The following is a 72,089-nucleotide window of genomic DNA, read 5'->3' as shown; positions in this document are numbered from 1 at the left end:
CTGCGTTAGGGGACACAGGACTCGCCTTGGCCGCGCCGGGTGGGGTCGGTCTTATCCTAGTGTCCGCCGGGTGTCAGCCATGCTCTGCTGTACTGGTCACCTGTAGGCCCCAGTATTCCGGGAGGCTCACTGGCGGCTGCCTCGGCAGGCCTGGCTCGGAGCTTCCGGTGTGGGAATGGGTGGGGCGGGCTTGCCGTCAGCCCTCTGTGGCTCATCGGTCAAGCATGTGCGCACTCCCTCTCTCTGCGCTCGGCTCGATAGGGAGCATGGTGGCCCTGGGGGGGGTATGGCGCTGTCATGAATCCGGGTGAGGACTTTTGGTCCTCATCGGAACCTTCGGGGGGGTTCTGTCTCGCGGCCATGGCCTCTGTAAAGGAGGAGTGCGGCTCTTAGAGCTGGAACCCCTTCTGCATCCCGCTACCGGGCGGCTGGCGGGGTGCATGGTGGGGTAGATGGCGGTTTTTCGCATGATCTACTCACCTTGTGCATTTTGGGGTAACTGCGCCCCACTGCGTATGATTGGTGTCCTTCTCTCCGCTCCTCGTTAGGAGGCGCGAGGGGGTCTCCCCCCATAATTTTCTGATGGTCATGAAGGGGACCTCAGGGGGTGCATTTGTCGGGGCTACGCGCCCTGCTTCGCCCATTGTCCCATAGGCGAAGCAGAAAAGTGTAGCCAATGAAATATAACGAAGGTTATCCTATAACCCTAGTTATATGATTGGCGTAGCTTTTCTGCTTTAATCGCAGCCCTGAGGACCCTTGGCTGGGTTTAGCTGAAATTCAGACTCGGAAGGGAGAAGTAGACTGCACACCTGGGCTTTGAGTGGCTGGAGGTGGGCGTGGTCGGGCAAATGAAAGGTACATGTGAAAAGTTTTCATTGGACGCGCACAGGCGCTGAGTGTATCCCATAGGCGAAGCAGAAAAGCTACGCCAATCATATAATTAGGGTTATAGGATAACCTTCATTCATACAGGAGGACAAGTATTGGTTTTATGCATGAACATCTGGCATGGCTGATGGTTGAAAATAAAGTATCGATGAGTCTTCTAATGCTACTGCAGAACATTATTAGCACTGGTAAGCCATCTAGCTTGGCTCAGCAGTTAGAAATGACTTCTGAACATGGTTACAACACTAGAGGGGCCGCTTCTGGTAACATCAGAACAAAATCAGCACCAAAATCTAATTTTCTCAAACTCACCGGCATATATAGGTCAATAGCACTCTGGAAGGCTCTGCCGAAAAACATCTCATCCACAATACATAATAAAATTACTTTAAAAACAAATATTAAGAGATATCTTGCAAACATGTCAAGTATGTAACTGTTATCTGTGTATTTTATCCTTTTTTTGTTTGACTGGAATGTTATATTTTATAATGTGAATTTGTATATTTGTATTAATTTTTTATTTGTGTTTTGTCAAGTATGTAACTGTTATCTGTGTATTTTATCTTTTTTTTGTTTGACTGGAATGTTAGATTTTATAATGTGAATTTGTATACCGGTATTTGTATTAATCTTTTATTTGTGTTTATTTTTAATTTTTTATTCATATTTTTTTATGTACATTTGTATTGTATTTGTTTTGTCCAGGACCCCTGGAAGACTAGAGGCTCTTTCATGTGTCTCTAATGGGGATGCTTTAATAAACATAAACATAAACATATTACTACCTACTATGCTAATATGTCTATACTGTGCACTCAAGTTCGACACTATTTGATGAACAATGTTACTTACCAGAGTTGTACCCTTCCTGCTGACTTGTCGTACAGAACTTGTAAGTGACTTTGGATAAAAAGCGTGACTAAATGTAAAGGCAGAGGACAGGCCTCCACAGCACCTTGTAAACCCACCAGGAAGGTGGAGACACTGCTGCACATCTGCAACTGAGTGGATGACAGTGAAGTGGAGGACAACCTTTAAAAGAGTCTATTCAGCTTTCTTTATGTAGAGTCAGGGAGTAGACTCGCTTGAAGCGAGCAAAGCGTAGCGGTACATGTACAGCTGGGAATCAGCCAGGAGTAGACACAGATGATGTGATAACATTGAAGCGAGAGGCAGCCTTCACAGAGACTTGAAGGACAATGTCCATTCTCTCAGGAATGTGCAGGTTTTGAATCGGCGTCACAGGCCCAAGGGTCCTAAGATTTGCTTACAACATAGAAGACCATGTAAATGTCACAGGTTGACCTTAATCGACCTGAACTTTTAATAACTTTATTTGCAATTGCGTCCCGAGGCAGCGCTGCAGGGAAGAGAGGTAGACGGACCCTGGGCGGCTACACTGGCGGCTACACTTGCCAAAATGGCGGTGGTTAGTACACACTTCGGTTAATGGCGTCACACTTACGCAAGCCCTTCGCACACTGCGGAAATACACAATAAATACTATACCTTTTTATTAAATTTTTTTACCTTTATTTAACCAGGCAAGTCAATTAAGAACAAATTCTTATTCTCAGTGTCGGCCTGGCGAGAGGGCAAAAGGTCCCCTTGAAAGGGTAACAGGGAAAGGGGACGCTTTCTTTTTAATAAAATAAAATAGAAGTCCTGTTGCTTTTTGAAAAACTGGGCTTTTGAGGTGATGAAATCACTGCGCCCAGGCAGCAGTGGTTCGGCAAAAGTTTTTCAGAGTATAGGCCTATATCTGCTTAGAAAACGAAAATGTAAAAAAGAAATAATAATAATTCTCCACATGGTAAATACACAGGTCACAACATGTTTACAGGAACGTTTTGGAGTTGTATTTGGAGTGTATTTCATGACTGTTGGGAACTAGGCTACACTGGCACACCTACTTCCAGTGAATGACGCTAAGCTAGGCTAACGTGTGGCTGTTCCCTAAGCCTAATGCATGCACAGAGAAGAATAGGGTATGTATCTGCTTGTCTAACTCCAGGGTAGATGGCAAATAAGCAAATTTCCCAAAAAGTTGGTGTGTTCCTCTTTTAAGCTGTAGCCCTATTTCGCCTAAAGGTACATGCCTAAGTAAATGGAAGATTGCTCCACTTCTGCAAGGTCAATTTGCATGTTCTTGGTATCTAGGAACATCTAGGGACCTGGGGGCATGGATTTCCAGTGTCAGAAATATTGTGTCTGTTACTAGGCTTGAGTAAATTGTAATGAAGCAAAGGAGAATATAAATTATGATTTATTTTTGCATCTGTGCCGGTGAATAACACCAAGGGCCCACATGTCGACGATTCGCGATGCTACTTTGCCGACCTCTAGTGGCTCGGGTGTCCATTTCTTTTAATACAATATGTATAGAATTAAAGCCCTATTTGTTGCCTGTCGATTACCCTTTCAGCTGACAAAATTCGTTCAGCGGTTCTCGAGTTACATGCCGATATGTGAGGCGTGCCCCAAAGTACGCAAAAGTACACATTACCACCCCTGACTCCCGGGGCTCTAGCTCCATCAATCATTTGGCGATCTCGAAAATCTTTGCACAGGGTTGTAGCCAATGAGTGTGGCTTTCCAATGATACCCCATGATATGATAATTGGGGATCTAATACGGTCTCTATTGATCGATTTATGATAAAGAAAAGCCTTTAAGGCTTAACAGGTTAGGGACTTTTTAATACCTAGCGTCATGCTCAAGAAAGGGGCCACTCTTGACACACAGCAAACAAAAGCGAGCCATTTTTGGTGGGCTATGGGCTAATAGGGCTATGTTAGCGCTAACAGGCAGGCCAACATGCACTCGACGGCCTGTAGTTTGTGATTCAACATGCAACACTCAGTGGGCTGTGTAGGGTAGGTACTCACACATTCACACACCGACAGCGGAGGCAGCCATGCAAGGTGCCAACCCATGCTCACCGGGAGCAGGTAAGGCTTAAGTGTATCGCTCAAGGAGTCAGAATCGAACCGGGAACTTTCTGATTACCAGATAACCTTTCTACCTCCGTCACGGTCCCGGTACAAACACAGGGAAGACAGCCTACTGAAGGGGGGAAAGAAGGATAAAAAAGCTGCTGACCCAGGGTCAGCGTATCATGATAACACTACAATAAAAAGCTTGCCCGCTAACGGGAGGCAACAGCAATCAGGGGCCGTTGGAAAAATGCACAGAAAATGCTGTTTTCCGGCTACTCTTCTTGGTATTAGGATAAATCCAGTCCACCTGTTAAGGGAGGACTGAATCGGTGGCGTGTTTGTTCACAGCTTAACCCCTTTCACTACCACACTATCGAAGGTTAACCGTCGGTGGTGTGGCAGTGAAAGGGTTAACCTTCTGTAGTGTGGTTGTGAAAGGGTTAACCCTTTGTCATGTGGCAGTGAAAGGGTTAACATTCTGTATTGTCTCAGTGAAAGGGTTAACCCTTTGGTAGTGTGGTAGTGAAAGGGTTAATTAATATCGAAAAGCATATACATGGTGGGGAAGTAACGTTACTTAGCTTGGGGAAGATGACATAGAGATGGACCCGTGTCCAGGTTCACTAGTCCCACTGTAGAGTAGTTGGGTAATGGACGTCAGCCTGCATAGATTACGATGCATCTCGGGGCCTCAGCACTCTCAGGTTCATGAAAAGTACACTTGTCACTGTGCCGTTTTCTAGTCTGCCTTATCGACGCAACATTAGCTTGTTTCTCGATACACGCATTGTGCATACAAAGAAAGCAATGATTATAAAACGGTTTATAACACTAGAACATTTCAACTCTGTTGTATTGTGACCTCAGTCTGAGGGGGAAACTAATTCTGTTTCCTTACTGTCATTCTCTTATGTGCTACCAGTGTGAACAGATAGTCTCTGGGGAAAAGCTGCTACCCTAGCTATCAACTGCCAGGCTCTGCTGTGTACTAGATCAAATTGGTCCATTCTGTCACTGACAAGCTGTTTTATGCAACACCTAACATATTCAGAACCCATTCCAGGACTAATAGGCTCTCTCTCAAACTGCCCACAACAGATCAAAATGCATCTGGAGAGCATTTTGTATTCCTTAATTGAGGTGTGTGTGTGTGTGTGTGTGTGCGTGTGTGTGTGTGTGTGTGTGTGTGTGTGTGTGTGTGTGTGTGTGTGTGTGTGTGTGTGTGTGTGCGTGCGTGCGTGCGTGCGTGCGTGCGTGCGTGCGTGCGTGCGTGCGTGCGTGTGTGCATGCGTGTGTGTGTGTGCATATGGATATGTGGGGAAAATCTATATTTTAGATTCTCTGTAGGATGATGTTTGATTGTACTGAGAGAAGAAAGGAGAGAGGAAAGAGAGAGAGGACATTAGATAAACACAAACTCCAACCCCCCTCCCTCCCCATTAAAGATCTTAGGTTGCTCGAGCCCCCCCCCCCCCCCCCGTCCCCGTCCCCTGTGTACCATCCTTGAATAGAAATCAATAACACCGTAAAATAAAATAACTGACTTCCCTGAAAACACCCTGATTTCACATTTGTCATATCTGCAGAGCACTCAGGTGGTTGTGGTGCCATTGTTTGCATGAATGATTCAATATCTACATGAGTGCCTTTTTGTTAAATAGAGAGCTCTCCTTCGTAACAAAAAGGAGGGGCGTTCCATGTTTGAGAGGGAGAGATATTTATATTGTGTGTTAAAATATACATCGCCCCTCTTCCGTCAGTGCCCGTCCTGTCACGTCGGTGCTCGCTTGCAGTGATCTCTCGAGATTAAATAAAGATTGAATGAATGTCACTTGGAGCATCTTCAAGCATTACATTTTTTATAATCAAATAAAATGTGTTGACTCTTCTTTTATATCTTCTTTTATATACTGTATATACTTCTCTTATATATATAGGTGCCGACCTCCTCACCGGGAGCAGTTAAGGTTAAGTGTCTTGCTCAAGGAGTCCGAATCGAACCGGAACCTTCTGACAACCATTCTACCTCCTGAGTTACTGTCACCCCAGTACAAACACAGGGAAGACAGCCTACTGAAGGGGGGTAAATGGGGATACAAATTTAAAAAAAAAAAAGCTCTTTTATATATATATGTATATACCAATAGGGTGTATGGATTACATAATAACTTGAAATCGTGAGTGAAGAGAGAGATTCACAGGAGGGGACCCACAGTACACAGGAGAGGGGAGGGGGGAACAATAAAACTGGGGGGGGGGGGGAGGGTTGGGTAGAGGGAACTTCTGAGGGAGGAGACAAGCTCTGTTATGCCAGATGAACAAAAACAGAGAAATATGAAATATAAACATTCCATTTATCTTTTCTCCGGGATATTATGTAAAACCAGTACAGCTCTATTTTGCCCATCTGCAAAGAAGTGCCAGAAAACATTACACTCTGTGAAAATGACTGTAAGCACTGCCTTTCAGAATCAGTATTTGTCACTATATCCCATATCTACTGTACGTATCACATCCACAACCGTACAATTCCCTAAGCTCCGCTGCAAAAGTATACATTTCCACCGACAACACACACACGAGAGTCCAGAGAATGTGCCGTTGGCTCGCATCGCCGGGTTCGTCCCGTGGAGGGCTGGCATTAAAATGCTAGACAGCTCCTCGTGGCAGTGCCCCCAAGATGTCACGCCAATTATTTTGTCTCTGTGGGAGCAACCTATTTGTGGAAGCTCTTCTTAAAATAAGAGCAGGAAGTCATGGCCCCTCGTCCGCAGCCTATTTGGCTCCTGTGTGTGGACAGGTTACGTGCGTGGCAGAGGCACGTGTCACCTCTCGCTGTGACCCCCGGGGGGACCACTGTCGCTGTGGCACCGGCGGAGGCAGTGAAGTCACACAGCCGGGCCAGAGAGCCACACGGCCTATTCGCTCTGTCCCCCCTGACTCCTTCAGTCAGGGTTAACCCTTTCACGGCCACACTACAGAAGGTTAACCCTTTCCCTGCCACACTACCAAAGGGTTAACCCCTTCACTGCGACAATACAGAAGGTTAACCCTTTCACTGCCACATGACAAAGGGCTTTCACTACCACACTACAGAAGGTTAACTCTTTCACTGCCACACTACCAAAGGGTTAAGCCTTTCACTGCCACACGACAGAAGGTTAACCCTTTCACTACCACACTACAGACGGTTAACCGTTACTACAGTGGTACAACCGTCTGTAGTGTGGTACTTACTTACTTACTTACTTACTTACTTACTTACTTACTTACTTACTTACTTACTTACTTACTTACTTACTTACTTACTTACTTACTTACTTACTTACTTACTTACTTACTTACTTACTTACTTACTTACTTACTTACTTACTTACTTACTTACTTACTTACTTACTTATTACTTACTTACTTACTTACTTACTTACTTACTTACTTACTTACTTACTTACTTACTTACTTACTTACTTACTTACTTACTTACTTACTTACTTACTTACTTACTTACTTACTTACTTACTTACTTACTTACTTACTTACTTACTTACTTACTTACTTACTTACTTACGCCTTTTACCCCGTTTGGGGCATAGGCCGTCAACAAGGGTTCTCCAAGCATCCCGATCCTGAGCCAACCTCTCCAGCTGGCCCCAGGTGTGTCCCATCTTCTTGGCATCATCTTCCAAGTCTCGGTGCCAGGTGTTTCGTGGTCGGCCTCTCTTTCTTTTCCCTTGGGGGTTCCACCTGAGAGATTGTCTTGTGATGCTCGGGATGGTTTACGGAGTGTATGGCCAATCCTGTAGTGTGGTAGTGAAAGGTTAACCTTCTGTAGTGTGGTAGTGAAAGGGTTAAACAGATTTACCCTCTGAGGTCTATTTTTGGTTCTCCTGATGGTGTAATTGTGGAATAATGTGTGTATAACCTCGACACAACAAAATGCGCTATCATGTTTTATACATCTTTGCTTTCAGGACAAACTGGGCTATTAAGAATATGTATGCTGCAGTGATGTCACATAAAGGTATGAATAGTTATATGACTGTAAATACAAAATACATAAACACATTAGAACAATAGTGCTAGAATCTGTTCTTCTAGGTCTTGGTAGGTAGTCAGACACTATCACAAACACAAATTGTGAACAATTACTTTTTTTCAAGATGAGTCCCTGCGTTTCTTTGTTCAGAAACTTAGTTTTGCCATAGTTGCAATAGTTTTGCCCAAATAAGTGGCCCTCAAGGTCAAAGTCAAGATCAGTGGCCCTCCTGCTTGTCTTGGGTAGATTGGCAAATGGAAGGAGGGATCCCAGAATGTTGCACCTTTATTGTTTATATAAAAGATTATCAATATACTATATATAGCCTACAGTATATATATAATTTTATATATATATTTTTTTTTTATCCACTTTTTCTCCTTATTTTATTATTCCAATTCTCCCCTCCCCTGTCTTGAACGTTGCTCGACTAGGCCCCCACTGGTCGGTTGTAGCGAGGATAGAAGCCTTGCATCACGTGTCCCCTCCGGTACACGAGGAGGCAGCCTGTCACATCTTTTCACCTGCCAGTGCGGACTCTCATTGGCGAGGTGTAACGCATGGGAGGCTCACACTACCCCCGCTACTTCCTGTCTCTGCTGTGCAGGTGTCCCCCAACCGACCTGTAGGAGTCGCTGTCCACAACGTCACATCCCCACCCATCGACTTCCACCCTCTAACTCTGCCAATGAGTTAGTATGACGGCTGGCCCAAGCCGGAGGCAATGCTGACACCCGGATTCGAGACCGGAGTCTCTTGCATTGGTGACGAGCTGTGCCACCCAGCCGCCCTAATTTTTATATAGTAATTGTATATATTTGTGTATTATTATTAGTATTATTATTTGTACACATTATATATCATGTTACAAGACTATGCACAAAGGATAATTTACACATTGTATCATGTTGTATCACATTGAACATGTATCATGTTCAAGTTATCCTAGTCATTATTTGGGTTGTTGGATTGAATGCAGTCAGACTAAAGAAGCCAATGAGGTGATGTGAGTGTCATGTTACTCTATTATCCATATCTATATCGATCTGCTCAGCAACAAGCAACATGGCCTCTGATTCATCGACAGACGAACCAATGTATCATGGGATCAGTATAGGCTTCAGCTGCCTTAACAGCAACATTAGAAGCTGCCTTCAACATGGATATATGGAGAAATGAACACAGAAGACATTCACAGTTGGATTTATTAGTCTTATAAAGACTCAAAGTAGGATTACCGAGCTTCTAGAAGGGCTAAGATACACCTTGAGATTCTTGAGACTTAAGAACTCAAGTATACGGTAGGCGGAGCCTATCCGAGGACATTATGCATTTGGTAGCATCTGTGTGTGTTTGAAAATGTGTCTATATTTTCACAATTTTCCCAGTAACTGGGCAGTAAATGGATTCCACCATTGAAATCAGTCATAATAACCAGCTAGTGTTTCAGTCATAACCAGCTAGTGTTTCAGTCACTCAGTTGCGTTTTGAGAAATCATAATGATTTGCAGACGCCCTTGAGACTTGAGAAGGTTTTTTTTATCCTTTATTTAACAGGGTAATCTACGGAAGCCCTAAGAGGCCATACATTCATACATTTTATTTACTCCGTTTTCTCGTGATAACGCGATAATTATTGCGTTATCACGAGAAAACAAATTAAATCGGATTCATTTATTTCAGGGGGGTACATGACACACAGGTATACACACAGTACTGTTACATTTGCGACATGACATACAAGATATGCAAATATACAGTACTGTTAAACAGAGATCCTAACAGAAAATATACATACATTTACAATTACATTTAGTCATTTAGCTGACGCTTTTATCCAAAGTGACTTATGTTCTGTACGACAAGCCATCAGGAAGAGCACAACTCTATCAGCTGAGCAACAATGTTCATCAAAGTGTTGAGTGCTACAGTGTAGGTTAATTTATTAGGACAAGTGCATGACAGTACGGTTAGTTAGGGTTAGATTTTTTTTTCTTTTTTTTTTAATTCAGATAATGGTTGAAGAAGTGCGTCTTTAGTCGACGGCGAAAGATTGGACGTGTTTCGGCTGTCCTAACTGGGGTGGGGGTAGTTCATTCCACCATTGTGGGGCAAGGACTGAGAATAGGCGACTTCTCTTTGATGACCCTCCCGGAGCTCGGATAGGAGTAGGTCTGAGACGGCCAGAAGATGCAGAGCGTAGGGGTCTTGAGGGTGTGTAGTTAGAGACCATTGACCGGAGGTAGGCGGGAGCAGTTCCCTTTGCCGCACGGTATGCTAGGTACGATGGGGAGGAAACTGTACATTAGGAGGGGGTGGGAGGGGTTTGGACATACGGGGGCCAGTTTCGCGTTGCAGCCTCCCGTAGCCAGGTGCTCTTTGAGAGCTTACTTTGGTTGCACATTGAGGCACATTAATGTGTATATATATTATCTGTAACAGCAAGGCATAAAGCTATTTCAGCCTGTGTCAGTCCTTGATTGAAGAGATTTTCATTTCAACCTTTATTTAAAATCGTAAGCATCTGAGGTTTCCCTCATTTACAGAAACGACGATTGTACAGTACATAATAAAAACAATATTCACAGACATTTAAACACCAGAGTAAAACAAATTAATAAAAACGTTTAAAAATCATTTTAAAATATCAACTAAAACAGTTACAGGTAGTCACACAATGGTCTGAAATCATACATTTAAACATTCCAAGGGAAGGGAGAACCTCCAATTTTAGCGTGAGTTGAAGGACATTCCATGAGTTAGAGGCATCAAAGGAAAAGGCTGACTTCCCTAGCTCAGAACAAATCTGAGGAACCCTAAGAACCATCCAGTCATTCGATCGAGTTGAATAGGTTCCAATATTCCAATTTAACAGTGAGGAGATATAAACAGGTTGTTTACCAATAAGGGCTTTAAAAATAAATAAATACCAGTGTTTGTTGCGCCTTTCTGCAAGAGAAGGCCAACCCACCCTATCATACAGGACACAATGGTGAGTATCATATCTGTCACCAGTTATAAATCTGAGAGCTGAGTGATATGCAGAATCCAGAGGTTTAAGAGTTGATGCCGCAGCATGCCTATAAATTACATCACCATAGTCCAAAAACAAGATGTGACGCGGTGATCAATATCCTCCTGCTTAGCCCCTTTCGTGACTGTGATGCACCGAGTGCAGGGTTACCTGCTCCTCTGACATTGCGACACTGAATGATGTTTCCTGCAGTGATTTAATATATAGACTATCGTTTCGTTTTCTCGAGATCTCGAGAAAATGATCGCGTTATCACGAGAAAACGAATTAAATTAACTCGTTATCACGGGAAAACGGAGCAAATAAAATGTATGAATGTACGGCCTCTTAGGGCTTCCGTAGTAATCACATTGATATTTCCACCTCTTTTTCAAGTGGGCCCTACAGAAAATGTTCACGTATAGAACATTAAACAACAAGATAGTGAGAGCACACAAATACTAAAGAAAGTGAAAATTGTATTTTATATACAAGACACAACATAAAACGTATATACATTTTATATACAAGCCATACGTCCTTCATTCGTTGGAGGGATGACTTTATTCATGACTCACTATAGCATGCCACAGACAATGAGCACCCATTCTAGTTGCAATTGTAAGGAGATTGATACAACCGAGTGAGAGAGAGGGGGGGAGAAGTAGAGAGAGAGAGAGAGAGAGAGAGAGAGAGAGAGAGAGAGAGAGAGAGAGAGAGAGAGAGAGAGAGAGAGAGAGAGAGAGAGAGAGAGAGAGAGCCCAGTCTCAGAGTATATAGATATTGTGGGGATATACAGTGTAAGGCTATGTTTGTTAGGGTTAGGTGTCTTTTCTAGAACCCAGGAGCGGAACACAAGCAGAGGAGAATAGAGCGGTTTAGAATATTTAAAAATAGTATGGGGAGCAAGGTCCAAGGTGGTGAGAGGAGCTCAGAGACAAGGGTCAAGGAGTGGAGGAGCGTGTGTGTGTGTGTGTGTGTGTGTGTGTGTGTGTGTGTGTGTGTGTGTGTGTGTGTGTGTGTGTGTGTGTGTGTGTGTGTGTGTGTGTGTGTGTGTGTGTGTGTGTGTGTGTGTGTGTGTGTGTGTGTGTGTGTGTGTGTGTGTGAGGTCCATGATGGTTCAGGCTGGTGAGGGTCCGTGGTTGATGTGTAGTCCGGAGAGATGAGATCCTGGACATCAGAGAACAAGAGCTAATTAGTATGGAGCAAAAAGTCACTGGGCACAAGAAGACATGATTCCATGAACGCTGAGGTCTGAATAGAGTCCTATACCGCGGGAGGTGAAAACAACACTCGGACAAGGAGTGACAGGAGTGCAGGCCTCTTTATCCCGGCTCCTTGATGATGTGAGGGTTCTCAGGGGTGTAGGCCGCGCCCAGGTAGACAGTGGATGAGGTGGGGACAGGAAGGACCATGTATGGGCCTGGGAACCTGCTGACACACACAGGGGATAGAAAAGCCCTGGCTGTGGCTGTAACAATGGTAGGGTTTCCCCCTGTACCTCCATTTACATTTTTACATTTACATTTAAACTAGGGCTGTTAAAATTAATGCTTTAACTTTGGAGATTAATTTAAATTAATTAAAGCATTAAAATAAATTAATCTAGATTAATCTATGGAATGAAATATCTTCAACATTCTGAACTTTCAGCAGTATATTTGCTTGTTCTTTTTTTGCATCGACTCATGCACTTTTTTGAAAATCATCTGACATGAAGATGGAACACATTTTTGTTGTTAATATGATTTATATTACTACTCAAGTAAATATCTGTTACAAGCTTCGGTCTTAAATCGAAAAAATGCAATTTTTATATTTTTAATCTAGATTAATTACAGAAAATTGTGAGATTAATTAGTTAATTTGTTTTTATCTATTGACTGCACTAATTTAAACATTTAGCTGACGCATTTATCCAAAGCGACTTACAAGTTCTGTATGACATCAGGAAGGGCACAATTCCATCAGCTGAGCAACAATGTTCATCAAAGTGTTGAGTGCTACAGTGTAGGTTAGTATATTAGGACAAGTGCAAGAATTTGGTCTGGAGGAGCAGATTGTGCAGATAGGTGACATTGTAGCAGGGAGAAATGTGAAGTGGGGGAGGAACTCCAGGATGGGCGTATGAACAGACGAACCTTTCACATTCTATATTTACAAACAAGGTTTAATTATCTCAGAATATGGTATCTTTACGAACAAAAATAAGTCATTGTCATTGTCTACCTTATGACACTGAATACTGTGAATATATTTTTCAGTTAGTTAGAATCTAACTAACTGAAAAATATATTCACTATTCACAGTGTCATAAGGTGCATAAGGCTAGTATTAGTAGTAATATTATTACCCATTCAATATGCACATGACAGAAAATATTATATGGCATATAATATTTTCTGTCATGTGCATATTGAATGGGTAATACTATTACTACTAATACTAGCCTTATGCACCTTATGACACTGTGAATATATTTTTCAGTTAGTTAGATAGTAAATTATATTGACATTTGTGTTGTTTTTACTACCTTTTTACTATATTGTCAGGATTATATACACTGTGGGAAGGGGGGGACGGACGTCATTTTTCTTTTCTTGAACTTGAGGACTGCATACTTTTTTTGAAAAGCTTAGTTTTATACTTTATAGTTATAGCACATGCATAGTCTCTTTGGAAAGATAACATTCTGAAGTTACTAATGCAAAAAAGGAAAATCACTTTTAGTGCTGAAATAGAATAACATTGGTCTGAACTTGAGTTGAACTTGAACTTTTTCTGTAGTGGTTGCAATATTCCCCCCAAAAATATGAAGTCTTATGTAATACAGGTCCAAATTTGATAAAAGTCCATTCAGAAATGTGTCTTTTAGAGAGATCGGGGTAAATCGTGTACCAAAAAAAAAGCTCTCCATGTAAAAGGTTGCACGCCTGACATATTGTCATGTATATCAAGAACCAAGGCACGGATTTGGTTGGGTGAGGTGGCGTTTGAACGGCAACATATAGAGCTTTAATTCGGTAATTTATATGTTTGGCGAGAAATGCAGCCCGAGCCGCTAGACGCTCGCAAAGTGCCGTGACTTTCGTCTGTTCCACCGGCGGGCATGAGGGCCCTCTCCCAGGCCGTTGCTTGTTAAGAGGGCAGGACTGTTGTCCTCAGTGTTTTGTTTTTATTAAGGATCCCCATTAGCTGGTGCCATGGCTCCCAGCTAGTCTTCCTGGGGTCCACACAACACAATACATAAAACAGTTAATGCATAGATCAATACAAAAGATAAAAACAAGGATTTAGTATATAGCAAAATAGGATACTTTCACAGATGCTATAGATGGAAATAAAAAAAACAAAACAATTAACTAAAAACATACAATAAATATCCATTTTAAAAGATACAAAATGAGAACTTGTAGGCTAATAGGCAAAAACCCATACACAAATGCAATACACATTAAGGCAACAACTGTAATTGAGATTTGAGTTTCTTTTTAAAAATTGATTTACTAAAAGTGTAGAGATAACTAGGTAGGTTGTTCCAGAGTGTTATGCACCTATAAATAAAAGACCGCTTTAAAGCATTGGTTCTAGGACGAGGGAGTACAAACTGACCATTTCTGACCCCTCTTGTATTATGGTCTTGTATAGAGCTTCTGTAAACAAGTTGCTCAAACACAAAATATGGAGTCTTGCTGTTAATGACTGATTTACACAATACAAGTGAGTTAGACGATAACCTTTTTTCAACTGTGAGCCAGGAGAGACCAGCATGCATACGGTTGACATTGGACCTTAGTGAGCAACCCAAAGCCAACCGTGCTGCCCTGTTCTGGACTACCTGTAGTCTCATGATCTCACCTTTGGTGGCAGATGACCAGATCACAGAACAATAATCAACATGACACAGGATTAGACTCTGAATAATCTGACGTAGAAGAGGACGATCAACAAAAGAAGCACATTTTCTAACAATGCCTACAGCTCTTCCCATCTTTGAGACAATGTTAGTGATGTGGTTTGACCAAGATAGAGTACTATCCAGTGTCACTCCCAGGAGCTTAATGCTTTCAACTTGCTTAACGATGGAGTTACATGAATTTAAAATAAGCTTTGGGTTACAAGACAACCCATGCCTCGATCCAAACACCATGCTTTTTGTCTTAGAGATGTTCAGTACAAGCCTGTTAGCTACTATCCAATCATTCACATCATTAAGTTCTCTGCTCAGGACTTCATTAAGCATACCATTTGATGGAGAAGCATAATACAAGGTGGAATCATCTGCATATTGAACCAATTTGGCATTCTTAGTAGCCCACGGTAGGTCATTGGTGAACACTGAGTAGAGCAGAGGCCCTAGGGAGCTCCCCTGTGGAACACCACACTCCAAACTTCTACTACTAGATAGGCTGCCATTCAAATAAACCTGCTGAGATCTGGAGGACAGATAACTCTGCATCCACATCAAAGCCAGGGGATTAAAACCATAACATTTAAGTTTATCAATCAAGAGAGAATGGTCAAGCACATCAAATGCAGCACTGAAATCTAAAAACACAGCTCCTACTATCGTGGAGTTGTCAATAGCTCTGAGCCAGTCGTCAGTCATCTGAACTAGAGCAGTCGATGTGGAGTGACCAGATCTGTATGCATGTTGAGACTCTGTAGCCAGACTGTTAAACTGAAAATATTCTTGGATTTGTGCAAAAACACACTTTTCAATGATTTTGCTTAAAACTGGTAAAATGCTTATAGGTCTGGAGTTGCCCTCATTAAAAACTGATTTGGAGTCTTTGGGTAAAGGAGTAACCTTAGCCTCCTTCCATCTCTTTGGACATAGTCCCACTTGTATACATCTATTAATAATATGACACACTGGACTTGCTATGATCGTAGCAGTAATTCTCAATAATTTACTATCCAAGTTGTCTGTGCCAGCTAACTTGCTGTCAGGTAGAGCCTGGAGTAACCTTTCAATATCACTAACCTCAACCTGTTTAAAATCAAATTTACACCCTTTATCTTTCATTATGATATTCTTAATTATGTCATTTGATTTTGTATTGTTTGAGATGTGCAGTCCCTGTCTGAGCTGAGATATCTTACTTACATAAAAATTATTAAAATGGTTGGCAATATCACATGGTTTGGTTAGGACAATTCCATGTGACTCAACAAAAGGTGTACAGACATTGGATTTTCTACCCATAATTTGATTTAAAACATTCCATAGATTTTTACCATCATTTCTCACATCATATAACCATTGTTTAAAATATTCCCTTTTTCTCACCTTATTTAACTTTGTGACTTGATTACGTAAGGAACGGTATTTTTGTCTGTCATCTGCAGAACTGGAACACACTGATGCTTTTTTGGCTATGTCTCTCTCATTCATTAAAATCCTTAAGCTACTATCTATCCATGGGGCTGATTTGTTTCTGACTGTGAACTTTTTTAACGGAGCATGTTTATCTGCTACACTCATGTACCTCAACATAAATAAGTCCAGTGCAACCTCTGGGTCATCCTCACAACATACCTCCTCCCAGTTTATACCCGACATTTCATTAATAAAACCTTCTCCATTAAAACTCTTATATGACCGTGAGACAATAATTTTAGCTTTGGTTTTTTGGAGGAGTGTGTGTATCAGTGCTGTCAATCGATTAAAAAAATGTATCTAATTAATTACAGGATTTGTAATTAATTAATCTAATTAATCACATTTTAATCGCATAACCATTTTAGGCCTGATATTTTATATTCTATAATCATATTTCAAATAGTGTCCGGATGGCAGAATTCAGTACTGTATCTACAAAACCTTCTGTTTAATCATCTTCCCTTTATTCATTTGCTTAGATTTTTCAGGTCTGGTAAATTTTAGCATGGTGTTATTCACAGTCAAAAAGAAAAAAGGGGAAAAAAAGAATTGAATTGATATTCTCATTTGGTTCATTACAATTTACTCAAGCCTAGTAACAGACACTATTTCTGACACTGGGAATACATTCCCTGAGATCCATAGATTCAGATACCAAGAACATGCAAATTGCCATTTAAAAAACGCGATAATTTGCTGTGTAATTAATTAATCTAATTAACGCGATAAACTGACAGCCCTGACATGGTAGATCATTCCATAGATAGCTGACTAAACGGACAATTCTTCTTTCTGAGCCTATGTCACCAGGTTTTTACACAGTGATCCAGTTAATTTACCATAATATGCACGGCAAATCTAGCACAGAAGGGAATGAATTGGATTTAGGATTCAGCCTGCTTTAATCATTATAAGCAATAGTGTCCTTCACCGCATGGCAAGCGCTGCTACGACATTACATGTGCAGCTGTAAGATGTTCCACTACACTTGGCAAGGATCCCCACCATAATAACCCCACATCCAATCATAACACATAAAGCATTTCCAGATGCAAAGCCAGATCACAACACAAACACAACAATATTGCATTTTGAACAATAAACAGGGCGGCTCGGATACTTCACGGTGAGTAGAGGGAGGCTGGAAGCCTGGAGCAGCTGACAGATGTGAGGTGGGTGAATTGCAATTCATCATAGAATCCATGTATTGTAATCAATGACCACGCAGAGCAGCATGGGGGAGGGGAGGTACAGGTTATTTTAAATTGTATTGCCCATATTTACGTCTATAGTAGTAGAAAGACGTAAATATAGGCAATACAATTTGATCTGAATATAGTAATATGAGGAGAAATTTAAACAAGTGTAAACAAAGGTGCTATATGATGGTCTGTATGCCCTATTGGTTATATTATATGTTATAATAAATAGAATAAATAAAGAGGGGGGCAGGGGGGGAGAGAGAGAGGGACGGGGGGAGAGAGAGTGGGACAGACAGACAGACAGACAGACAGACAGACAGACAGACAGACAGACAGACAGACAGACAGACAGACAGACAGACAGACAGACAGACAGACAGACAGACAGACAGACAGACAGACAGACAGACAGACAGACAGACAGAGCCATGTTGGCATGTCAGATTAAAGGATTGAAGGAGAGAAAGGGGGTGGAGGGCGCGGCTGCAGCGGTGGTGCGGGGGGGGGGGGTGCAGGGGGTTGACAGAAGAGAGAGGGGAACAGAAGGCAGTGAGATTAAAGTACGGTAAGAATCCTCTTAGCAGTTGTTTGTATTGAACTCTACTGTATTGTACCCATTCTGCAATCTGTTAATAAAGTTTTCAATCAATCAATCAATCAGATGATTGACAGAGGAGGAAGGGGGCCACGTACCATTTGGCCAAGATGGGGCGTCAGTGGGCTCAGGACTGGGGGTAGAGCAGTCATCTGGTAATCAGAAGGTTCTAAGCCTTACAGTGGTTCTCAAACTATGGGTCGCGACCCAAATTGGGGTCGCGGGTAGGTGACATTGGCAAGTAAATTTTTTATTTTTTATTTAATTATTTAAAAAAAATATATAATTTTTTTTTAATGTTCTGGCAACATATCCTGGCTAAATATGCCTCGTTTTATAACTGTGTATTGATAACATAGCGCTGTAATTACATTTTCTAATAAATATGCATGATCAAGTTCAACAACGTTCAAAAAGGCAGTCACCTAGTTTCACCTAGTGTCAGCGAATCAAACGTGGCGGTAGACTACAAACGGTCACGACCACTGGTTATCCAATCGGAAGCTCTCTGGCTCCCAGAAAGACCCGCCCTCATGACGTAAAGTTTGGCGGGAGGAGTCTAGTCTTTAAAGTACGTGGTTCTGATCGAGATATTCAGAACCCCACGAACAACTGAGCGAGCAACACCCATTCTACATACTCCCTCCACTGAAGGCGGACCGTCCGACCGGCGATACACGGAGACGACCATTCCAACCACCATCGAAGAAGAAGAAACCGAGACGAGAGATGCTTATATATACATGCTTTTTAGATATTGAACGTTTAGACTGAATTATACTGTCCTTCGGCATAGCGACTGCTTCCGGTATAATTCATTGCACTATTCCTCAAATCGTTGATTTGTAATTGCTTTGAATCCCATTAAAAACCGGATTCTTTCAGATCAAATCCGCTCGGACCTCTTTTTCTTCAAACCGCCGTCTCTCTGTTGCCGTAGTGTAAAACCATTTCCTGGTTTGTTTTAAGTACCACAGGGCTTTAAAGGGTTTCACACAACGCAGAGATTAGGTTCTGATTATATCAGAACAAAGAATAGCCCAGTGGGTTACTTCAACCACTCCCGACTTTTGGCGCAGTAGTTCCGTCTATCTAGATCCGATCTCGAAAATGATTGTGGATCGTTGTAGCCAATGAGTGTGGCTTACCAATGAAACACCACGTGGGGATGTATGAATCTAAAAAACAAAAAAAACAAAAATTTACCAAAATCACTCCTAATCACTCATTTCTGAATGGATCTTTATGAAATGTGGACATGTACTACATAAGGCTTCAGGCTATGGGGCCGTATGGATTTGTAAGCCATACCACCTTCTGGGGAAATACTACCTCTGGACTACTAACTACTACAGAAAAATTTGAGTAACAAGTTTTTCTACAACTCAAGTTCAGACCTATATTATCTATTACATTAGCACTAAAAGTGTTTTTTTCTCTGGAATCAGAAACTTCAGAATGTCATCGTTCAAAAGAGACCAGGCTCATGCATGTGCTATATGTATAAAGTAAAGTATTTTGGTTTGCAAAAAAGGTATGCAGTCCTCAAGTTCAAGTAAAAAAAAATTACACTTTTCTGCCCGCTTGAGGAGCGGTGGGGAGCCTATGCCACGCCATGCTCTCCTGCATGATCTGCCTCTTTTCAGCGATTGCTCCTTGGATCGGAGTAGGGAACTTTTAACCCAATTAAAATTCTGTTGTTTTATAAGAACATAGAGGCAGGCATCGGGATTTGGGAAGAGAAATATACTTTACCTCACTCGCCAGCCTATGTCCGTATCTCCTTATCAGACCATTAGCTTGCAAAATTCACATAGGCTATACTGCCCTGCAGAAGCTAACCACAATAACTAGGCAAACAGTGAAACTGAGATAAATGGCTTTGAAGGTCTGTGACAAAGTCTGAAACTTTGTCACAGGATAAAACAGATATTGAGAAGTAAAATTTCACTTATAACTAAATATTGTAGTTACTGCAGTTAGCTTCTGTGGAGCAGAATAGCAGTAACTATCTTGTTTTTTCACGAATTTTCCACAGGGGTCAGCAACCTTTACTATCAAAAGAGCCATTTTCCCCCTCCCACAAAATAAAATTCATCTGGAGCCGCAAGACCCTTAAAATGAAGATAACACATTGTATAATGTTTTATATATAGGTATCCCCAAGCATACCCCACATTTTGCATAAAAGGCCTGACGAAAAACAGGGAGCCACAGCAGAGTGGCTAAAGAGCCTTATATCGAAACGGCACTTCCTTTGGTGTGTTTACATTACTGTACTGTACTATACTGTAGGCTAGGGCTTGCATTGCCCCAGCTTGGGTCACCTGTGGCCAGCAATGGATCTATTTAAAAACGGCACCAGTCTGGTAATCTTGGCACCATTCAGGCAATGCCACAGATGGCTTTGGTGAAGCGAGCTCCAACAACCACCGCCTGAATTCATGTTTAGAAAGACAGGAAACGCTGGGACAAACGCTTTGAGGATAGCAGAGCTCGGTTTTTGACCTGTGCGGAAGCAGATGATTTGGTTTAGAGTGACTTTGAATGCATGAAAGCGACCCAGACACGATTTATTTGCTGTGTGTGTAAACAACAATATGTGAGTGTTGAAACAAGGTTGAAACCTTGCAATGGTTGGTAGCCCCTTGGTGTAAACTCACTCCTGAGTTAAACACCTGCAAACTCACTCAAATCAAATCAAATGTATTTGTAAGGCCCGACAAGTGCGACAACACACGTTACTGTCCCCATGGGCTGGACACGTCTTCTTTAAACAAGTCAAGAAGAAACATCACAATAAATCAAGAACAAAACAAAAACACCATGAAGTCCAAAAGATTTAAAATAAATAAATGAATGCAACTAAAAACCTAGTAATAGGAAAAAAGCACCACAGGCAATGTGGAGGGGAGAAACCTTAGAAGGGCCGTTCAAGGGGGGATCTCCCTTCTTAGATGTCGGTGATAGTAGTGTTGCTATAAAACAGGCGAAACAGTTGGTAAGCATGTACATATACGTGTAATGAAACACAAATAAGTACATGCAATAGCAACTGGGGTACATAAGAACATTTTGAAAGATTTAAAATAGAGCCGATGACGGATCCATTTGAGGTATGGGGGCAGCGTAGAGGGGATCGCATCCTCCCGGCCATCATCACAGGATGTCCACCACTCCGGTCATCACCACGAGACATCCACTCACAGGGAGACACTCACTCCTGAGTAAAACACCTGCAAACTCACACCTGAGTTAAACACCTGCAAACTCACTCCTGAGTTAAACACCTGCAAACTCACTCCTGAGTTAAACACCTGCTCTTCGGCTGCGGTCAAGTGAACCGTCACTTGCGGAAAAACTCAGTCAAGCCGGCTGCCTCTTGGATTTTGATGGGATCGGCCAAAAAGGATTGCATTATAGCAATAATTTCTCACGTTATATATTACATATCATGATTCAATGAAGTCTTGTTCAATGAGAGGTCACCAAATAAGTCCTAATTTGATTTTCAAAAAGACAATTAAAGGGAGAATCAGCTCAAATGACATTATGAGAATCATAATTTTCTCATATTTCAACTGTCATAACAAAAAACATCCTTTAACTCATTCAGCGCCGGAGGCCAAGAGCATCTTTGTTCCTACCACGCCAACGCTCTAAAAGATAGGAATAAGTGGCGGTGTTTGCAGGGCTATATATATATTCTATATTATAGCTATGGATACAATACTATGGCCCATTTGACATCAATATGTGAAAAAAATGTAAATGTCCATCAATACGTTGGCATGTTATACCGTGATGAATATAAGTATAGTTTTAGAGTGATCCTGCCTAATCCCAGAAAACGACGATATGCAGCAAAACGTGAATTTCACTAAAAGCGTTGCTGTTTCTCGCCTGGACACACTACTATTTCCAAATCAAATGTATATAATAGGTATTATGTTTCATCATGAATGCATGAAAGGGGGGGGGGGGGGTTGTTTTTTGATGCTTTGATCGTCACCAACGGCATACGTTGTGGAGTAACATTACACACACACGTTGCGATCGAGGTCAAATCATGGTTGGATCAAAGCAGGATTGATATTATTTAGTCCTTACCATCACTAGGAGGTACCCCAAAAAGAATATTCCAATTGTCTGATCGCGAGTCCAAGTACCGGTGTCCATCGTGTCGCCAACATAATCCACCACAACAGATGCATTGGAGGCATTTGACGCTTCTCAATGCGATCGGGATACCCACTCGCCTCGTCCGACAAAGAAAAGTGCACCCGGAGACATTTGATCGACGCACAGGCCAAGATATAATGTTTCAAAGGGTGCTCAATACTGTCACCTGGGTGAATGCGGCCGGTATTGCACTTTGGCATTCTCAGGATGATTCCCCATGTTAACCCCGAGTCTGTGTGCCTGTAATGAATGGAAATATTGAATAAAAGAAATAACGATGAAAACCCCGACTATACTCTGGTCTGGCGCTGAACGGTCGGTGAGATAACCTAATTTATGTTTGTACTCTGTTTGAGCTCTAACTCCAGACTGTTCCACAAGTCCAAGTGGTGGAATGGATCAAACAGTAAGTAAACAGTGGTGTTTAACATACGTGGTCAGGTCACATGGTGCTGGTGAGCGGGTCGAGGCTGTCGGAGGATCGCAAAGTGACTGCTAGTATAGTTATTACGCGAGCAATGGGATATGTGAATAACAATGTGAATAACAATGATATTATGAAATATGAACTAAGACTTTATGTCATGGGAATAGGAGAAAGCTATTCTGTCCATTAACTAATTGTAATGCGGGTGCTCTGGTGTGATGTGTGTGAGAGTAATGAACACATGCTGAGTGAGGTCTGGCAGGTTGCTCCATCAGCCACTCCATAGGGCCCACATTATAGGCTATTGTTCCATTTCATCCTACTGTATATCTCTACAGTATTCCTAGGGTGTACTGTATGTGTGATAATAACATCATAGCTATGATTTTGTGAGGGCTGTCACTGTTATTTCTGCGATTGCATTCTCCTCATTTGACAAACACACTGGCAGACAATTCATTTTCATAATTACCCCCATCAATCATGTGACAAAAACAATGAAGTAACATCCTCACATAAAACAAAACGACCCATTGTTGAACGGGGAAAAGTCATCAATCATTCACTCGTTCACAAGAGGAGACCTTTTCATCATAATGGAAGCCGAATGGTAACGTTCGTTATTTTCAGGGTCAATAGGTTAATTATTGACCTTTTTTTTTTTAGCAATGTCGACGTTATCGTCGCATCAGCAATTCCACTTTAAAAACGAAAGCATCTTTTTTCAGAGTGATTTCCAATGAAAACATTATTCAGGAAACAATGTCAGGTTATCAAATAGCTAAATGTGTCAGAGAGCCTGGAGGTACAGCGTGTCAGGTTGATATCGATTGCTACTGAGAATAAACTCAATTGAAATACAGTACAGTATACCACCAACTGGTTGGATCACATATCGACGAGAGCCCCAGTAAGATCACTGACAACTGCAGTGGGGAGACAAAGCGCTCCCTAGTGTGAGGGAGTAGAGCTGATCTCAGACCTGCTCTCTCTGGTGCACAGTGTCCCGACCTACAGCCTCTCAAGCCTATATCTCTATGTGCCTGTCTAGTTTGCGTGTTACTTTGTGTTAGTAGTTAATGTACAGTATGTCTGTCTGCCTGTTTGCATGCCTTACATTGTTCCTGTCTTGCCGTGTTCTGTCTCAGCATTTCTTTCCTGTAATTGTATCTGTATTGTATTCTCCCATCCTATTCTGTATTTTCCCCACGTTGCCAATAGCAAATTGTGTATATAATAGCCTTAACCCCTTTTAGCTATGCTGTTATATTCAAATACTGCTCTTAAAACCTCTAAAGATGTCTCTCTCTATTCTGTTTTTACCTGGCATTTAACATCTTGCCTAGGGAGTATAGGGACTGCAGTTGCAAACTAGCTACCCAGCTAACACTGGCATATTTACAGTGGTGGTACTTTGTCTCATTACTGTTAAATAATGTACACTGTCGCTATTAAAATAAATGTAATACAAATGTCAGTGTCTTCTTCTTGGGGGGAGACAGACTTTCAGGGGTGTCCGTGACCGTGCCCCTGAGTCAGACTCCTCACAGAGGACAATACGGGGGGTCTCTGGGGATTTGCCTAATTTGTTCCTCATTCCATTCTTTGCTGCTACTCCTGCCTCAATGGGAAGGGGAAGCAATAGACAATGACTGAGAGAAAAATGTGTTTAATGATGCCGGCAATTTCAGACAAGGAAACTCTAGAGAGAAGTGTTCTTGTTCCAGCCATTATAGAATCAGCTTGAGAATGCAAGGGGCTGATGTGTTTCATACGGTGTGTGTGTGTGTGTGTGTGTGTGTGTGTGTGTGTGTGTGTGTGTGTGTGTGTGTGTGTGTGTGTGTGTGTGTGTGTGTGTGTGTGTGTGTGTGTGTGTGTGTGTGTGTGTGTGTGTGTGTGCGTGCGTGCGTGCGTGCGTGCGTGCGTGCGTGCGTGCGTGCGTGCGTGCGTGCGTGTGTGTGTGTGTGTGTGGTTGTGTGCATGCGTGTGTGTTTAGACAGATCTCATTTGTCTCTTTCCAACTTAATTACCTACATTGGCTGGTAATCAAGTGCTATTTCAGTTAGCCGGCTCTCTGTATAATCCATGAGCCTCTAATGGCTGAAACATCTGGAATTAGTTGGCACATTTTTTATTCTCAGCACTACATCTGCCGACGGGCTTAACCTCCATTCTAGTAGTTTAAACCCAACGCTCCAAATTACCAGCTGCTCTTTGAAATATGCATGTGAGGCATAAACCAGCAGTTCCTCACAGTGAGACGTTTTTTCTCTCTCTCATTATAAATGATATTATTTCTTACAAACGGTTTGAAAGTGGGAACAATAACATTAGAAAAGGACCCAAGTTGACTTCCTGTTGCAATGTTTGCTAATGTAATAGTTGACAGGAAATACTAGCCACAATACATTTGGGTCCAAACTGTTCCCTAGCAACAGAAGTCCAGTGAAACTGTCTGTACCTGTAATTTATTTGAAGACAATTGTGATATTCAAGCTACAAAACTATCTGGAAATGTGTACATCATAGACGTTTGATACGTTTTGTTTTATAGTTATGTTTGAAGCCAGGTTTGGGAGATAACAGCAAAGTCAACTAACTGTGACTGGTTTGGTTTCGAATGCCACTGGAAAAGATGCATGATGGAATAAAAGAGAAAGATGGAACGACAGTAGGCCAGACACTGGCTTGCAACTCACAGGGTTATAGTGCCATCTGTTGGATCTTTTACAAACTGCAGCAGAACAAGATCAGTTTAGAGATGGAACTTCGGGATATCTCCATTGGCCCCAATTAAAATTCTAGAAACGTGAATATTTTGTATTATATCCGTCTTGGATTCACCAGCCCCTGGGCTTGGAAAGTAGCTTCTCCATCTATTATAAAGATTATCCGACGGTGAGAAAATGTCACTGCAAACAAGTTAGAATTTACGTTTGTAATAGTTGCGCTTGCTGAAAACAGCACACTAGGCCTGTTGCTGCTGTAACTCAATGGTGATTCTAGACTTAATTGATGTGATTCTAGACTTTCTTTTAAGGAATCCTAGTAAAATAAATAAATAAATTAGGCTACAAGCTTAAGAAAAAGCACATTAGTATAATATATAGGTGTCCTAGAACTGTGTTAAATAGGTTTAACACATTTGAGAAGATTTGCTGTTATTATTAGACAAATGTCACATGTTAACCTTTCAGATCACTGCACACTGCACACATAAGACAACACACTATTGTCTTATTAAAAAATAACACCATTAAAATATAAATTGAGCCTTTATTAAAAAAAAAATCAAATAATGTGTAATTGTATGTGCCCCTTCCACCCACATTCTTCCAGGGAAAGATTATGAATCTATATTTCATATCAAATAGCCTATGATCTGTCTATTTCATGTTCTCAAATAAAAAATCGTCATATAGGATCATTTATTTCCCTCTGTTTACAATGAACTGATATATAGGTATCTGGGCCTAACCGAGTCATCTTTAATCAGTGTCTCTGGACCATTATATGATATGATATGATATTATATTATATTATATTTATATTCCATTAAATTATATATATATTATAATTGTATCTTTGCTCTGGACCAGACCCAGAGTTTGGTAGATGCTAGATCGGATGGCCCGGAAGAAAATGTTTACATGTATTTTTATTTATTTGGGTAGTGTGAGTGGGTTAGGGTCTGTAATTACCGGTTCAAAATGGGCTGGACCAGACACGCCTCCATGTTGTCGAAGCAACAGACATCCAAATCATAACAAATAAAAGAAATGACGTAAACTCCATGATCAAAACTGGAGAAAAAAAATTCATCAATGACAAAACTGAGGAAAACAAAAACAAACCATTTAAATTACTCAATAATCAACTAGGCTGCAGTAAAAAACTTAAAACCAGATTCTCAAACATAAACATAAAGACGGACAACACTCTAATCACAGACAAGCTGGATGTAGCCAATTACTTAAACATTTTCTTCACAAACATAGCCACAACACTGGTAAACAAACTACCCTCCCACTCAGGGCATTATGGGGTAGAACACATAGTAGCATACTACAAGAACCTAGGGGTCCACAAAGACGACTTCAAACTGGAAATGGTAACAACAGATGAGGTACTCAAAAAACTGAGTGCCCTCCAACCGAACAAGGCCACTGGCCATGACAACATCCCCTCCAAATTCCTCAGAGACTCAGCAGCCGCCATCACCCCAGTCATCACACACATAATAAACCTCTCCATAAAACAGGGACACGTCCCCAAGGACTTCAAAATTGCAAGAGTAACACCCCTGCACAAAAACGGCAGCAAATTAGACCCAGGCAACTACCGCCCTGTTTCTATCCTTACCTCCATCTCGAAAGTCATGGAAAAATTGTATACGAACAGGTCGAAAAGTACCTTGCAGAAAAAAATCTAATATACGAATTCCAATCTGGCTTCAGAACATCCCACTCCACTGACACATGCCTTCTCTATTTAAACGACCACATCAAACAAGAGGTGGACGCGGGCAAATACTGCGGCATGGCTGGTCATGCTGGACCTACAAAAGGCCTTCGACACTGTCAATCACACCATTCTGATTGACAAGCTAAAAGCAATTGGTTTTTTGATAGTCTATCAGTGAGCTGGATGCAATCCTACCTGGAGGGGAGAGAACAGATGGTGGAGGTAAACGGTACCCTATCCCCCCCCCCCCCCTCCCAATGAGGTGTGGTGTTCCACAAGGAAGCATACTAGGACCGCTACTGTTCCTAATTTATGCAAATGACATGTCGTCAGCTTGTGACTGCAACTTGTTCCTGTTTGCGGACGACTCAGCCCTGCTGGTCTCTGACAAGAACAAGTTACTGGTTGAAAAAACCCTCAGCTCGGAACTAGGCAAAATCTGCATATGGCTCGCTGATAACAAACTATCATTACACATGGGCAAAACAGAGTCCATGCTCTTCGGTTCAAATAACAAACTCAGCAAGACCGACGGCTTCTCAGTTACAGTGGGTGACAATATTGTCACAAGGAAAGAAGAAATTACCTACCTGGGTTCCATCCTAGAGGCAAATCTTTCCTGTGACAAAATGGCATCCAATGTAATAAAAAAAGTCAACCAACAAACTCGATTCTTGTACCGGATCTCCTCTCTGGTAAACAAGAATACCCTGAAGACTCTGGCAGGAGCACTCATTCAAGGGTACTACTAGGTTGATGGGGCATTTATAACAAAGCCTGTTGATATAGCTCGGTATTTCAATTACTGTCACCTAGCCCCCCCCAGTGACCTAGTCCCCCCCCCTGTCACCTGCCCCCCCCCCCCCCTGTGTCACCCAGCCCCCTGTGTCACCCAGCCCCCCCCTGTGTCACCCAACTGTGTCTCGGAGACAGTGGTCAGCAGCACTGGGGCCCCACAGGGGACTGTTCTCGCTCCGTTCCTGTTCACCCTCTACACGGCAGACTTCAACTACAACTCTGAGTCTTGCCACGTCCAAAAATAGTAGTAGGTGCTCTTTAAGTAGTAGGTGCTCTTTAAGAGCGGTTTTGAATGTGGTAGGGATTCACATTCCTTTACAGCTTTGGGTAGGGCATTCCACATTGATGTGGCATAATTGCTAAACGTGTTTAGTCCCTTGTTTGAGCCGAATCTGGGTTTAACATGATTTGTGGAGCTCCCTCTGGTGTTGTGATCGTGGTATTCACTGACCTTTGGGAAGTATTTTGACATGTACATGGGTACTTTGGTCGTGTAGTGTATCTTGTAGACCAGGCCCATTGCAAGTTGCTGTACTCTGTCGTCTACTCTAAGCCATCCTAGGTTGTCAAAGTGGGCAGGGGTGAGGTGGGTTCTAGGAGTAAGGTCAAGCAGTAGTCTGACCAGTTTGTTTTGAGATGTTTGTAATTTTGTTTTTAGCGCCTTTGAGGTGCTTTGGTACCATGAGGTGCAAGCATAGTCGTAGTACCCTTGAATGAGTGCTCCTGCCAGAGTCTTCAGGCTATTCTTGTTTACCAGAGAGGAGATCCGGTACAAGAATCGAGTTCGTTGGTTGACTTTTTTTATTACATTGGATGCCATTTTGTCACAGGAAAGATTAGCCTCTAGGATGGTTATTTGATACTATCTTGTCTAGCACAGTCTCTGGAGCGTAACAGTAAGAAGCATTTTGTATGAAAGTATTCTGTACTTCTGTATGACAACTATTAAAGAAACTTGAAACTTGAAACTAGGTAGGTAATTTCTTCTTTCCTTGTGACAATATTGTCACCCACTGTAACTGAGAAGCCGTCGGTCTTGCTGAGTTTGTTATTTGAACCGAAGAGCATGGACTCTGTTTTGCCCATGTGTAATGATAGTTTGTTATCAGCGAGCCATATGCAGATTTTGCCTAGTTCCGAGCTGAGGGTTTTTTCAACCTGTAACTTGTTCTTGTCAGAGACCAGCAGGGCTGAGTCGTCCGCAAACAGGAACAAGTTGCAGTCACAAGCTGACGACATGTCATTTGCATAAATTAGGAACAGTAGTGGTCCTAGTATGCTTCCTTGTGGAACACTTGTGGTTCACTGTGAGGGGGGGGGATAGGGTACCGTTTACCTCCACCATCTGTTCTCTCCCCTCCAGGTAGGATTGCATCCAGCTCACTGATAGACTATCAAAACCAATTGCTTTTAGCTTGTCAATCAGAATGGTGTGATTGACAGTGTCGAAGGCCTTTTGTAGGTCCAGCATGACCAATGCCGCAGTATTTGCCCGCGTCCACTCTGTTTACTCTGTTTGAGGCGGGGCTTCAGGGCTTGTACTTTGTTTGAGGCGGGGCTTCGTGGCTTGTACTCTGTTTGAGGCGGATCTTCGGGGCTTGTACTCTGTTTGACTGTGCGTGGGCGGGGCGTCGGGGCTTGTACCTTGTGTTGTTGGGCGGGGCTTCATAGTGCGCATGCGTGTGGACTGGAGCACGTGAGAGTATAAGAGTCCGTATTTTTTCGCCCTCAAATCTGTGTTCATTGTAACAACAATGTAACACAAGATGATGTTGTGTATGTCGTAAACAAGGCGAAAGTCCGTCGCACCAGTAACAAGTGTCTGTTCACTAACACGTGTCTGTTGCACTAGTAACACGTAGGGAGAGAGAGAGAGCGAGAGAGCGCCCCCCCCCCCCCCTCTTCCGCATGCGCAGTAGTGCAACACAAGGTACAAGCCCCGACGCCCCGCCCACGCACAGTCAAACAGAGTACAAGCCCCGAAGTCCCGCCTCAAACATAGTACAAGCCCCGAAGCCCCGCCCAGACGTTGAGCTTGCGGCTCTGCAGATATCCCCTATTGGGCTCAGCAGACGCTAGATCGGACGCCTATTGCTTAATGACATGTCATGAGTGCTGCTTTTGCTTCCGCGTTTTCCCTGATTGGCTGCGCCATGCCCCGCGGCAGGCGCGGCAACCGCAGAGCAGAGCGGCAGAGCGAGCGGAGCGGCAGAGCGAGCGGAGCGGCAGAGCGCGAGCGGAATTAGGTAACCGCCGCAGGAATCCGCCATGATTTTCATTCGGCGCTTCAGCTCACCTGGCATAGCAGCGGTCTGCGGTCCTGCGGTTCGTTGTTGACGTGTTCGAATCCCATGAATTTTTTTTTTTTAAACGTGATTTTTTTTTTAACGTGTATTCTTTCGCCGGTTAAGGTTAGGCATGGTTAAGGTTAAGGTTAAGGTTAGGCATTGTTTCGGAGTTGGTTAAGGTTAGAACGGTTAAGTTTAGGCGCTGCTGTTAAGGAGCTGGTTAAGGTTAGAGTTTGTCAAAGAGAATGGCAATATTCTTTCTATGGTTAAGGTTAGGCATGGTTAAGGTTAAGGTTAAGGTTAGGCATTGTTTCGGAGTTGGTTAAGGTTAGAACGGTTAAGTTTAGGCGCTGTTAAGGAGCTGGTTAAGGTTAGAGTTTGTCTTAGAGACAGCCTATTTCCGCACTGCCGCTCTCCCGCGTTGCCACGGTCACATGGTCAAATTGTCACATTCTTGCACTCATGACCTGTCATAAAGCAACACGCCGGTCGGACGGGGTATTCTGCGTGGGTCGTCGGTTTTTGGCCAAGCTGCAGAGTCGCAACCAGGGGCGTCGTTCTGGTATGGCAAGGTATGGCACTCGCGGCTCGCCATACCTTGTCAAATAAAAATGTAAATAAAACAATTTTTATTTTTTTTATTACAATTTTTTATGTTGATTTAGAATTCGAATGTCAACATTATGAACGAAGCTTCGAACTATTCGGTACAGCCCTAGCATGTTTTGATATTGTCAATTATCTCACTTTTACTAGGTGACTTTTACTGTGACTAACTGAAATATGCCCCAAAAAAAGGAAAATGGACATAGTGTTATGGTTTGTAACCGACCCCAATCGCACAACACAAGACAGGTATGATGGTTTGCCAAGAAACAGATATTTATTGAGAGACAGGGAAAAAAGGGCACTGTCCCTTTAAGGGAGAACACAAATACAGGAATATAACAAGAGGGGAAAAACTAGGTGCCTTTAAGAGGCGGGCAGGAAAAGGGAACACTAAGGGAAGGTTAATGAACGCTAGGGGAAACATTAAAGGAAACGCTAGGGGAAGGTTAAAGGAACAGAGGAACTAGAGACTAGGAGATGTCGGGACAAGGAGAGCTAGGGAACAGGAGAACTGGGGACTAGGAGAACTAGGGACAAGGAACTAGGTGGAACTAGAAGGGGAGAACTTGGGACCAGGAACTAGGTGGAACTAGAAAGGGGAGAACTAGGGACAGAGGGGACTGAGGCCCGCGGAGGCGGGCTGGGGACAGGGAGGAACTGGGGACTGGTGGGAAAACATCTGGGCCGCTCTGCAGAACAGAGGAGAGGGTTAATATTCAAAAGGGAACAAACAGAGCAGATGCAGAACAGTCCAAATAAACAAAGTAACAAAGTAATAATATCTTCGTGTGACAAACACACAGGGGGAGATGTAATGTCCAAAAATACTATCTAAGTGAGAACAAAAACAGAGTGGGAGATGAAATGTCCAAACTACTAACTAAGTGAGAACAAAAAAGGAGGCATTACGCTGGGTGAGTGACTTAACAATCAAAACTCACCCAAGCGTATGCGTAATGGTACAGGAACAGCAGCGGGACGAGGGCAAGAGGCATTACGCTGGGTGAGTGACATCACAATCAAAACTCACCCAGGCGTAATGGTACAGGAAACGCAGCGGGACGAGGGCAAGAGGCATTACGCTGGGTGAGTGACATCACAATCAAAACTCACCCAGGCGTATGCGTAATGGTACAGGAAACGCAGCGGGGCGAGGGCATCGCCACCGGGTGGCTGGCTGTCCGAGCCGAGGGACAGAGTGCTGGAACAGCGGCGGTGGCGAGGGTGTCGTCACCGGGTAGCCGACTGTCGGAGCCGAGGAACAGAGTGCTGGAAACCCGCAACTCATACGCCCGCATTCTGGTTATGGACTTCAGTTCCGCATTCAACACAATTATCCCAGCCAAACTCACCAATAAACTTCTGGACATGAACATCAACCCCTGCATCTGCCACTGGATCCACAGCTTCCTCTCCAACAGACAGCAGAAGGTCAAAATAAATAACATCACATCCCACCCTTTATATCTCAGCACAGGAGCCCCCCAAGGCTGCGTCCTTTCACCCTGGCTTTTCTCCCTATACACCAACCTGCTCATATCCCTCCACAACTCCGTAAAAATATATAAATATGCAGACGACACAACCCTTATAGGCCTCATCACAGACAATAACGAAACAGAATACCGTACACAAATCAACCACACACTCACCTGGTGCACAGACAATAACCTCCTTCTCAACTCATCAAAAACCCAAGAACTCATCATAGATTTCAGACGCCAGCCAAACCCCAAAACCCCCATATCCATCTCCGGCAAACCCATAATCACCACAGATTCCTTCAAATTTCTCGGCACTCACATAAGCAATAATCTCAAATGGAAAACCAACACAGACCACATACACAAAAAAGCAAATCAAAGACTCTTCTTCCTCCGCCAGCTTAAGAAATACAGAGTCAATAAACATCTCTTGCTCCGTTTCTACCAGGCCATTATACAAAGCATCCTCACCTTCTCCATAACCGTTTGGTACAGCAATCTGGACACTCACTCAAAAAACAAACTACAAAGAATCATCAATAAATCCTCAAAAATAATCTGCACCCCTCCCTTCCCTCGAATCACTCCACCGCCAAATTACAATCAGGAGAGCCAGGAAAATCATCTCCGACCCCACTCACCCAGCACACCACATCTTCCAGCTGCTGCCCTCCGGGAGGCGCTACAGATCCCTAACCACCAAAACAACCCGGTTCAAAAACAGCTTCTTCCCCACTGCCATACGGACACTGAACTCCCTGTAGCACCCCCCCCCCCCCCCCCTGCAGTACCCCCCGCAACCCCCCTTACCTCTGCTGACATGGACATGGACAAACTCACAAACTCTGAACTGTATCTATGTAATTGTGTTTTCTTTTATGTACGCTGTAAGTGATGTTATATGTTCTATGTTTTTGTGGTTTTATGTTTTTATGTTGGAACTGCTATGAAACCTGCACTGAAACTAAATTCCACCAGCCTGGCTGTGTGGTCATTAAATAAATTGAATTGAAATTGAATTGGAACAGCGGCGGTGGCGAGGGTGTCGTCACCGGGTAGCCGACTGTCGGAGCCGAGGAACAGAGTGCTGGAACAGCGGCGGTGGCGAGGGTGTCGTCACCGGGTAGCCGACTGTCGGAGCCGAGGAACAGAGTGCTGGAACAGGCGGCGGTGGCGAGGGTGTCGTCACCGGGTAGCCGACTGTCGGAGCCGAGGAACAGAGTGCTGGAACAGGCGGCGGTGGCGAGGGTGTCGTCACCGGGTAGCCGACTGTCGGAGCCGAGGAACAGAGTGGTGCTGGAACAGGCGGCGGTGGCGAGGGTGTCGCCACCGGGTAGCCGACTGTCGGAGCCGAGGAACAGAGTGGTGCTGGAACAGGCGGCGGTGGCGAGGGTGTCGCCACCGGGTAGCCGACTGTCGGAGCCGAGGAACAGAGTGGTGCTGGAACAGGCGGCGGTGGCGAGGGTGTCGCCACCGGGTAGCCGACTGTCGGAGCCGAGGAACAGAGTGGTGCTGGAACAGGCGGCGGTGGGGAGGGTGTCGCCACCGGGTAGCCGGCTGTCCGAGCCGAGGACAGAGTGGTGCTGGAACAGGCGGCGGTGGCGAGGGTGTCGCCACCGGGTAGCCGGCTGTCCGAGCCGAGGACAGAGTGGTGCGCCACTGCTTGAGTGCGCGCCGGAACCGAGAGACGCATCTGGGTGCGTCTGCGTGGAGGAGTGTGCCAAGCACGAAGGTCTGGAAGATGCGCGTCTGCGCGCTGAGGACTGGAGAGCGTGCCAAGCTCGAAGGTCTGGAAGATGCGCGTCTGCGCGCTGGTCCGGAGAGCGTGCCAAGCTCGAAGGTCTGGAAGATGCGCGTCTGCGCGCTGAGGTCTGGAGAGCGTGCCAAGCTCGAAGGTCTGGAAGATGTGCGGCTGCGCGCTGGTCTGGAGAGCGTGCCAAGCTCGAGGGTTCTTGGAAGATGCGCGTCTGCGCGCTGAGGTCTGGAGAGCGTGCCAAGCTCGAAGGTCTGGAAGATGCGCGGCTGCGCGCTGGTCTGGAGAGCGTGCCAAGCTCGAGGGTTCTTGGAAGATGCGCGTTGCGCGCTGGTCTGGAGAGCGTGCCAAGCTCGAGCGTCCTTGGAAGATGCGCGTTGCGCGCTGAGGACTGGAGAGCGTCTGCGCTGGTCTGGATGTGCGTCAGGACGAACAGCTGCGCGGGGGTCTGCAGTGGAACGCTGGGGTGCCTCTCGTGGAATGACAGGGAGCGCAGACCAGTCTCCCCCACAGGCAACGGCGACAGCTGGCGAAGGCTGGAGCAAACATCTCGACGCCGGAGAATGGAACAGCATAGGCAGACAGAGGATCTCCCGAAAGAGTCTAGATGTTTAGAGAATATGACTCGGCAAGTATACAACACGACCCCACGCCGAAACGAGGGGAAGAGCCCTGGTATTTAAAGCCCACAGGGGAACTAATTAGCCTGCCACCACAGGTGCGAGAGGTAATTGATAATAGTCCAGGTGAAAAGGCAGTCCTAGCAGTGGGAGATAAGCTGACCTTGCTAGCTGAAAGGGCAGTCCTAGCAGTGGGGAGAGAAACTGACCTTGCTAGCTGAAAGGGCAGTCCTAGCAGTGGGGATGGTACACAAAAAAGTGGAGGCCATGCAGAGGGACCGGGTTAGCTGCTTGGGCCTGGCTAGCTACAGGGCCTATGTCAGCTGCAAGGCTGCATTAACATAGAGGCTGTGCTAACAGCCGGGGCCAAGCTAGCAGACTGGGACCATGCAGAGGGAAACTGGGTTAGCTGCCAGGGCATGGCTAGCTACAGGGCCCATGCCAGCAGCAAGGGCTGCATAAACATAGAGGCTGTGCTAGCAGCCGGGGCAAAGCTAGCAGACAGGGGCTCTGCTGAGGGACTGGGTTAGCCGCCAGGGCATGGCTAGCTACAGGGCCTATGCCAGCAGCAAGGGCTGCATCAACATAGAGGCTCGGGGCTAAGCTAGCAGACAGGGGCTCTGCTGAGGGACTGGGTTAGCTGCCAGGGCATGGCTAGCTACAGGGGGGTCAAACAGGGCTAAACGGGAAGCAAACAGGGGAGCTAACCGGGGAGACTAACAAGCTAAACAAGGGAGCTAAACAGGACTAACAAGGAAGCTAGAGGGAACAAGAAAAAAAAAAAGGCAAACTCAACATACACCGTCTGTGCTGGCTGGGGTCGTCGATTTGGTGGGGTCGTACTGTTATGGTTTGTAACCGACCCCAATCGCACAACACAAGACAGGTATGATGGTTTGCCAAGAAACAGATATTTATTGAGAGACAGGGAAAAAAGGGCACTGTCCCTTTAAGGGAGAACACAAATACAGGAATATAACAAGAGGGGAAAAACTAGGTGCCTTTAAGAGGCGGGCAGGAAAAGGGAACACTAAGGGAAGGTTAATGAACGCTAGGGGAAACATTAAAGGAAACGCTAGGGGAAGGTTAAAGGAACAGAGGAACTAGAGACTAGGAGATGTCGGGACAAGGAGAGCTAGGGAACAGGAGAACTGGGGACTAGGAGAACTAGGGACAAGGAACTAGGTGGAACTAGAAGGGGAGAACTTGGGACCAGGAACTAGGTGGAACTAGAAAGGGGAGAACTAGGGACAGAGGGGACTGAGGCCCGCGGAGGCGGGCTGGGGACAGGGAGGAACTGGGGACTGGTGGGAAAACATCTGGGCCGCTCTGCAGAACAGAGGAGAGGGTTAATATTCAAAAGGGAACAAACAGAGCAGATGCAGAACAGTCCAAATAAACAAAGTAACAAAGTAATAATATCTTCGTGTGACAAACACACAGGGGGAGATGTAATGTCCAAAAATACTATCTAAGTGAGAACAAAAACAGAGTGGGAGATGAAATGTCCAAACTACTAACTAAGTGAGAACAAAAAAGGAGGCATTACGCTGGGTGAGTGACTTAACAATCAAAACTCACCCAAGCGTATGCGTAATGGTACAGGAACAGCAGCGGGACGAGGGCAAGAGGCATTACGCTGGGTGAGTGACATCACAATCAAAACTCACCCAGGCGTAATGGTACAGGAAACGCAGCGGGACGAGGGCAAGAGGCATTACGCTGGGTGAGTGACATCACAATCAAAACTCACCCAGGCGTATGCGTAATGGTACAGGAAACGCAGCGGGGCGAGGGCATCGCCACCGGGTGGCTGGCTGTCCGAGCCGAGGGACAGAGTGCTGGAACAGCGGCGGTGGCGAGGGTGTCGTCACCGGGTAGCCGACTGTCGGAGCCGAGGAACAGAGTGCTGGAACAGCGGCGGTGGCGAGGGTGTCGTCACCGGGTAGCCGACTGTCGGAGCCGAGGAACAGAGTGCTGGAACAGCGGCGGTGGCGAGGGTGTCGTCACCGGGTAGCCGACTGTCGGAGCCGAGGAACAGAGTGCTGGAACAGGCGGCGGTGGCGAGGGTGTCGTCACCGGGTAGCCGACTGTCGGAGCCGAGGAACAGAGTGCTGGAACAGGCGGCGGTGGCGAGGGTGTCGTCACCGGGTAGCCGACTGTCGGAGCCGAGGAACAGAGTGGTGCTGGAACAGGCGGCGGTGGCGAGGGTGTCGCCACCGGGTAGCCGACTGTCGGAGCCGAGGAACAGAGTGGTGCTGGAACAGGCGGCGGTGGCGAGGGTGTCGCCACCGGGTAGCCGACTGTCGGAGCCGAGGAACAGAGTGGTGCTGGAACAGGCGGCGGTGGCGAGGGTGTCGCCACCGGGTAGCCGACTGTCGGAGCCGAGGAACAGAGTGGTGCTGGAACAGGCGGCGGTGGCGAGGGTGTCGCCACCGGGTAGCCGGCTGTCCGAGCCGAGGACAGAGTGGTGCTGGAACAGGCGGCGGTGGCGAGGGTGTCGCCACCGGGTAGCCGGCTGTCCGAGCCGAGGACAGAGTGGTGCGCCACTGCTTGAGTGCGCGCCGGAACCGAGAGACGCATCTGGGTGCGTCTGCGTGGAGGAGTGTGCCAAGCACGAAGGTCTGGAAGATGCGCGTCTGCGCGCTGAGGACTGGAGAGCGTGCCAAGCTCGAAGGTCTGGAAGATGCGCGTCTGCGCGCTGGTCCGGAGAGCGTGCCAAGCTCGAAGGTCTGGAAGATGCGCGTCTGCGCGCTGAGGTCTGGAGAGCGTGCCAAGCTCGAAGGTCTGGAAGATGTGCGGCTGCGCGCTGGTCTGGAGAGCGTGCCAAGCTCGAGGGTTCTTGGAAGATGCGCGTCTGCGCGCTGAGGTCTGGAGAGCGTGCCAAGCTCGAAGGTCTGGAAGATGCGCGGCTGCGCGCTGGTCTGGAGAGCGTGCCAAGCTCGAGGGTTCTTGGAAGATGCGCGTTGCGCGCTGGTCTGGAGAGCGTGCCAAGCTCGAGCGTCCTTGGAAGATGCCCGTTGCGCGCTGAGGACTGGAGAGCGTCTGCGCTGGTCTGGATGTGCGTCAGGACGAACAGCTGCGCGGGGGTCTGCAGTGGAACGCTGGGGTGCCTCCCGTGGAATGACAGGGAGCGCAGACCAGTCTCCCCCACAGGCAACGGCGACAGCTGGCGAAGGCTGGAGCAAACATCTCGACGCCGGAGAATGGAACAGCATAGGCAGACAGAGGATCTCCCGAAAGAGTCTAGATGTTTAGAGAATATGACTCGGCAAGTATACAACACGACCCCACGCCGAAACGAGGGGAAGAGCCCTGGTATTTAAAGCCCACAGGGGAACTAATTAGCCTGCCACCACAGGTGCGAGAGGTAATTGATAATAGTCCAGGTGTGGCCACTGAGAGTAAACGAGAGTAAAGAACGAGAGGGTGGGGGCTAGAGAGAGTGAGTGAGAAGGGAATTTCTAACAGTAGGCTTAAAGAAAACAGAGAAAGTTGGTGAGCAGCGGACAAAACCTCACACATAGGGACGTTTTTTAATCAAAGGGCAGCAGAGACAAGTGATACAGGGACACAGGTAAGGTCTGGTTTAGTGATTATAATAGTGCAGTTCAGCATTCAGTAACCATACTTTTTGTGAATGTGTTTTTGATACTACATTCTGTTGAACACACACCTCCAAACCGTACCTAAGGAAAATTGGCTCAATTGCAAGAAAAGTAATAGACAGTTATGATATTACATTCTGCATAATTCGTATGCAAAATATTGTGGTTCCCTGCTTTAGTCTGTTGACACATTTCTATACTAAAAATGCTTGTGTAGTCCTGTGTCATACCTAAATGTCATATAACTGAATTGTATAGAAACAACTCACCAAAAGTGACTATTGCACAACTGATTTGACAAAAAAAATCCACCTTCCCTCCTCGCCATACCTTGCCTTTTACTGAAACTATGCCACTGGTCGCAACTCGTCGTGATTTACAATAATATAACCTACGTATTATTACCATGCTGTTAATTATTATTAACAGGAACAATAAATAACGTTAGTTGGAGAAGGTTTAGTGGCCGCTTGTCATTAACTAATACATTGACAATGCGCCACGATGCACCTACTAGATGTTTTTATAAAAACGTAATCATTTATTTATCTTTTGATAGTGGATAGGTATATTATTTTTGATATTTATAGATAACTTATTACATATGATATTGTAAGGATGGGGCCTCTTGGACCAGATCAAAGACGATCAAACTGGAAATGGTAACAACAGATGAGGTACTCAAAAAACTTCCCCTCCAAATTCCTCAGAGACTCAGCAGCCGCCATCACCCCAGTCATCACACACATAATAAACCTCTCCATAAAACAGGGACACGTCCCCAAGGACTTCAAAATTGCGAGAGTGACCCCTCTGCACAAAAAGGCCAGTAAATTAGACCCAGGCAACTACCGCCCTGTTTCTATTCTTACCTCCATCTCGAAAGTCATGGAAAAAATCTGTTGATGTGGTCGTTTAAATAGAGAAGGCATGTGTCAGTGGAGTGGGATGTTCTGAAGCCAGATTGGAATTCGTAGATTAGATTTTTTTCCGCGAGGTACTTTTCGACCTGTTCGTATACTATTTTTTCCATGACTTTCGAGATGGAGATAAGGATAGAAACTCCTGCTTGTTTGTTTTTTAATCTGTTTATTACTTGTTTTTTATTATTATTTATTTTCAATTTATGTTCGAAATAAATAAACTCATTCATTCAAGATATTGTGTGAGCAAAAGTATAGTTAATTTACTCATGTACAGCTCACAGCGCGGCGCGCCCGCACAGTGCAATACTCCAATTCAGCCATTGGGTGGGTGGATGGTGCTGCTACGCGGGCGTGTTGCTTTTTAACAGCGGAGCAGTGCAAGAATGTGACAATTTGACCATGTGACCGCGGCAACGCGGGAGAGCGGCAGTGCGGAACTTAATAACAGCGGAGCAGTGCTGCCGTTGCTTCCGCGTTTTCCCTGATTGGCTGCGACACGCCCCGCGGCAGGCGCGGCGACCGCAGAGCGGAGCGGCAGAGCTTGCGGAATTATGTAACCGCCCTAATCCGCCATGATTTTCATTCGGTGCTCAGCTCACCTGGCAAAGCAGCAGTCCTGTGGTCCTGCGGTCCGTTGTTGATGAGTTTGAATCCCATGAAAAAAAAATTTTAACGTGATCTTTTTTTTTAACGTGTATTCTTTCGCCGGTTAAGGTTAGGCATGGTTAAGGTTAAGGTTAAGGTTAGGCATTGTTTCGGAGTTGGTTAAGGTTAGAACGGTTAAGTTTAGGCGCTGTTAAGGAGCTGGTTAAGGTTAGAGTTTGTCAAAGAGAATGGCAATATTCATAATTCTATGGTTAAGGTTAGGCATGGTTAAGGTTAAGGTTAGGCATTGTTTCGGAGTTGGTTAAGGTTAGAACGGTTAAGTTTAGGCGCTGTTAAGGAGCTGGTTAAGGTTAGAGTTTGTCTTAGAGACAGCCTATTTCCGCACTGCCGCTCTCCCGCGTTGCCGCGGTCACATGGTCAAATTGTCACATTCTTGCACTGCTCCGCTGTTAAAAAGCAACACGCGAGCGGTCCTCAGAGCCCCGGTGCTGAGGACTTGAGAGCGCCGCTCTGCGGCTCTGCAGCTGCATGCTTCTCCCGGGGTGGGGGAGGAGCCATATATATCTATGGGAGGAGCGATGGGCGGGGTTAACCCGGGGTGGGGGAGGAGCGGTGGGCGGGGTTAACCCGGGGTGGGGGCGGAGCGGGTGAAAGGTGAAAGTTGAATGCATTTTGTCTTTTGTGCTAAGCAGAAGAGTGGAGTCCGACCGAGCAGCAGCAGTGTCTCTTCCCTCTTCCCCGAATCCTCTTAAAACTCCCTCCTCCCGAACCTCTCCCCCTCTCCCCTCGCCACCCTACCCTCCCCCTGAACAACTCGCTCCCAGGGACGGTGCAGCAGGTAAGAAGACCGCCTCGACACAGGGCTCGTTCTCCCCGAGTGAAGGACAGGGTTCACGGCTTCACAGAGGCCGCGGCGTCGGGGGGGTCCGGTCTACACCCTGGATGACGGGCTAACGGCTAGCTAGCGAGCTAACTCTGCGTGGAAAGGAAAAGATCAACCGCTAACATTAGAGATCCGATCATGTGTTATTATTATTAACTTAACGTCAGCCGGTTGATGATAAATCAATTGACATTTCGAAAATTGTATTAATGTAAATTTGTGTATATACGTGAATTTGAAAATCAATCATTATCGTAACATGCTGCAGTTGTATTTGGGAACTTGTCGGCTAACTTGCTACTAGCTAACGTGAGCCTGTTAGCTTGTTGCTAACGCTACACGTCTTCGGTTAAGCTAACTAGCTAACGTTATATCGCAACAAGGGCTGCTTCCATGCGAGTAGCGAGTAGACTGAGCCACGGCGACATGGATCTCTGTCCAGCTAAATGTAACATTACAATATGTTGATGATGATGGTGGTCGTTAGTCCAGGGTGGATTTCATTTCATTAGCCGACGTTATCCTTCATCCGTGCTGCTGATGTTGCAGTAAGCCAGTGCTCTTCTTTGGAGCTAGGCATCGACAGACACCATGCATTTGTTAGTTACAACCTATAAGTCCCTGGTTACAACTATTTTAATCATGCTGTGTCCATCTGTCAACTCTTTACAGACGTGAAATCATCTGTGACCAAAGATTCTACTTCTTGGCCAGTCTAGTGCTTGGGAATCTGCAGCTGCTATGGATACCGGTGTGGTTGAAGGAGGACTAAATGTCACTCTCACTATCAGGCTCCTCATGCACGGGAAGGTGAGAGTTCGTGAGATGTGATAAAAAGCCAAGCCGTGCTCACGCAGTGTGAGGTGCTTTACTTGCACATCAAATTGCTATTTGATCACTGTGTTGCCTGTTGTATTCAGTGCACTAGAACAACATCCTCAATATCTTGTCGTCAAGCCTGTAACAAATGCATCGTGAATAATGTTTGCTTCCTTTCTCTGTACTAGGAGGTGGGAAGTATCATTGGCAAGGTACGCTTTTGTTTTGTTTATGTATTTATATTTCCTGGCTCGACCCGCTAATCCCAGAGTTGTTTTGTAAACGTGTCTGTGCTCTCTCTCTCTGCAGAAAGGCGAGTCGGTGAAGAAGATGAGAGAGGAGGTGAGTCTTGTCAAGGTTGGAGTTGCAGAACAAACAGCGCTCTGGACCAATACCTAAACAAGTCTGTACTGACTAGGCGTTTCCCCTGATGTGGTGTTTCAAACCATGTCGGTAGACTGTAGGCGGCGAGCCTGATATCATTATATTAGTGTTGTCAAAAATAACATGTTCGGTGCATAGAGATTCTGAATATTTGAAATGGTTCAGACACAGGGTGTCCGCGGATCCTTAAAAAGTCTTAAAAGGTCTTAAATTTGTTTATCAATAATTAAGGCCTTAGTTTGTCTTAAAATGTCTTAAATCCATTTTCAGAGGTCTTAAAAATGCCATAGAAAGGAAAGATAAAATGCCATGTCATCTTATGTTTTATTATGAAATCTGGGGGAAAACTGTTAACGGGAGATACAGTTTGACTTTATCAAATCTCCGATCTCACATGCTGTCGCTGAGTTCTGTCTCAGACACCGCTGGTGCGGCGTCTGCTCATTCCTCCAGCCCCTCCCGTACGCATGTAAACACGGGTCTAGTCTAGTGAGACGGGACACGGGAGGACGGCGTCTCCTTGAGCTAACATTAGCTTAGCTACCGTTACAAAACGACCCAGTCAACTATTCACTTTTAGTTTAATACATGATGAGGCATTGTCTAACCGAACGGTATCTAGTCGGCCAGCTACCGATAGCTCCTGACATAAACAAACGCTCCACAAAGTCTAGTAGAGTGTATGATACCTGTTAGCTGTTAGCTCACGTTAGCGCAAGCTAGTTCACTGTTCAAAACGAAATGTCCCATTGAACTAAATAATTCACTGAGGCGTTGTATTAACGTTATATATCCGGCTAGCAGTAGCTACAGATAGCTCCTGATATCAATGTCTTATAACACTGATTAGATGCGTATTCGAGCTGAGGGCTTGTGAATGTGATTTAACGTTATACCAATACTAGGGTCCAGCTGCAGCGCCGGAGAATCCTTGCCGTAGCTCGAGGCTACTCGAGTATAGGTCCAGCTGCAGCTCCGGAGAATCCTGGCCGTAGCTGGAGGCTACTAGAGTACACACAGACAGTGGAGCTTATTGCATGGTGGCGATGTCTCGCAGATAATACAAGTACAAGTCTAATTATATAATATATATATTTTATAAAGAAAAAAGAAAAAAATGTATATAAAATAAATTTTAATTTCTTTTAATCAAAAACGATCGGTATCGGATCGGTATCGGCCGATATGGCTCACGATGATCGGTGATCGGTATCGGTGGCAAAAAACGTGATCGGGGCATCCCTAGCCCCTGGTATATTTTGTATAGCTATATTTGCTATTTATGTTTGGTCACCCCTTTGTTGAAATTCATCCAATCCAGTTACTCCTTTAAGTTCAAGATTTTTAAGTTTCCAAGTTATGTTTTAATAAACATCTTTGGACCAATGTGTCCCTAAACTTAAACTAATTGGTGTCGTTGCATGATTTTTGCCATTTTGTTATTGTGAAATTGGTATTAAATTTAATTCTGAGTGGCATTAAAAAGTCTTAAAAAGCCTTAAATCTGACTGGGCTAAACCTGCAGATACCCTGCAGACACACACAGGCTAGGCGCTACACACACACACACTGCTGCCCACCAGAGCTGACCCCACCTCCTCTCCCTCATGCCGTTTCTCTCTCTCTTAAAAACGCTCATCTCTTCCACTTCACTTGTAAATAGTTTGCGGATCTTGTCATGGTGTTGTTGGCCTATTAAATATGGCAACTGCAGAGCCTTCGCGACTGGTTTGATTGAAAAGGACAATGGCAGGAGTGCTGTTTGGATATTATTTGTGTTGAGGCGAATGAACAAGGAAAGCCCACATATAAGCCATTAGGCGTGTAACGGTACACGTATCCGTACCCAACTGTTTCAGTACTCGCTGTGTACCGAACAAATGCAACGGGGCATTAACCACTAACGGAACACAGGCAGACCCTTTTTGCATGCAGAATTTTATCCAAATTCATTACTGAAAATGTTAATATTTTTAGCCAAATAAAACACACTAACTTTCTTTTGCTGAGTGAGTTCCTAAAGTGTTTAAATCCCCTGCCATTGTTGTGTAACATGTCATATCTTCTCTAGAGTCTTCTTTCTTTCTCTCAAGTCCAAGTTTGTTTATTTGTCGGGATGCACAATAATTATCGGGCCGATATCAGCAATTATGACGTCATCCCGATAAACCTGATAAAATTATTGATGGCTCCGATAATATATTTTTTGGTTAAAAAAAAATGTGGTGTGGATTGGGATGAAGGGTGTTTGTTTTTTACTGTAGGCTCCTCCCGTGTTGCCAGTACTGTGGTACGACTGATGGCGTGTGGTTTATGAAGAGGGAGTTTTTCACAAATCCAGCGCTCCCTTTCTCATGCCTGGCTGTGACGTAGTCGCGTAACTTTCAGAAGCAGCGCGGATAGTAAACAAATATGGTGTCAGTAGTATTTGGACTTTTTTCAAAGTTTCAGAGAAACAGTTGGCTTGCTATTTGTAACAAATGCAATGCAGAAGTTCCACGAGGAGGGAAAAGGGCAACAAGATATAACACCGCTACGATGGTGTGGTAAAAGCCTACGGCTAAAGCTGCTGCAAATCTAGCCCCTTTCGTGACTGTGATGCAACCCTTGGTTGAATACGCAGTTCAAGTTCAAGTTCTTTAATAGTTGTCATACAGAAGTACAGAATACTTTCATACAAAATGCTTCTTACTGTTACGCTCCAGAGACTGTGCTAGACAAGATAGTATCAAATAACATAATAACATAATATAGCATGAATTTAGAAGAAGAAAATGAGGTCAGTGTTCGGTATAGACATATGTACAATGTTCTGAGTTACCATATAATATACAATACACAATACTATGCAGTGTACTAATGTACAGTACTATCTAGTGCAAAGCAGAAATGGGATGAGGTACAATTTTAGGTACAATTTACAGTAAGGTGTACGAGTTGTAGTGCAATCCTTCATCCATAAATATAAAGTGTGGGGAGTGGGTGCTACAGTGTGTTTGTTTAAAGTGGGTGTGTGCTATAAGTGTGTGGAGTGGGTGCTACAGTGTGTTTGTTTAAAGTGAGTGTGTGGATGTGTGTGCTATGTGCGTTTGGTGGTTGTTGTTGTGTAGTGTTCATTCATTGTTCGTTTAGCAGCCTGATGGCCTGGGGATAGAAGCTTCTTCTGAGTCTTTCTGTGCTCGCCTTGAGACTCCTGTATCGCTTGCCTGACGGCAGCAGTTCAAAGAGGCAGTTGTTCGGGTGACTGGAGTCTTTAATGATTCTCTTAGCCTTGCCCTTGCAACGCTTGTAGTAAATGTTCTGGAGGGTGGGGAGCCCCCCTCCAATTGTGCGTTCGGCTGAACGTGTCACTCTTTGTAGTCTGCTTTGGTCTTGTGCAGTGCTATTCCCAAACCAGGAGGTGATGTTGCCGGTCAAGATGCTCTCTATTGTACATGAGTAGAAGTTCTTAAGGATCTTCTGGCTGACTTGGAACTTCCTTAGGCGCCTGAGGAAGTAGAGGCGTTGTCGTGCCTTCTTCACAACACTGTTAATGTGTGTGGTCCATGTCAAGTCCTCGGATATGTAGGCTCCGAGGTACTTAAAGCTGTTGACTCTCTCAACCGGTGCCCCGTCGATGCTGAGGGGGCTGTAGTCCTTGACCCCCGACCTCCTGGAGTCCACAATCATCTCCTTTGTTTTGCTGACGTTCAGGGAGAGGCTGTTTTCCTGGCACCATCCCGCCAGGACCTTGACCTCACTTATTGCTCTGTAGTAGCCAGGTTAATTTGCACCACCAAGCACTGCTTAAAAGCTAGCGGTGGGTCCAAAAATATATCGGATATAAATTTCAAAGGTACCCAGCGTTCCATTAGGGTTTCACACACGCGGCGGGGTTTGAAAGCTCGGCGTTGCTAATAAACATTTTAAATAATTTTTATAAACGAGTAAAAAAAAATCACTGAGCTAGCCTTCGCTAAAATGGCTGCTTCCGCATTTTACAGTAGGAGCGCTGTGATTGACGTTGTGAATTTTGTGATTGACTCAAATGATATTTATTTGGAAAAATAAATATACGGTAGTCACTTTATTTGAAGGGTCAAAACTGTTCTCTTGGCTTTGTTTAGTTCATAGTAGTAACGCTCATGTCATGATAAATCTGGTTGGGTCAAAACTACAGGAATATACATAATTTTTTTTTATAATACAATACATATATATATATTATCGGTATCGACCTTGAGGAGCAGAAAATTATCGATATCTGGGTCAAAAAATTAATATCGTGCACCCGCGTCAAGTTAAATCTACACTAGAAGTGAAACTGACATAATAAAAAAAAAAAGCATACACCGACGGGTGCGGTAGGCAATTAATTTACTCAGTGGATGCCCGAACACAGAATGACGGGTATCACTGACTACCACGGCAAGCCTAGGTGGAACTAAGTTAACTATTTAATAAAAGATAATTATATTTAATAATTATTATTAGTGTTGTCACGATACTGGAATTTCGACTTCGATACGATACCTTGAAAAGTATCGATACTTCGATACCATTTCGATATTAAAAAAAAAAAAAATTATATATAGATATATATATCTTTTTTTTTTTTTTTTTTAAACAAATTTAGCTTTTGTTGCTGGTTGATTCTCCTCAGCTTCTCTCTGGTACTATAAGATAAGATAAATATAACACTTTTAAAACCCTTTGTTTATCTTTAGATCACACATTTAAAAAGAACTGTTCATCTCACTTCAATCATTTTTATTGCAGATGCAGAAGTTAGAACATAGTATTTTCTCAAGCAGACAGATGTAAACACTCACTGTAATCTGTGTTGCATGTACCTGACAAACTGAACTGTTTGTATTACAGTTGGTAACAGTTTTGATAAAGATAACAGGGCGAGGGCTATATGTGTAACATATATAACTTCACAACAGCAAAATTACTAGTACTAGTAGTAGTAAACAATAATTAAAACTTTTTTTTGCATTAGTGAAAACAATAAGGACACATTCAAAAGGCAGGGTAAGAAAAAAGTGCAATCTTATGCATTTTCAAGTCAAGTTCTTCTTAGGTAGTGCATTACCTTCTCATACCATTACACCTACTAATACCACCTTCTCATACCTTCTCATACAACCTTCTAATACCTTCTCATACCACCTACTAATACCTTCTCATACCACCTTCTAATACCTTCTCATTACACCTACTAATACCTTCTCATACCACCTTCTAATACCTTCTCATACCACCTTCTAATACCTTCTAATACCTTCTCATTACACCTACTAATACCTTCTCATACCACCTTCTCATACTTTCTCATACCACCTACTAATACCTTCTCATACCACCTTCTAATACCTTCTCATACCACCTTATCATACCTTCTCATACCACCTACACCTACTAATACCTTCTCATACCAACTTCTAATACCTTCATACCACCTACTAATACCTTCTCATACCACCTTCTAATACCTTCTCATACCACCTTCTCATACCTTCTACATTACCTAGTGATACACATAAAGCATAAGAGCCGTGGAAGGCTCGCCGTCGTCGGGTAGAGTAATCCAATATACAGGTCCAGTCGCTCTTGACCCGGAGCTCCTCGGATGCAATCACCACTAGGGGTCTGACCAGCCTGGATAAGCGTCCAGATAACGTCAGGAACGATGGGGGTACTGATAACTGTAGGACTCGAACCGAACGATGCACAATACCTACTTAGTACTTATACCTTATCATACCTTATATAAAGGCCTCAAGTAAAAAAAAAAACTGCAATCTTATGCATTTTCAAGTAGCAGCCAGCAACTAGCAAATGAAACAATATTCTTCTTGAGGTAGGGCATTTAGACAGCAGAATGACTAAAACAATAATTCAAACTTTTTTGCATTAAGCACACATTCAAAAGGCACTAAAGTGCAAGTACAAAAAAAAGTGCATTTTCAAGTTAAATTCTTTTTAAATAGGTAGTGCACTTATTCAACGGCCTCAGACTAATCACACATAAGGTGGTGCAAGTAGTGTAATAATGTACTAGCCTAAAGTTTCTTTACAACTTTCAGATTTTTTGCTAGGAACACCAGCATGTCAATGTGCTCCTCTGTAAGCCGTGCCCTTCTTGGACTGCAAATGAGCCCTGACGTACTAAATACACGTTCTGAAGCTGAGCTTGAAGCAGAGATGCACAAATACTTTTTCGCCAGCTGGGCAAGTTGAGGTAAAGTTCTCTCATGTGTCCTCCACCATGCGAGTGGGTCGTCTCCTGCGCTGAGTTCAGGCATCTTTTCATATATTGTGAACTCGTTTTTTAGTTCAGCCTCTGCGTCCTCTGCATCCTCGCCACCACCATGTTGACCCTTCTTTTCCCCCTGTATGCTGGTTAACAGTCCCTTCAGATCCGTTCTACTTTTCTTCGCTGGTACGCCTGGTAGTGGTAGTGGTTGCATGGCAGTGGCACATGGAGGAGGAGGAGGAGCGGGTGTTTGTCTTCCTGTTTCAGTGCGAGTGTCCATCAGATTTCGTTTGACCTCGTCTCTTAACATAACAAAACTGTCCTTGAACCTTGGGTCGAGAAACGTGGCTGTGTTCAACACCAGCTGCAGAGCCCCGTCGACGTCGTTATATCGTTCGTTGAGATCTGTACCAATATTTTCTTTAAGTTCACATTTGAGGAGGCTGTCATTTTCCTCAATGGTCAAAGTTGAAGATAACTTCCAAATTAGGGGCAGGACAGAGGAGAGTGTGGTGTGCTTTTCACCACTAAGGGCATCAGTGAAAGAGCTGACAGGGCTCAATATATCTTTTACAGTCTCAAGAATTGTAATGTCTGAATCTTTAGGCATGAGGTGCCATTTCTTCCGATCGTCGGCTAGAACTGAACAGACCGCTTGCTGCTGTTCCAGAAATCTCGCCACCATTTGATACGCTGAGTCCCAGCGTGTCGGCTCATCATGGATCAGTTTGTGTTCAGGCAGTTGCAACTCTTTTTGCTTCTGCTTCAGCTGTCGGGACATCTTTGGTGACCTGCTGAAGGCAGACACTGTCTTTCTCAGCCTCGACAGTGCTGCAGACACACGGCCTATATCCAGACCCTTGCTAATGGCTAGGTGAAGGTTGTGCCCAAAGCAGGGGACCCATGTGAAGTCCTGCTTAAATGCTTTCTTGTTATTTGAGGCATTATCAGTGGTGATGCCACTGCCAGCCATATTTTTTTTGTATTTTATTTTTTTATTATTTTTTAAACAAACATATAAACAAACATGACAACACACGATAAGATATACAAGCATTAATTGTCAGGGCACATCCAATGAGATCACCTTTTGGTTAGTTGTTTTATATAAGATATACCCATAATACCTGTTATCTAAAAAAAAAAAAAACCTACACACATATGCTCAGCTCGAACACCCCCCTCCCGGACCCCACCTTGAGAAGTACCTCCACTATCCCTCGCACCTAACCAGACACTACCATTATAAGCTAGCTTTTATTCTCTCCACCACTTCTAACCACATTGACATTTTGGATTCATTGAGACCCAGATTTCTTGCTGTAGATATTTCATGGTAAATTACATCGAGATATGTAAGAAACCAAACTTTACGGCACATTTTTTCCGGTTGAAACCAGCGTGATGCGATCAGCTTTTTGGCTACTGTGATACCCGATAAAACCAATCTCTTTAGACTGCCAGCCATATTTGACATGTCCAGCTTCCATGTTTCATGTACCATCTCCTCCAACGCCTCTCTCAAACTGTCCCCTGTGTGCTCTGAGTGCAGCCCAACACAGCCCAAACACCAGCTCTGCATGTCCCAGGATTCTGTAATAAACTGCAGAGTTACTGCCATGAATGTGGACGTGGCCCTGCTGGTCCACAAGTCAGTGGTGCATGAAAATAAGGGTTTCCCCCTAAGGCTCTCCATGATTTTGTCTTTTGTTTCATTATATAGGGCAGGGATTTCAGTTGACATGAAGTGGTTCCGTGAAGGAAGGGAATACTTGTTATTTAACTGTCCAAGCAGTTGTCTGAACCCATGTTTCTCAACAGTATAGACAGGGACCTGATCCATGCATATGTACTCTGCTACAGCCCTGTTAAGTTTCTTGGCTTCCTTTGAGTTTGCATGATACTTCCTTTGTTGTTCAAGTAATGCTGGTAGGGTAGGCTGCTGTGCTGTTGCTGGTCGATTCTCCTCAGCTTCTCTCTGGTACTATAAGAAAAGAGAAATATAAGACTTTTAAAACCCGTTGTTTCTCTCTAAAAGAAATACATAGCAAACATGACTTAGTTATGCAATAGTGCTGCTGCTTTTTATTTGGTTAAAATATTTTAGTTAATAAGACTAAAATATATGACTACAACAATTTTCATTAGAGAGAGAGATTTCTCCGGGGCTGGTAACGTTAACCTCAGAGAGAGAGAGAGAGATATTTCTCCGGGGCTGGTAACGTTAACCAACCTCGTGTCGAGTGTAGTATTGTATGACCTCGACATAACGTTTAAACGTAATTTTACTCCGTTTCCATGCGGTAGCCGGCTAGCTAGCATAAGCTAACAGAGGAACGACTAGCAGTAGCTATCTAACGTTAGCTAATAGCTGTAACGTACAACGAATCAGCTGTTGATATGATGCGCCATCAGTAGACAACGTATCTTGTATTAAACTAGAGTTAGTGGTTTAATGCTTCAGTCACAAACCTCTTTCATTTCTTTGTGGAGATCCGCGTGCCGGTCCTTCAGGTGTTTTGCCATATTTGAGGTGTTGGCACCTTTCGTTGGCACTGCCCTGTAACACCGCTTGCAAATGGGCATTGTGACATCTTTAACTTTCCCTTCTGTGTTTACTTCAAAACCGAAGTACTTCCAAACAGCACTTCTGCTGTTTTCTTTATCTTTAAGTTGTGGAGGCGCTGCATCTGCCATCTTAGTTCACTCAGCTAAAATGTTTACTGAAGAGTGAAGACGCCGACGGCTCGCTCTGTGAGGGGGAGGGCTGGAGGGGGAAGCGTGCTCTGAACAGCTGGAGGGGCAAGCGTGCTCTGAACAGCGTGTCAACAAACTTCCGGTAGAACACTGCCAGCGGGTACCGATACTACAGAAAGTATCGGTATTTCGGGAAATGAGTATCGTAACTGTTTTAAATATTCAGTATCGATATTTATCGATACTTCGATATTTTTGACAACACTAATTATTATACACTATAAGAATAATTATTAATACATGTTTCCTGTTGTACCGAACCGTGACAACCACGGTACCGGTATGTACCGAACAGTGGCTTCTGTGTACCGTTACACCTCCTACAAGCCACGTACAGAGCAGTGCCAACCAAGGGTGCTACAACTCATTTAGCAAAGCACCTAACGTTATGACTGATGACTTGTATCTCTAGTCTAGAAAATAATAATGGTTGGTGACATCTCTCTCTTGTTTTAACATCACTGAAGCAGGCCTGACCAAGTCAGACAGCTGGGTTGCAATTGATATGGAAAATACTTTTGACTATAGTCAATAGTAAATCAATTTAGTAAGATGCTGTTGTGCTTGAGAACACGGTTATAAAGTATAAGAAGCCTACATATGTATTACATAACCCCTTAAGCCCGACGGGCCCAGTACTGGGTTGAGATTTATTTCACGTCATAAATAGATCAATACATGTTGTGTTTACATTTTTCCTCAAATGTAGCCAAGAGTAAAGACCCTAACCCTATAAAAATGGCAGTCGACGTGTATATTTTCAGCACTGTTTGTTTACCAATGATTTTAAATGTTATTATGAGTTTATAGAATTCTCTGCATTCCATCGGAAACCGGCGGATATAGAAGTGAGGAAATTGCGCTGTCATTCATGGATAATACCCAGGGCTTTTGAATTTCATAAAACTACACCGCTCATGCCAGCCCCTGTCAAACTTGGAGCAGTCTGGCATGAAATTATTTTTGAACATTATTTTTATATCTCATAATACCTGAACGTTATTGCCATAAAATAGAACGCAGTTTGTTTCTTTACCTTTCGTCTAGAGAGAGAACTTGTCTCAATCTGATGAAAAATGTATTGGTCTTTAATAGGACTACAAACGCGTATGACTGCGCCATTTCCTTGCGTCGATATCCACCCGTTTCCGACTCGATGCGCTGAGATTTCTATAAACTAATTTAGCTAATAACACTTACAATCACTGGTAAACAACCTCAGTGCTGAAAATATACACTTTTACTGCTGTTTTGATTGGGTTAGGGCAGTGCTTCTCAAACTTTTTCTGTCAGGCCCCCCTTTGGCGGACCAAAATATCTTGGGCCCCCCTCGCCCCAACAAAATAGTCATGAAATGGGCCATGTTTAAATTTATTGAAATAACACCAATATCGTGACCTTTCAAATTGACAACACCTTCCCTCGCGAGAGCCACCTTGCCTCGCTGTGAAACAGCACTGCAGAATGGTCAGCTCCCATCTCCTCACACAGCGCAGAGAACAGGCGTGCTTTCAGGGCTCGGGTTTTGATGAAATTTACCACGTTTATAACTTCTGTCAAAACCTCATTCAGCTCAGGGCTAAGCTGTCTTGACGCTGGCGCCTCTGTGAATTTACAGTGCGTCCATTGCGCGTTTGGCGAGACCCCCTTGATGAGAGCCTGTAGCCCCCTCCTTTTCCCTGCCATGGCCTGCGCACCGTCAGAGCAAAAGCCCACACAGTTCTCCCATTTCAGTCCATGTTCTGTCAGGTAACTGTCAATAATTTTGAAGAGCTCATCAGCTGTCTCTCTGTTTTTGACATATTTGCAAAACGGCAGATCTTCACTCAGTGACTGGGAATTTACAAAGCGAACATAGGAAATACGCAAACAGTCTTTATTGCTGTCAGTCTTTGACAAGGCAACACGCATGTCATCCTCAAGGCTCAACTTGGCCCTATATTTTGTTTTCAGAGCTGTCATGGATGAAAAGCCAGCTTCACACAGATATGTGGTGCTGAATGATATTGACACCTTAACTGCTGCATCATGAGATACTTGGTACTCAGCACCACAAAAAGACATTCCATGATAATCGCCCTTTACTGGAATATTCTAGAACGTTGTCATTTTTCGGCCTATTTATGAATCGTTTTCAAATAAACGCTAGATTATCGATAGTATGTGTACGCATGCACGCTCGTGCCGCAAGCTTAAATCGATTCTCCTAGTTCCTCACCGCGCACACAGTCAAACAGCCATATCACATAAAAGCTTATATCTCCGTGAAAACTGGTCTGATTATCCTAAGACTGGTAACATAGATTCCTTACCTGAGATCAGATGGTATCCAAATGGATTATTCCAATTCCTGATCGCCAATTCGAAAAAATCGCACCTTTTATTGATCCACTGCGTATACTGTAAAAACACATAATCCCCGCTGCTCTGAGGCTCCAGAGTGAAGCTGATCGATGCCGGTTGCATGAGTGAGAAGTAAAATGTGGAGTCCGGGTTTTTTTTTCTCATTCATTTTCATTGAGTTCAATCCAAAAGGGTGAATTACCATCTGGGAGACGATAGGGGGCGCTTTTTTCACATCTGAGCGCCTGGGGTGGCTGAACTTCCAACGGTAGACTCGGTTGATGAAATATGAATTTGGATCGCTAATAAATAAAAAAATACGAGAAAAAACGAATATTCTCGTGATGGGCATTCAACCCGCGGGGGGTAAACCCGAGAACTCGGGTTGGGCAATCAAAGTGTTAAGATGGCAGGAGCCGTCTGCCGACAAATATGTTGTTTCAACAATGTATTCACAAAATGGATTACCATATCAGTACTTTTACTAACCATTTTTGACCGTAGCAATATGTGCACATGTTCTATACGTTATATGCGTAAATGTGCACTATGTGCCTATAGTCAAGACTTGATAGTACTGAACCGGAAATGCTAATGTCAACCAAGCTGGTTCCGAGAGGTTTATTTCTCCTACAGTGGGGGTTAGTGTGAGTCTCTCTCTCTCTTTTAGCCTTATTAAAAACGATGGTTCGAATGTCTGTTCGAAAAACCCTGCTGAAGTTGGAATCCTAAAACAGGCTTCAGGCACAGCTCTAATACACTGTGAAGTGAAATATTGTCTTGCTTTATTCATTAATAACTAGCGAAACTGGCGTGAAAACCACTAAGTGTGTTTTGGTCTCGTAGCTTTGTCGGCCGGTACAGAAAACGTTTCTAAATGTAACCAATTCACTATCTGTAGGCGACGGAGCGTTCACAGCTGTCGTGTTCATATCCACTGCGAAGATATGCCCACACACTTTGATGCCTCTAACTCATGGAATGTCCTTCAACTCACGCTGAAATTGGAGGTTCTCCCTTCCCTTGGAATGTTTAAATGTATGATTTCAGACCATTGTGTGACTACCTGTAACTGTTTTAGTTATTTTAAAATTATTTTTTAAACGTTTTTAATTTGTTTTACTCTGTTTAAATTTCTGTGAATATTGTTTTTATTATGTACTGTACAATCGTCGTTTCTGTAAATGAGGGGAAACCTCGGATGCTTACGATTTTAAATAAAGGTTGAAATGAAAAATGAAATTAGTTTCATCGCACCAGATTAACCTTTAACAGTTTCAGCTCGAGCCAACACCATTTGTGGCACTCGGAGCAAAGCTGCTAGGTACCTCTCTGTGACCACACTGTTGATGGCCAACTTGGAACAGGATCCTAAAATGTATATTTGGTCGGGAGTTTCGTTGACTTGTCCGTGGCACGCGGGTGGGATTAACCGCTCGTTTCTAGTTGTCTGATGAGTCGCTGTTATTCCTTCATCTGTGCAGAGCGGTGCCCGAATCAACATCTCGGAGGGGAACTGTCCGGAGAGGATTATCACCCTGGCAGGACCCACCACCGCCATCTTTAAAGCCTTCTCCATGATCATCGAGAAACTGGAAGAGGTTGGGAGATGATTCTCAGTTCTCGCTACATCTCAAATGAGTGACTTTAATGGCCCAGTTTTTCCTTTCCTTTTTATTTTATTTTAATAAACATTATATATATATATATGGGTAGCCCCACCACTGAAAACGATGTAAATATTTTGTTCTTCTTATACCGATTTTACTTTTGATACTATGGGATGGGTAAACCTGAATGACTGTTGATATAATGTGATTGTTAAACCTAAAGGACGGTTGATGGTTAAACCTGAAGGACTTGATGTTAAGTGATGGTTAAACCTGATGGTAAGAGATGGTTAAACCTGAAGGACTGTTGATACCATGTCATAGTTAAACCTGAAATATCACTTTTATTCCATAGGTATTTTGAGTAATGGTGGGTCAAGAAAATCCCCCAATTTTCCAAATCCAACACCGTAATGAGCCTGGCGGAAAAAGTGTTTCTGTTTCTCAATCTTCTGTTGTCTTTTCTGTGCAGGACATTAGCAGCTCAATGAGTAACAGTACAGCCACCAGCAAACCACCAGTCACCCTGCGCATTGTTGTGCCTGCTAGCCAGTGTGGCTCGCTCATCGGCAAGGGTGGCTGCAAAATCAAGGAAGTTCGAGAGGTCTGTTTATCTCTTATGATACAGTAGATGATCACCATATAATGTTATTGAAAAATACAGTTTTCAAGTTGGTACTTATGTACTTTGTACACCGAATATTATTTGTATTTATTTATTGCAACCAAATATCTAACCAAGGGACCATAGGAATAATATATCTTGGAAAATCAACCACACTGAAAATTCAAGTTCATAGGTTTTATAGACCACTGCACTTCCACGTTACATGGAGCTCATGGGAGAGTGCAGGGGATACAATTTATGAATGTTGATGAGAGCCTTGACTAGGGATGGGAATCTAACGGGAACCGGTTCCTAATTGTCCGATTCCTGGAATCGCATGCCTCCGTGACTATCGATTCCTCTTATCGCTGCCATGTTTTTCTGACTGCTGTGCATTTCAAAACCATAACGTTAGCATGCAGCCATAGAGCAGACTATTTGATTCCTTAACACATTAACTGCCATGCTTCTATCCATCAATGTATGATCACTGCCACCAGTCTAAGCCTATGGAGATGTTCACCTTCTTTGCAGGGCTATAACTTTTTTAATTGTATTGCTAATTTGACATTACTATGGCCCATTCAACATCGATTATCTATCGTTCAGGGTGTAGGAACGTTATACTTTTTCATTCATATATTCATACGAAAATACCGTCTAGAATATAAGTATGTTTTTATCGTTTTCTGCAGTAATTCCTAGAACGCTAGTTATAGGCCTAAACGCATAATATAGATTACCGATTGCCGTTTATTCGCGATACACGCTATATTAAAAAATCCAACTGAATACGATCCTAAACGTTATGACTCATCATGCGCGGATGAAAGGGGGGGGGGGGGGGGGGGCGTTTATAATTCCGTGATCGTCAGTAAATGCTTTATGTAGTATGGGTTGATTTATTGATCAGATGGTTTGTAAATAAAGAAATTTACAATCGCCTTGAAAATAACGTTACTGTCCTCTTACCATTCGCCGATGAGACTGGAGGAAAAAGATCCCACTTATTTGACGTCGATCGACTAGATCCATTTCCGGTTTGTATGGCGCAATAAACGCCCAAATCATATCGATTATTGAGTTATGGCAGCGATCCATACAGGGCCCGAAATTAAAGCCCGCCATTGGCGACCAGATTTTCTGTTTGGCGAGTACCACTGAGAGGTCTGTCCGCCATGTGGCGGGTCACAAAATAGGCATGTAAAATAATTAAAACTGCAGTGTGTTTTGGTCTTACGACGGGGCTAATTTGTGGCTTGTTTACCGGTGTCACATCCACTACTCTTCTGTCCTGACTGCCCGTGGCGCCTGCTTGCACTGTAGGGAGCTAACTAAGCCAGCGTTTCCGTTAGCCGGTAATTACCGGTATTTGACCGGCAAAATCTGTTGAAGTCCGACATATTTAATCTCTCCGGTCTTAATGTCCGGTGAAAATAATTCCCTGAGTCTAAGCACAATTTGATTATTTGAATTGTATTAAAATAGGCTAAAATTAAATAGCCTATGCGATGAACGAAACAATCATTACATTTGTTTCATCGTTGCTTCTAATAATGACAACGACGTTGTCAGCGAGAGCTTAGTGCTGGGTGTGCAAACTTTTGTGAAGCTGCAGAGCCGGAGCAGCAGCAGCACAATGCAGTACTCCAGCAGTACTCCAATTCAGCCATTTTCAATTCAATGTTGGGTGGGGGGCGCTGCTGTGCGGTCCCCAGAAAAGAGCCAATAACGGCTGAATCTGCTGCTCTGCATCGACATACTCTCGCAAATAAGTCATTGGGAGGTGGAGAGAGAGAGAGAGTCGTCACGCAAACCCACGATAATGTTGCCGTCTCTCTGCCAAATTTCTCAGTTCTTCGCTTGATATAATTAATACAAATGTCCAATATAACGGAATTCGTTAGCTCATAAAAATGTGATTATAACACTGTTTATTAACTCTTTCAGTGCCACTCACGAGATTTCTCGTGTTTTTTTATAGGTGGTTGCTAGCCACTCACGAGATTTCTCGGAATTTTTTTTTTTTTTTTTTTTTTGCGATCTGAAAAATTATTGCATCACCCGAGCCTACCCGAGTATTGCCGAGCTGCGCCGGTGATCACTGTGGAAAAAAGCGCCCCCTGTCGTCTCCCAGATGACATAAGTGATTTTGGAATGGACTCAATGAAAATGAATGGGGAAAAAAATCCGGTACTCCACATTTTCCAGTTCACTGATCCAGCCGGGGTTACTAGAGTTCATTCTGGAGCCTCAGATCTCCGCGGATCATGGAGAACCACTGTGTCGCGTTGGATCCATACACGTATCGATTTTTTCGAATGGTGATCAGGAATTGGAATATACCAGTTGGATACCATCTGATGTCAGGTAAGGACTCTATGTTATCAGTGGTAGGATAATCAGAGTAATTTTGATGAAGTTATAAGCTGTTTTGTGAAATCTCTTCTTTCGTTTTCACTGTAAAAGTCCGAGAGGAAATCAACAAGGCGATTGTCCGCGCGCGGCCGTAATGTGCGTGCGTGCACGTATAATATTGATCATCTAGCGTTTATTTGAAAACGATTCATAAAAAGGCCGACGAATATCAACGTTGTGGAATATTCCACTAAAAGACGATTTTCATAGAATGCTCCAGAATGAGTTGTTTTTTATATCAAAACGGGGGCTTTTCTAACTGCTCTGAAACGGCAACGACGCGATAAAAAAACAATCTGCCTTCACAGCACTGTCTGGAACATAGTCTTTGATAATGCGATGGGCAGATTAGACACATAGCCATAATTTAAAACATAGATTAGGCGATATTAACGTTAACATTGGCGCGGATGGTGGCATTCAAGCGGTAAAATGGAAAACCAGGCATGGCATTTAAAGAGTTAATGTCGGGCGACTGCCCACAGACACCTATTTGATTTAAAGTCGGCAGCAGCACGAGTCTCGGGACTTATTTTATTTGGAATATAATGACTTTATACGCAAAAGTAGCCTAGTTTTAAGTAAAAATATTATAAATCTACATGCCTTGATGATGTCATTCTTTTGTTTTGTTGTCATTCTTTTGCCTATCAATTGTTTTTAAGCTCAATAAACTCTGACCGGAATTTCTCTCATTTGACCGGTAGATTGAAATCTACCGGACACTGAGGCCGGCAACAATTTTTTCTAACGGAAACCCTGAACTAAGCTAAGCTAATTAGCGTTATCTGCTAATCCTGGAAACGCTCAAAGCACCGTCGGCGAGTCCACAAAATCGGTTCCATTAGTGAGGAAAGGGGTTATATTAACGAGGCTTGACAACAGGGGTTCAAAGATAACTTCACATTTATTGGCTATTTGTTTATTTATATCGCTTCATGCATCCACCAGGCTCCGTGTGTTCTGTTGACATGCATCTCAGTCTGAGTCGCGTAGTTGATGATGTCACACACACTAGACCAAAGCACAGTAACGTTATACCAATAGGGTCCAGCTGCAGCGCCGGAGAATCCTTGCTGGAGCTGGAGGCTACTCAGTATACACACAGACAGTGGAGCTGTTTGCAGATGGCGAGCATTTTGACTTGTTGCGTGGTGGCGATGTCTCGCAGATAATACAACTACAAGTATGATTATATAATATATATATTTTATTAAAAAAAATTAGCTGGTAAGAAATATGCTTGGCGGGTAGATTCTTCCCATCTACCCGCCACTGGCCGGTGAGTCAAAGTTAATTTCGCTCCCTGGATCCATATACACGGATGTGTGTCTAGAGTCCCGCAACAATATGTGACTGCCGGACGGATTTCCGAGATCACCAGAGATCCATTTCCGGTTGTAACTCGCCCGATCATCCACCAGGCGGCGGTATTGAAGCGTTGCACTGTTGTGCCGAGTCCCACTGTCTCAGCAGAGGCTGAGTGGCGGAATTATGAATACCATGGCCCAAAAATGAAATATGATCTCAATAACGTTGTACGCCGTGGATTGGCGGAATTCGCATGATCAGCAAACCCGTCGTAAACCGTTTATGGCGGTGGATGTGTTGAGGGCTCGAAATTGCCTGGGTTTTGGTCATATGCTCCTGAAACGCTCCCGCTGTTTGACTGTTTCTAAGTGCAGTGATTGAAAACTACTCTAATGCTTTCGAACTGAGTCATTCATTTAATTCGGGGCAACCTAACAACTGCGGAGCTAACGCTAGCTAACCAAGCTCATACAGACACACAGGGAGATAACGGCAGGTAGTACAGGTACAAATACAAAAAACAAGTGGGGGCTGTTGTGTAAACCTTGTACTCTTTAGTTCACATATAATAAGAGACAGAGAGTGTGATCACGTTGACTGTTTACTAGTAGCGTTATTTTTTTTCGTAGCCGCATTTTGCGGAGACGCTCTCTGATTGGCCACTGACTGACGCTATCTGATTGACCACTGACATGTGACGAGCTGTGTCTTTGCCCATTTCCGGGTCTAACAGTCTGCAAACTACCTAACGCCTAGTTTATCACTGGTTAAGCTTAGGCGACTCTTTCGAAGTTTGTTAACACTTTCACTGCCCAAGCTTATTTCCTTATTAGTCCCTTGAATGCCCAGAACCTCTTTCAATGTTAGCGTTAATATCGCCTAATCTATGTTTTAAATTATGGCTATGTGTCTAATAGGGCTGTCCCCGACTAAGGATTTGGATGGTTGACTAGGATTGGCCAAAATTTGCCGTTAGTCGACTATTGGTCGACTAAAAAAAGTATAATAATTTTAAATGTTTTTTTTTTTTTTTTTTTTTTATTGGTTATCATTCCATTTGGGCTGTGGGGGGGTGCTTAATGTCTGAAGGAGTCGACTGAAGGCTTGTCCTCTGCAAAAGCATGCAATTGGTCCACTGATGGATACATCTTGATATTTGTCTAGTCTAGTGTGTTCATTAGATGGGTGAAATCCTCTTTCTGTGCCTGTTTTCGTAGGCAGTTAGCCTCTGGTATGCGTGCCATTAGCGTTAGCCACGCTTCTAGGCCTCTTTTCTTTTGGAAAGAATGATAAAATTATATATATTTTTTTTATTATATTCGACTAAGAGGTTGGCCAGTCGCCTACGGCTCCTTTCGACCGTTTAGTCGACTAATCGATTAATAGGGGTCAGCCCTAGTGTCTAATCTGCCCGTCGCTTATCAAAGACTCATTTTCCAGTCAACATTGTCGTAGCAGATTTTTTTTTATCGGTTCATTTCCGTGTACCATTCTGAAAAGCACTCTGTTTCACGGAAAAAAGAAGAGATTCCCTGATAATCGCCTTTTCCTGGAATATTCTAGAACGTTGTCATTTTTCTGCCTATTTATGAATAGTTTTCAAATAAACGCTAGATTATCGATAGTATGTGTACGCATGCACGCTCATGGCGCGTGCTGAAAATCGCTTCTCCTATTTCCTGACGGCGCGCATAGTCAAACAGCCATATCACATAAAAGCGTATATATCCGTGAAAACGGGTCTGATTATAGACTTTAAAAAAAAAAATGTATATACATTGGAGTCTCCTGAATACGGAGAGACCAATCCCAACCAATTCTCAGCTGAGCTATAGTCTCTTTTCCGCACCTACTCCAGACTCCACATGCACAGATTGACCAGGGAGTCTCTCTGGATTGTCCAGAGACCACCCCTGGGCAATCTGCACATGCGCCAGTTGGGGAGTAGGTGCGGAAAAGAGACTATAGCTCAGCTGAGAATTGGTTGGGATTGGTCTCTCCGTATTCAGGAGTCTCCGATGTAAAAAAAAAAAAAAAAAAAAAAAAAAAAAAAGTACTATAGCTCAGTCGAGAAAGTGCCGATCGACTTGGGATTGGTCTCTCTATTCAGGAGACTTGGGCGTATACAAAAATATATATATATATTATCTATTGGATCATGTCTCTAGCACCCCCACAGACAACTACAACCACTTACGTCAAGGCTCTCATCAACATTCATTCATTTTATCCCCCCGCGCTCTCCCATGAGTGATTTACTGTGAGCGAGTGCCAAATTTCCCTCGGGATGAATAAAGTATTTCTATTCTATGAGTTAAAAATACCGGAAGTGTTGCGGCGGTCTATAGGTGAAATGCCCCCCTTTTTTTAAAGCCCTATGGCATTTTCAAACTAATGTCAACTTGGTGTATTAAGATCCCCTGTTGTGTCTCTTGACCAGTCGACAGGAGCTCAGGTACAGGTAGCAGGGGACATGCTGCCTAACTCAACGGAGCGTGCCATCACCATTGCAGGGACCCCCCAGTCAATTATCGAGTGTGTCAAGCAGATCTGCGTAGTCATGCTCGAGGTAAGGGCCACAAGCCTTGCATACTGTTTGTGGAAACTAGTTTTGTTTCTTGGTGTTCTTTTCCCTACAGTCAGACATTTGAGTCTGTTGTTCCACAGCTAATGGATGTTTAATTTCTTCTCAGTCCCCGCCGAAGGGAGTGACGATCCCTTACAGACCCAAACCCTCAGGCTCTCCTGTCATCTTTGCAGGTGGTCAGGTAAATAATTAAATAGAAGAATTTATCAACGAAAAGTTTTGCCTCTAAAGTAGAGGTGCATCTCAATAAATTAGAATATCGAGGAAAATGTATTTTTTTCTGTAATCAATTAAAAAAGTGGGCGGTCAGGTGGCATAGCGGAGATTGCGCTCGTCACCAATGCAAGAGGCTCCGGTCTCGACTCCCGGAGTCAGCATTGCTTGGGTTGATCGTTATACTAACTTGTTTGGCTGGGTTAGGGGGAGGGCAAGTCGAGGGTGGTAATCTGGCGTTGTGGACAGGTCAGGTCTGGGCGCTTGCTCAGCAGAGGCAGGACTTGATGAAGGCAACGTGACCTCCCACGCGTTACACTTCACCAATGAGAGTCCTCGCTGCCTGGTGAAAAAAGAGTCACTGGCTGTCGCCGCGCGTGTCGGAGGAAGCACGCGGATGACTTCAGGGTTCCCTTGTACCGACCAGTAGGAGAACATGCGCACAACAACCAGGTAGGGGAGGGGGGGGGGGGAGTTGGCACAACGACTAAATTGGGACGGGGAGAAAACAGAGAAAAATCAGAGAGGATTATAAAAAATCAAATAAAAAGTGAAAATTATATAGATTAATTAACAGTGAAATATTTCAAGCCTTTATTTCTTTCAATTGTGGTGATTATGGCAAACAGCTAATGAAAATCCAGAACCTGAGAATTTGAATATTACATAAGAAAAAAATGTAATATTACAGAAATTGGAACTACTGAAAAGTATATGCACTCGTTACTTGGTCGGGCTTCTTTTGCATGAATCAATGCGGCATGGAGGCAACTCATATATTTCCTCAATATTCTAAATGATTGAGATGCACCTGTATTGTGTCATGGACATTTCTCATCGCCTTTTGTAATGCCGAAGTGAACAAGCGCCTGCTTTTTTTTTTCTAATGTTTTTTATTTCTACACAGTCTTGTTTTTGGGAGGGGGGGGGGTTTTCTACACTGGCCTTGTTTTGCGGAAGGGGCGGCGGGCGGGTGTTGACGCTGCTTCAAGGCCCCGGAGGGGCGTCTTGTTTCCCAGCCTGCTCTCGACATGGTCTCATTAACGAGGCGTCTGTCCCTCGCTCGCAGCCCGTCGTCCTAGTCACTTGCGTCTGAAGCGTGTGCCAATCACACACTGTTCTTACGCCAAACCAAGGACAGCGTTTTGACTTTCCCTCACCCTCTCTCCTAAGTGCTGCTCTCCTCTCGTTGCAGGCTTACGCTGTCCAAGGGCAGCACGCCATTCCTCAGCCTGATGTAAGTGAAGGTCCTTCTGTAAGTGATCCCATATATTTATAAATTGGGTCCTGGGTAGCCATGACACTCACCACCCTGACTTCCATCATCCCCCTGAGTCTTTTTTCTACCACCGACCCCGACATGAAATTCCATCTAATAATAATATTTAATCCTAACTGAATGCTTGTTTTAAAATGCTAACATTGTGTTATTTCTTTGGCATTTTAGATGCACCCCTTCTCATCTTTCCCCCATTTGCATTTCTCCCTCGTCATTATCACAAGAGTAAATGGGCAGATAACTTGACATTGACTCATCTCCACCTCACCCCGCGCTTTTCTCGGTCCTCCAATCACGACTGTTGCTTTCGACGGAAGCGACCGTTGCGATTGGAGAATCGAGGAGGTGGGCGGGGCTTGCGATGGGTCAATTTCGCTTTCCTATGACCTCTAGGTTGTTTTGTAAACGTTCAAAAGACACCGTAACTTTAAACGTACAGCACAAAGGAGCAGAGATACAAGAAAATGGAAAAGATGACCATTGCCATATTTAGGTAGAATTTCTGTGAATACAGGTATGTTTGTATGATTTGGAGGTGATGACACCGTCATTTTGATGCACAAGTTCAGGCAGACTTTCTGTAAGTCAGTCATTCAATGGGCATAATGCAAAATACTTTAACCCATTTAGACATAAAATGCCTGCTAATAATGCATTTTATAGCCTGCATATACACATGAATGTGTTTCCCGGTTTCAATGGGCTAATAAAGATGGATACAAATGTACAGAGCTTTTTGAAAGATCACCATCAAACTCATTTCCACTTACAATTCGATAATTTTTTGTCCTAGGAGACAGACAGACATATTTAGTGTTTTCCGTAACACAGCATTTTAGCCCCTTTTTTGTAACTCTTTTACACAGAGATATTAATAAAGTGTGTCCATTTGTTAACTTGCTATCTCCAGCCTATACATTAATATGCTGTGCTCTGGCTTTTAGTTTTGGGGGAATTACTCCCTGGGCAGTCCTGGATTATAGGAGTAACATAATGTTAATCCTAATCTCTTTAGAGTAGGTGGTTGAGGAATGGAAAGTGTTTTAGGAATGTAGCGTAATGTCAACTGTGCACATGATCCTATTGATTACTGCAGCAGTTGGCTTGCAGTGGGCGGAGTCGTCCTAAACTATTTGTTATAGAACTTTATTGATCCCGGGGGAAATTCAGCACCACAGACCGCTCACAATAAACATTTAGGAAATAAAAAATACGGGTCAAAAGTTCAGGAGGCTGAGGAGAACAAATGTGAATCTTCTAATAAATGCAGGGTTCACACAAGGTCATTGAAGTGCTTAAAAAGTGCTTGATTTGACAGTCTTAGCATGTGCTTAAAAAGTCCTTGAAATTCAAATCAACCATTCGCATTGAAAGTTTTGTTAATCCATGATACATTTCTGAATTTTATCTAAAGTGTAACTAATGGTCGTAAATTGGTTTTAAGCCATAATAAAGCCATTTAATAAAAAAAAAATGTCATTTAAAGGGGCATTTTATTCTTTTTAAATTAAATATGGTGCTTGGAAACTGGAAAGGTACTTGAAAGTCCTTGAATTTCATTTTGTGGGAACCATCGAAATGTCAACGGGTCTCTTTTGTTAAAATGTTTCCTCCGTCACTCATGATCTCCTCCTGTGTGTTTGCATCCTTCTGCTTTCTCCCTCCCTCTTGCCCCGGCCAGCTCACCAAACTTCACCAGCTGGCCATGCAGCAGAGCCCCTTCCCCATAGCACCCAGCAACCAGGGCTTCCAGGGTGGGATGGATGCATCTGCACAAACTGGCTCCCATGAGCTGACCATTCCAAATGATGTAAGTCTGCACATCCTCCTTTTCTAGTTATTATTAAACCTGTTCTCTTAACCATTGTCAGAACAGCTATGTTGCATGTTTTTTTTTATTTGTTTTCTTACCCAGGGACAGTGCACATTAATGAACATCTTTAGTTTCAACATCAATGTAAATGTGCCAGATTTTTTGCTAATTAGCTAGTTTACATCTGTAGTCCCTGCCTACCATGCATGTCTTTATGGTGTGGGAGGAAACTGGATTACCCAGAGGAGACTCATGCGAACACGGGGAGAACCTGTAAACTCCACACAGAAAGGCCCCCTGCTGGGGTTCGAACCCAGGACCTTCCTGCTGTGAGGCAGCAGTGCTAACCACTGCATGTACCGTAATTTTCGCACTATAAGCCGCACCTGAATATAAGCCGCAGCAGCTAAATTGAATGATGTGTACATATATAAACCGCACTGGACTATAAGCCGCAGGTGTTTAATTACAAAAATGGGGGAAAAATGCGCAGCTTATAGTCCGAAAATTATGGTATTTTTTGTTTTTAGTTTTAATTGTTTCCCAACTACCTACGTCTTCCTCTAGAGCAGGGGTTCTCAAACGTTTTCATACCGTGACTCCATTTTATTTAGGATTTTTTTTGGGGGGACCCCACACTTAACACTGAGCGCCATAAGCTTCCCCCATCCTTCACTGTCTAGCGCCAGCCTTTTATGACTATTTTCACGATATTCCATGATATTTACGGAGCTATTGTATATTCTATATTATAGCTATGGAGACAATAGTATGGCTCATTTGACAGACACTATTTCTAGTCCAACATGTAAAAAATAGTTTGTTTCTACACACTGTAGTTTGAAGTTTATTACACGCTAAACATCGTCCATTTCCAAGATAATCCAGTCTTTTTCCATAGATCGTGAGATAAAACGCGTTATGCAATAAGCCCAAACCCTTCTGGTTGATCCCCTGAAACCCCTAATACTCCCAAATCAAAGGTATATACCATGTACACATGTGCCTTCGCAAAAATATCAAATACCCCGAAAATGCGATCATTACAAAACGCTTGGTTTATGTCCGGGTAGAGTAAGACACTGTGATCATCACAAAAACATGTTTCAGGTTCGGTAAAATAGACATGGGGGGTCCTTACCTTAGCCAGAAGGTAATCCAAAAAGAATAATTCCAATTATCCCATCCGCGATCGCCATTACACGTGTTTACGGGACACTATAGGTTTTGAGGCGAGCAGATCTGCTAGCGATTGCTTTGGAAGAGCTCCCCCATTTCATTCATTGATTCTCCTGTTCCCTTTCTATCAAAGTTCAAACGTTAGGCATATTTAGCCAAAATATGTTGCCAGAACATAACATTTAATTTTTTATTTTATTTTTTACTTTCCAATGCGCCTACCCGCGACCCCAATTTGGGTTGTGACCCGTAGTTCGCGAACCACTGCTCTAGAGTGGATCAACGTTCTGGCATCATCATCTCTCATACCCCCCCCCTCTCTATCTCTTTCTCAGCTGATAGGCTGCATCATTGGCCGTCAGGGCGCGAAGATCAATGAGATCCGTCAGATGTCAGGGGCTCAGATCAAGATTGCCAACCCTGTGGAGGGCTCCACAGACAGGCAGGTCACCATCACCGGCTCTCCTGCCAGCATCAGCCTGGCTGAGTACCTGATCAATGCCAGGTGAGAGACTAGCATGCTCGGGGGGGGGGGGGGGGGGGGGGGGGTAATATTACTTGGAATGCTTTAACGGAACGTAGACCAATCTCAGTCACTCCTATTGTCTCGGACCAAATTCTGCCACGCCCCATTCCCAGTAAAAAGTGGGAATCTCTAGAATGGGTTTTTGGCGTCGGTGTTTACGGAAGTGCCTCTCAAGTTGACTATACACAACACTTTCTGTTGTCAGTAGATGGCAGCATTGGTTTAAAATTAAAAGGTGAAAATGTTGAAAACTACATGAATACATTTCCCAAGACCTTTAGCACAGGTCACAGGTCACTGGGACGCGTCTATTCTTTGACGCAATCTGAACAGCAGTAAACTATTAATGCGACCTCAGTACAGTGACCGCGAATGGTAAACTAATTATCTTAACAAAAGTGCATCATTAGCATTATGTTTGTTGTCTAAAGGGAAACAAAATGGTACAATTTAAGATTTTAAATGTTATCCGCATATATAGGACAAATAAAACATAGTTAATTTGTAAGAAACCTCAATGAAAACGGCGCAGGGTAAGTAATATTCGCTATTGTTATGAAAATGTGATGGAATCCTATAAAAATTGACGCATTTGGTCACCGTGACGTTACCATAGGGACGTGTAGTGTTTACGTCATTGCCGTTTTTCGTTTTCCACCCTCTGTCCAACGCAATGTATTTGCCCATTTCTAAATTGTTTCGTTTAAAACAAATAAAGCATTAACATTTGCATGGTGTACCTTTCTGTGCTTATTCATCCACAATCTATAGCTCAACATGAAAATATTCGCAATTATTCCTAAAAAAAAAATCGCCAAATTTTATTTCAACCAAATATGCTTAAACAATAATAATGTTAGTGATAGAAGGGAACTAATTTTGTGCAAAAATGTAAAGCTTTTCAATTTCCATGTGGCAGAATTGTTACAATAGCCGATAATACATTTTCCCAATGATAAATCCCTATACGGGTGGAACAACCAGTGACGTCAGACTACACCTCCCTGTTGACTTCATGTGTGTGTTCTTGGCACGATGCTAACCAGTAGGGCTGGGTATCAGTGACGTCAGACTACACCTCCCTATTGACTTCATGTGTGTTCTTGGCACGATGCAGTAACCAGTAGGGCTGGGTATCGCCACTAATTTCCCCGAACCGATTCACAAGATATACATTTATTTACATACCTGCACATAATCCCAACATAATCTGTAGATGCTACATCTATATCTGTACATACTTACTAATTACGCTGTCTTTATACCTGTATCACTGTACATATTAATATTACAACTTTGTACATTTGACTAGCACTACACTCGGTAGTACTAGTTTATATATTTTATACCCATTTATATAATCACCTGTACATTGTATATTACTATTGCACATTACTGTTACATTTGCACTCTGGTTGTGCTGTGTGACGGCAATATATTTTAATCTAAAACGAGATCCCCATTTTCGATATCGATTTGGTTAGGGATATTTCCTTTAAAATACCAATTTTGCTTGGATATGAAAGATTCTCAAAACGAATGCTGTAAATTGTACAAGGAACCTTCTAACCTGGTGCATTGTATTAAAAAAACGATATATATTAATGTTCACATTAACCCTTTCACTATCACACTACAGAATGTTAACCCTTTACTACCACACTGTGGTAGTAAAGGGTTAACCTTCTGTAGTGTAAGGGTTAACTCTTTGTCGTGTGGCAGTGAAAGGGTTTGGTAGTGTGCTAGTGAAGGGTTAAGAATGGACCACCAAGCAGTTACATGAATGTACTTTTATTTAACATGACTTAACACCGTGGTCAACACAATAGAACAAATAAATTCAATATTGTAGTATTTAAATGAAGATCGAATCAGGAAAATATTTCTTCCCACCCCTACTAACCAATGCTAACAATTTCTGTATCTATCTAACTGCATTCTGCAGAGACTCACCCCTGTGTATCTCATGTTTGACCTGCACCTTGTAACACCTGTAATGCTTTGAGTTAAGTCACACTGTTATTTTATTTTCCTGTCTGGCAGTCTTTTTAGTCTGTTTATTTTTGTTCTGTCTCCTTTTTGTATGTCTGTTCTTGTCTACAGTAAACTGAAAACTGAAAAATAAAGTATTTAAAAAAACAATTTCTGTTTTAGTTTTATTCACGTATAAAGTGAATATAAAGTATGTACATTACAGTGAAATGCTTGGTTCTGTATGAGCCCCTGAGAATGTGCTTCATACAGTTAAAAAAAATATATATATACAATATACCAGTACAACTAAAGTGCAATGAAGTAAGTAAAGTATGGGTTATTCTCACAACGGGTTATTCTCACAAACTAAAACTCTGGTGGCCCGTGCTTGTTGGGTGGATCAAAAGAACTTGCTGTTTGTAACCAATGAGATGATACTCTGCTTCTTAGAAAGTTTTGACCATCCCTTGAAGTTGTGTGTCCTCCACCCCTCAGGCTCTCCTCTGAAGCTACTGGACTGGCTGCCAACTGACCCAGAGGAGGATCTTCATTAGCACCTAACGTAACCCCCCCTACTTTTTACCGAGAGGTCCCTTACTGAAGTTAATGCAAAAACCAAGTACTCTGAACTTACCGTTTCTTTCTTTTCCTTTTGGTTCTAAAGACGCCTACTCAAGCTGTAATTACATCATCAATGTATTGGTATTTTATTTATTTATTACGTTTTTAAAATTCCCTTTGCATATAGTTTTTGAAGATGTTTTTCTTCAGTTGTATTTTTTTTCTTCTTTCTCCTCGTTTTGCTGTATATCCGTATGACCTTATATTGATATAGATGAAACGTTTTGGAAAAATCTGAAAAGGCATAAATAAGTGCTTTTTTTATGTCGGATTTTTCTTAGAAAATGAAGAAGAAAAAAAGACCCAATAACATAGATGGACTGTTCTTGACCTTCATTTGAATATCTGTATTTATTTTTTTATTTAATTCACCACTCCTTGTTTAGAATTCATTGATATTTGCCATCCTCTTAACTAAAGCTGAACTTCCTGAACGAGGCATTGTGGGTAATGGGTTTACGCGGGTGTAAATGATGTACACTTGAAAATGTATTGATTTAAGAAACAAAAGATTTAAGTCTGAAATTAATTGAAATAACTCCTGTAAAGTGGGATTCTGAGGAGTATTTTAAACTGCATCATGTTTCACCTTTTTATTTGCTGTATCATTTTTGTGTCATTCCTGTGTTTCCATCCGTTTTTATTTCTCAATCAGGACTTTTGAACTTTGTTGTGTATTGGATTCTAATGGGGTGGGATGTGTGGGAGGGTCTTGGTCACCTGGAGAGGGCACGACTGAGGGAAATATTTTCTTTTCTCAGAAATTACTAAGATAATAGTAATGATGATGATGATGATAATAACAGTGAAATGTTTGTTTTAAATAGAGAAAATATTTTTTTTAACTGCAGGGCTGGGGGATGCTGCAAGGGGCAAAACTAAAGGCATATTGTTCTTGATATATATATATATATCACGCTGAGGTATTAAATTAAGATGAACTAGAAGGAGAATTATAGAATTAACACTAGTTTCCTGCTATCCTTTTTGCCTGGGTCAGATTTTTATTTTTTATTATTCTTTGCAGGATGAAGAAACTCACGTTTTTGTGCACGTTTTCAAACTATTGTAGATTTGGGTGCAATTGAATTGTTGAAGAACTTAAATACAGAAATAAAAAGATGTGAAATGCTGAAACTATCCCTGTGTCATGTGTTTTTTGTAAGTTTGATCACAGTCGGTGTTTGGACAGATGTGGTGTTAATATTTTGGCTCCATATTCTTAATTACTTGATGAGAAATACAGTCTTGTCGGGTTTAATTTGAAGCTATAGGGTGCTGAAAGTAATAAGACTGCGAACATATTCAATAAATGTATAATTTTTCCATTTTAGTCCAATTATTCTTTTATGGCCATGTCTTAAAGCCTGCATCTATAAACACTACCCAACTCCTGATACCTTATTGTCGTAGACTAAGTAGGGAGGAAAACCGCTCACGATTTACATGCCTCTGTGAGCTCTATGGGAACATGAGCGTTCAAAGCAGAATTGGGACCTCAAGGTGTTGTTTACTGCTAACGTACCCTACCAAGCCTACGTCCGCTGCTGATTCATTCAGCCTGTCATGCAGCCCTGCATCCCCCTAGAAATATAGAGAACCTTATAGAGAACCTGACAATCAAATAAGAGTCTATAGTGGTGTTAATAAATGAATATGAAAAATTACTACTTTGTTGAAGATTAAGTAATCTCTCACTAAATTATTTGGTACCCTGAAATGGGGAAACTAAATGACCGTGCTTAATCTGCTCACCTGATATGGCTGAAAACATCCTCAAATAAAACCTGACAATCTGCTTGTAAGTCACTGAGGGAAGCGAGGGTATGTAGCTCAAAACACTGTCGCTGTGCAAATAACAATAGCTCATTGTTTTCATAATGGCAGCTGACTAGAAGACACTCAGCAACCCATTAACAAACTCAGATTTATTATTAATCCAGATAATCGGGTGTCCTGGCTTGCTATGGCTAGTGATCCTTTTATGAAATGCAAGATTGAATGGGTTATGAAATTACCCTATAATGGGTTCTACATGCCAAAGTCATGTGTTTCTAGCCTGGCTGTTTTGTATGTATATATATATAATGTATTATATCCAGTGGTGGTTGGTGACAAATATTCTAGGTGGGGCTGTGTCATATTCACTCAGTTTCAGTAACTACAGTATAACCAGACCTGCAAACTGATGAGGTGAAAAGGGTGACATGTTTGTAAACCAAACCCCTGTAGGGGTGTGTGGGGGCATCGTCCCCCTGTAGGAGTGTGTGGGGGCATCGTCCCCCTGTAGGGGTGTGTGGGGGCATCGTCCACCAGAAGAAAATCTGGACCCTTTAGCTCAAATGTTTATTATAATTTTAGCAGTCGAAATCTACTATTATAGAAACATCCAAAACCACTTTCCACCAGGGAGGGCGGCGCCCTCTAGTGACCAGCCACCACATATTATGTTTTATTATGACAGACTACATCATGAACTGTATCTACAACATCACGTTTCAACACTCTTCAAACAAACATGAAACCTGTTTTTATTTTTTTACCAATACAGTATTTATTGTTGCTCATAATATTTGCTTTGATATAATTCCTATGTTACAAGTACAATGTGCAATGCTGTATAAAAACAAAAGCTCTATTTAAATCCAAAGGATACTTATTGTTCTACTTAGAACCACCAGAGAGCAGTAGTCT

The 72,089-nt window shown here is 43.3% G+C and overlaps 1 protein-coding gene across 4 annotated transcripts; it reads left to right on the top strand.

Moving 5' to 3' along the window:
- Positions 1-40,524: 40,524 nt before the first annotated feature.
- Positions 40,525-70,535, top strand: pcbp2 (poly(rC) binding protein 2; the record flags this gene model as incomplete). 4 transcript variants are annotated; one of them, XM_084333982.1, is made up of 12 exons in its annotated part: positions 40,525-40,668; positions 41,386-41,523; positions 41,721-41,744; positions 41,842-41,874; positions 54,742-54,858; positions 55,340-55,471; positions 61,644-61,772; positions 61,897-61,971; positions 63,199-63,240; positions 64,964-65,092; positions 66,610-66,779; positions 69,270-70,535. In XM_084333982.1, exons 2-12 carry the CDS (start codon positions 41,455-41,457, stop codon positions 69,304-69,306), a joined length of 957 nt encoding a protein of 318 aa, XP_084190108.1. In that variant the 5' UTR covers positions 40,525-40,668; positions 41,386-41,454. The 4 variants fall into 4 exon arrangements, with proteins under 4 accessions (XP_084190108.1, XP_084190106.1, XP_084190107.1 ...); XM_084333980.1 differs by having other exon boundaries at positions 63,199-63,258; XM_084333981.1 differs by having other exon boundaries at positions 63,199-63,258; positions 69,248-70,535.
- Positions 70,536-72,089: the final 1,554 nt, after the last annotated feature.

Source organism: Notolepis coatsorum, assembly GCF_963971535.1.
Source record: "Notolepis coatsorum genome assembly, chromosome: 17".
Classification (NCBI taxonomy): domain Eukaryota; kingdom Metazoa; phylum Chordata; class Actinopteri; order Aulopiformes; family Paralepididae; genus Notolepis; species Notolepis coatsorum.
The sequence above is the reverse complement of the archived record's forward strand: the minus strand, read 5'-3'. Positions and strand labels throughout refer to the sequence as shown.